General features: G+C 41.2%; 2 protein-coding genes and 1 pseudogene across 7 annotated transcripts in view; all 3 read left to right on the top strand.

Annotated features, from left to right (window-relative positions):
- The first annotated feature begins 6,789 nt into the window (after positions 1 to 6,789).
- On the top strand, positions 6,790 to 26,864 carry LOC143484228 (cytochrome P450 3A27-like; annotated as a pseudogene). Its single transcript, XR_013122575.1, has 13 exons — positions 6,790 to 7,159; positions 14,037 to 14,130; positions 15,588 to 15,640; positions 15,941 to 16,040; positions 18,795 to 18,908; positions 21,597 to 21,685; positions 22,324 to 22,472; positions 22,721 to 22,848; positions 23,199 to 23,271; positions 23,384 to 23,494; positions 23,644 to 23,867; positions 24,233 to 24,395; positions 24,821 to 26,864. The product of XR_013122575.1 is annotated as a cytochrome P450 3A27-like (transcript).
- Positions 26,865 to 27,145: 281 nt separating this feature from the next.
- On the top strand, positions 27,146 to 36,021 carry LOC143484227 (cytochrome P450 3A27-like). Its single transcript, XM_076982866.1, has 13 exons — positions 27,146 to 27,216; positions 27,430 to 27,523; positions 27,599 to 27,651; positions 27,829 to 27,928; positions 28,641 to 28,754; positions 28,989 to 29,077; positions 29,300 to 29,448; positions 30,556 to 30,683; positions 33,749 to 33,833; positions 33,923 to 34,083; positions 34,640 to 34,866; positions 35,314 to 35,476; positions 35,776 to 36,021. The coding sequence occupies exons 1-13, from the start codon at positions 27,146 to 27,148 to the stop codon at positions 35,881 to 35,883; spliced, it is 1,542 nt and encodes a 513-aa protein (XP_076838981.1). The 3' UTR covers positions 35,884 to 36,021.
- Positions 36,022 to 66,818: 30,797 nt separating this feature from the next.
- Positions 66,819 to 67,037, top strand: part of LOC143484165 (SEC14-like protein 5) — a 16,259-nt gene continuing 16,040 nt past the window's right edge. For 3 of the 5 annotated variants that reach the window (XM_076982765.1, XM_076982764.1, XM_076982766.1), the window contains exon 1: positions 66,819 to 66,986. The gene's annotated coding sequence lies outside the window, so the exon portion shown is untranslated. The remainder of the gene's footprint in view (positions 66,987 to 67,037) is intronic. The other 2 variants (XM_076982769.1, XM_076982767.1) reach the window with 2 other exon arrangements.

Raw genomic sequence — 67,037 nt, 5'->3', positions numbered from 1 at the left:
TGACCCCTTGCTCCCTTTTATCGTTGAGGGTGATGCCTCAGAAGTAGGTATAGGGCCCATTCTCTCCCAACAAGAAGGTAATTGACCCAAGTTATTCCCTTGTGCTTTATATTCAAAGAAACTACTCCTAGCCAAGCAAAATTATGATGTGGGGGATCAAGAACTTCTGGCAGTAAAACTGCCTAAATACATCGGCCTGTTTAAGATACTTCGAAGAGTGATCACTAGTGTGTGTATGTGTGTTTTAACTGCACAGATGGGTAAATGCGGAGGACAAATTTCAATTGCGGTGGAAAATCACAATTGACAAATATGGCACATTTCACATATTTGTGAAATTCTCTTCTCCGTTCTACTCGGAATGCCAGACAACACTCGCTCCATTAGGCACTCAAAGGTGGCCGGCGCGTTACAGAGCCAGAGATTTGAATTGCCAGAGACCTGTGCTGATTGAAAAAACAGTTTTCTCCTTCACTGTCTCGTCCAAGGGGACCTGCCAGTACCCGCTACGCAGGCCCAGGGAGCTAAACCAGCCCAAGCCCGCTAACCGCTCGAGTGTGTCGTCCACCTGCAGCATGGGTACGAGTCGAGCTTACTGACTGCATTCAAACGTCGGTAGTTGATGCAAAAACACCACAAACCGTCCTTCTTAGCAAGAACCATGGGTGCGGACCACAAGATATTCGAAGGCCATTTCGCGAATTTGGCACTTGGCTGCCACACGTATGGCTAATGGGATGCAGTGGGGTCTCAGGTGGAAAGGCTGAGCATCGCTTGTCTCAATTGAGTGGCTTGCAAGCCCCATTCTTGAACAATCATGCTCGCTCACAGCAAATAGTCCCCTTTAGTGATCTAGGAGTTCACGGAGTAACTCGCCTTGTGATGTAAATAAACCTGTGCTACTTCTAAGTCACAACTCATGGACTGGGTCCCCCGGCAGTGGAACTGGCATTACACAATTCGTAGGTTCCGGAGAAACAATGCACGAATGTGAGGCCACGTCGCCCCCACAGCAAAGGTCAACCCTGTGGCCACTCAACGACAACACCCCATGTTTGTAGTCTATGACAGCCTTAGTTCTCTTCAGGATGTCGTCGCAGAGAATACATGGGTCTAGCATGTCCCCAACCCAAAACTCGTGTCCAAAGCCCCTGCCCAAAGTCGAATGAGGTGTCTGGATGCTTCTTCCAGCGCAGCGTTGAGGGAGGTCAGGTTAGCCAGGTGGACGTGCCTCTTCAGCTCGGCCGGTTCGATTGCACCCATGAAGAAATCCAGCGCCAACTGTAACTGTGCCTCACGCGGTAACTGTGGTTAGGCCAGGTGGACCAGCAGTGTGATCTCTGATGCCAAAACCTGAGCCTCTCACCTCGGCCACAGCGGTGTCCGGCCAAAAAGCTGCTTTGCCGTTGTAGGGGTTTCACCTACTAATCCTTTAAAGTAGATATAATTTGTTTTACCTTAATTATTAGTCTCTCATCTCACTTATTAGTCTCATTTAGAATCAGTCTCATATTCTAATTATACCATAACCACAACATTTAGTTATCAAATAAGGGTAACTAATGGTTTAGTATCTGAAGAATTTAATTGTGAATTCTTTGGAGGTTTTGGCAACAACCACTTTTGAATGACATCAACACAGACAATTTGGTGATACATTTGGTGATAAATGATACATTTATTTAAAACCAACTATTCTAAAACACAAACAGCATCAACAAGGATCAATATATTTACAGTGAAGACTCGGCATCTAGTATGTGTGAATGTATAGAAGGGGGAGGAGAATAAATGTGTGTGTGCGCGCTTATGCGGGTGTTTGAGGAGGAAGGAGTCGTAGTGTCAGTTCTCCTATGGAGAACAAAGCAACTAAAATGGTGCCGACTTTAAACAGTAGAGCAGTGTGGCTGTATGTTAATGAGCTCAGCTGGTTTATTCCAATGTGGTCAGAACAAGGGGTAATGGGGCTGGCTTAATAACAAAAAATTAATGTGGTGTATCTGAGAATGGGGAAGACTATAAGTTGTCAATTAATCAGATAAAGAAGTGAGGTGGTTGCATGCCCAGCTGTTAGACTATCACGTGTTGAGGATTTTTGGGTGGTTTCGTCGTCCTCTCTGAATTTTCCTGGAATTTGGAAGGAATTTCCACCAGAGGCTCCTCGTTGATAAAAAGCGATATTGTCCAGGTGTGCTGGAAATTGTCCTTCTGGTTATGAAGTCCAGGAGTGTGAGTCTCGTTCACGGTTTAATGATAGGGAATTGATCGCCTTCATTCAGTCCAAGCTTGATAGAAGTAATTCAGTGAATCTGTTGCCACAGTAACATTGATCTGTTGGTGGTTAGATTACACCGTATCTCGGGCTCGTTAATGAAATTATACAACTTTCAGCTGTCTGCTATGAGTCATACCAAAGTTTGCGTGCTCTCAATAAAGAAAACCAGGGAGAGAGAGAGAGAAATGGTGGAGCCTCTCTTAAATAGGTCTAACCTAGGTGCAGGTCAAACCTGAGAGAGAAATGGATGGCTGATCAGGGTATTTAGACACCTGGATACCATGTACTATAGACACACCCTTTCTTCCATCCAAGCAACCTTGTTCAATGTGTTGCCAGTGGTAGCATGGTACCTACACCATCGATTCATCCGGCTGCTGCCCTATCCTGGTCCTGGTCATTATGACACACATAATTACACACATACTCAATAATTGTACAACATAACCATAACATAAACCATAACATAATACAGATCAATATCGGAGATGCAGGGGCTCATGGGTAAGTAGCACCGTTCCCCATTGGACCGACGCTACAGTATTGTGGTGTGGTATGGAAAGGAGAGGCAGTAGGCAGATCCATTGTCAGTGTAACACGGTTATTTTATTAAATGCCTCAATAGCGTAATTACGTAAAGGAGCCATGATCGCGCAGAACAACAAGACCCAAAACATGAGGGAATGGCATGAATGAGATGACAACACACACACACAAGGCAGGGAATAATCATGTCTGTACAGGGCTCTCAAGTTTTGGATTCATGTCAGAGTGTGAGAGTTGTTGACGGGGGGTGGCGAACGTTAATTGTTGAGCGGGGGGGGCGAAACATGAGTTGTTAAGGGGGGGGTGGCGAATGTAAGTTGTTGAGCGGGGGGGGGGGGGGGGTTGTATATCGACATAGATATGGATCGGAGGTAAATAAACTAGATTTTTTTTTCTCGCCGTGTGAAATCGGAAGTGTGGCGTGTGAGCGTGTGAAGACGGTCAAATGCGTGTGTCACACGCTCAATGCGTGAGACTTGAGAGCCCTGTGTCTGTACAACTGTATAAAATGACACAGGCAACTTAAACTAATAACACTCACAATCACAACATAATCAATAATCACACAACATAACCATAACATAAACACAGGGCAATACCGGAGCCGCGGGGGCTCATGGGTAGCTAGCATCGTCCCTCATAGGACCGACGCTACAGTTTGTAGCCTTTTTGAATTACTGTGTAGCTACATAGTTTTTATATATTAAAATAGTTGTTTTTCCCTTTTCCCAATGATGTTTGTCACAATCTTTTAATCTGGCCCCTCATAGAAAACACAGCCTGGTTAGTGGCCCCCAGGCAATTTGAGTTTGAGACCCCTGGTGTACAGGAGGCCACTCCCATCTTATATAATGTTGAAAACACCAAAACGGCAGTGATTCAATACGATTGTCAGTGCTTGGTGTTGTGAACAACGTCCATATGTTTCTGCTTTTGGTTAGACTGCTGTCAAAATTTCGGGTATGTTGCGTTCATGATTATTTAGGGTTTTCCTTCGCTTTTCCGACCGGAGACCTGGTTGATGCGTGCAAGGTCAACTTAGAGTCAACAGCGGCGAAGTTTCGTTGTAGCTTTAACGAGGGCTGCGTGTATGTTGGTTATTGTCGATTTCAGACACTAAACGTAGACGGGTGAACTAAGATTTCCATTCGTCTTTTGTCATGGACCTCTATTGAAATATCAGTTCAGTGTGTTGGTATTATAGCTATAATGTAAGCAACACAGAACATCAGTGTTAAACAGGAGCGAAGACAGTAAATATGATGAAACGGTAAAGCAAGACGGATGGAGAGCTCGGAGTTACTGAAAATGTCTTAAGAAAAACGTATCACCACTAGAGGGCAGTGTCTCGGTTTTAAAATAATATTTTGTAGGGAAAACTGAAATAATCAATCAATCAATCAATCAAATTTTATTTATATAGCGCTTTTTACAACAGTTGTTGTCACAAAGCAGCTTTACAAGTGCCGAGTCCTAGCCCCCAGTGAGCAAGCCAAAGGCGACAGTGGCAAGGAAAAACTCCCTAGTTTTTTTGCATGAGGAAGAAACCTTGAGAGGAACCAAGACTCAGGGGGGGAACCCATCCTCCTCTGGCCGACACCGGTCACCATGACAACAACAATAATATAGACAGAATGTAGACAGAATGTAAAAGATGCAATAATGTCCATTTAGACCGAAAAATATGTAATAATGTCCATCATGGTGTAGGCATCCGGTTAGGCAGGAGGTGGCCGGCCAGGATGGATCGCTTGTCTCTCCTCATCTCATTATTCCTCAAGCAGGCGGGCAGCCATGTGGAGAAATGAAACAGGGAAAATTAGCTCTGTATGAGGACATATACAGGACAGGTAAAATTATAAACATTTCTGGAGTGTGGCAGCAACTCCGGCACTAAGTTAAATTATTACAGCCTAGCTAAAAAAAGGCAGAACCAGAAGGTAACATAGGCTTGGGGGCATTCTGAGACAATGGCATCCGTCCACTGCACTGTCAACAAACTTGAGTGACCACGAGCAGTGACAGGATGACAGCACCAGCACCCCAGTCTACCATAAAACCCTTCGTCTATGAACCCCTGGATCTGTACCTTTATCTAAGGGGGATATTAATTATCAAACGCTAGACTAAATAAGTGGGTTTTCAACCTAGATTTAAAGATTGTGACTGTGTCAGAGTCCCGGACACATTTAGGAAGATTATTCCAAAGCTGGGGGGCCTTATAAGAAAAGGCTCTTCCCCCTGCTGTTACCTTGTTAATTTGTGGAACTAATAACAGACCAGCACCCTGTGATCTTAGTTGACGTGGGGGTTCATAATAGGAAATAAGTTCCTGGAGGTATTCAGGAGCAAGCCCGTGTAGTGCTTTATATGCTAATAATAGAATTTTAAAATCAATACGAAATTTAACTGGGAGCCAATGCAGGGCTGATAGGACTGGTCTAATATGCTGAAATTTTCTAGTTCTGGTCAGAACTCTAGCTGCGGCATTTTGAACTACTTGAAGTTTATTTAGATTCCTATTTGAACATCCTGACAGTAGTGAATTGCAGTAGTCTAGTCTAGAGCTAACAAAGGCGTGCACCAATTTTTCTGCATCATCCTGTGATAATGCATTTCTTAATTTGGCAATGTTGCGGAGATGTAGAAAAGCTATCCTAGTAGTATGATCTATATATTTATCAAATGATAGGTCGGAGTCGAGTATGACGCCTAGGTTTTTGGCTACTGTGCCAGGTGTAATGGGATAGTCTGCAAGATTAAGCATTAAGTTTGGAATTTTCTGTCTTGCGGCCTTAGGGCCCACAAGGAGAACTTCTGTTTTGTCCTCATTTAATTGTAGGAAGTTTAGAGACATCCAGCATTTAATATCTCTTACACAGGCCTCAATTTTTCCTAAACTGAGTTTGTCATCGGGTTTGGCTGATATGTAAAGTTGAGTGTCATCCGCATAGCAGTGAAAATTGACACCATGTTTGTTTATAACTGTGCCCAATGGTAGCATATATAATGTAAATAATAGTGGTCCTAAGATGGAGCCTTGCGGGACCCCATATTTAACCATTGTACGTTTGGATGAAATATTATTGAGCTCTACAAACTGATAGCGATTTGTTAAGTAAGACTGAAACCATGAAAGGGCTGTGCCTGAGACTCCAACCCAGCGTTCTAAATAATAACAATCTGAAAGATCAGTCAGCAACCACGTAGCTGTCTGTATTTAGCGATTCATCGACATTAAGCATTAATATGTAAGCTTCACTAAATGATTAAAGGTATACAGTTATTGAACGAATGAACGAATAGATCCCTGTGTTATTTTATATGAATGAATAGATCCTTGTGTTTATTTTATATAACTATTATTATTATTATTATTATTATTATTATTATTATTATTAATAACAATAGTAATTTTTGTGGTGGTAGTATGTCAATTCGCAATGTGTTATATAATGTATATTGCAACTTATTGTCTAAACTATTATTCATGAGAGAAGATTTCAGTTTGGTATTAGCATAGCGATTGGGGACACCCAAAATTAGCAGCATATTCTTAGTATTATATGCCATAATATGTGTGCTGTCAAAATAACCAAATAATAACAAAGACCAGGTAATTGGGATGCAATTGGTTAAGTGTGTATATCAGTCCAGAAGGTCATTAGAGAAGGTCATTTGCCCCCTGCCGGGTATGTTGTAAAGATTGTTTACGGTCATGGGGTTGCCCCTTACTTCTCTGCCTCTGAGCACCTGCGAGACAACCTCCCTCCACCTCCAGAGACTGAATGTGTGTGCATTTCACAGACACTCTTATTGTTATAGCATATAGCTGATGAGGGACAGACCCCTTGTCCATAGCAGCAGAGACAGCTTTATCACCCACTACATCAACCAGCAGTGTCTTAAGACAACTATTTGCAGTGTTTGTCCACTGTAGTAAGTATTCGGAGTGTTTGTCCAATTTAGTAAGTATTTGGAGTGGAGGTTAATGTAAGGTTTGAGCCTTAGATGTGTAATATACACAATCACAGTAACATAAGAATATGTGTGACGTTGCAAGGGAGTGTGTTTAAAGTTTAGTATGATGTACCCCAGCGGAAATGTGCAGAGGTTAGCTCTGTGTGTGTGTGTGTGTGTGTTTAATAATTAACCTGTAGCCTGAGGTTTAAAAGTGCTTTACTTTGCAGGTAAAGGTAGTTTCTAATTGCTGCTCTGTATTGTCTGGAGGAACCGTGTCGTTGTGCTCAGTCCGTTAACAGTAATAATGGGTTTCTTTTGGGTGTTCTCTGCTGAAACATGGGCCCTTCTGATACTGTTTCTGAGCCTGGTAGTTCTGTAAGTACACTATTCATTTATTTAATGTATTTCACAGTTATTAACAACAGTTTTTTGTACATAATATGACTTACAAGTCAGTGTTTTGTTTCTGAGTACTTATAAATGTTTCATTCAGCCTTGTTCAAAAGTAATGGATTGTGGATTTTTCTATAATTGAATTGAATTGAATTGAATTGAATCAACTTTATTTATCCCCAAAAGGGGCAATTAATATTGGGCACAACATCACAAGACAGACAAGACAGACAAACAAACAAATATGAGTACCAATCACAAGCAAGGAGTCTAATATCCAAAGATTAATATCAGTGTTCATTTAGAAGTCTAATGGCTTCGGGAACAAAGGTCACTCTCCGCCGGACAGTCCGACATCTAGGACGATACCTGTGGCCATGAGGCAAAAGTTCAAACTCATAATGAAGAGCATGTGAAGGATCGTCCTTTCTTCAGTGTTAACTGTTTGTGCAATGCACTCAAAGATCTAAGTGGAAGTCCAACAATTTTTGAACACGTAGATATTAAATACTGCAACCGTTTCCTATTTTTTAAGCTCAGAGACTGAAACCAACAGATAAAAGAAAATGAAACAACACTCTCAATAAAGGAACAATAAAATGTAAACAACACAGATGTATCAACAGAAAAAGGCTTACGCTTCCTAAGAAAATACATACGTTGCTGACCTTTTTTAAAAAATAGTCTCTGTGTTGTCTTCGAATTTTAATTTATCATCAAGAATTGTCCCCAAGTATTTGTAAGTGCTAACTTTCTCTACTGCTCGTCCGTTTATATAGGTATCAGAATTTACAGGTGGCAACTTGGAAAAATCAATAATCATCTCCTTGGTTTTCGAGACATTCATCACTAAGTATGAATGATCACACCAATCTATAAACTCCTGCAAAGCTGGACCATGATCCTGATATTCACCAGAGAGCAGAGACAACAGAACTGTATCATCTGCAAATTTTATAATGTACTGATTTTCATGACCACTTCTACAGATATCAGTGTATAGGATGAATAATAAAGGGTATAATACGCACCCTTGAGGTGAACCAGTAGAAGTATACATAATGTCTGAGAGGGTTCCATTTACAAGTACTCTCTGTGACCTCTTGGTCAAGAAGTCCATAATCAATCAATCAATCAATCAAATTTTATTTATATAGCGCTTTTTACAACAGTTGTTGTCACAAAGCAGCTTTACAAGTGCCGAGTCCTAGCCCCCAGTGAGCAAGCCAAGGGCGACAGTGGCAAGGAAAAACTCCCTAGTTTTTTGCATGAGGAAGAAACCTTGAGAGGAACCAAGACTCAGGGGGGGAACCCATCCTCCTCTGGCCGACACCGGTCAACATGACAACAACAACAATTTAGACAGAAAGAAGAGAAAGAAAAGGAAAAAGATGTAATAATGTCCATCATGATGTAGGCATCCGGTTAGGCAGGAGGTGGCCGGCCCAGGATGGATCGCTGGTCTCCTCATCTCATTATTCCTCAAGCAGGCGGGCAGCCATGTGGAGAAATGAAACAGGGAAAATTAGCTCTGTATGAGGACATATACAGGACAGGTGAAATTATAAACATTTCTGGAGTGTGGCAGCAACTCCGGCATTAAGTTAAACTATTACAGCCTAGCTAAAAAGGCAGAACCAGAAGGTAACATAGGCTTGGGGGCATTCTGAGACAATGGCATCCGTCCACTGCACTGTCAACAAACTTGAGTGACCACGAGCAGTGACAGGATGACAGCACCAGCATCCCAGTCTACCATAAAGCCCTTCATCTATGAACCCCTGGATCTGTACCTTTATCTAAGGGGGGGGATATTAATTATCAAACACTAAACTAAATAAGTGGGTTTTCAACCTAGACTTAAAGATTGTGACTGTGTCAGAGTCCTGGACACATTTAGGAAGATCATTCCAAAGCTGGGGGGCCTTACAAGAAAAGGCTCTTCCCCCTGCTGTTACCTTATTAATTTTTGGAACTAATAAAAGACCAGCACCCTGTGATCTTAGTGGACGTGGGGGTTTGTAATAGGAAATAAGTTCCTGAAGGTATTCAGGAGCAAGCCCGTGCAATGCTTTATAAGTTAATAAAATAATTTTAAAATCAATACGGAATTTAACTGGGAGCCAATGCAGGGCTGATAGGACTGGACTGATATGCTGAAATTTTCTAGTTCTGGTCAGAACCCTGGCTGCGGCATTTTGAACTATCTGAAGTTTATTTAGATTCCTATTTGAACATCCTGACAGTAGTGAGTTACAGTAATCTAATCTGGAGCTAACAAAGGCGTGCACCAATTTTTCAGCATTATCCGGTGACAATGCATTTCTTAACTTAGCAATGTTGCGGAGATGTAGAAAAGCTATTCTAGTAGTATTATCTATGTATTTATCAAATGATAGGTCAGAGTTGAGTATGATGCCTAGGTTTTTGGCTACTGTGCCAGGTGTAATGGGGTAGTCTGCAAGATTAAGCATTAGATCTGGAATTTTCTGTTTTGAGGCCTTAGGGCCCAGAAGCAGAACTTCTGTTTTGTCCTCATTAAGTTGGAGGACGTTTAGAGACATCCAGCATTTAATATTTCTTACACAGGCCTCAATTTTTCTTAAACTGAGTTTGTCATCAGGTTTGTCTGATATGTAAAGTTGAGTGTCATCTGCATAGCAGTGAAAATTGACACCATGTTTGTTTATAACTGTGCCCAATGGTAGCATATATAATGTAAATAATAGTGGTCCTAAAATGGAGCCTTGCAGGACCCCATATTTAACTTTTGTACGTTTGGATGGAATATTATTGAGCTCTACAAACTGATAGCGATTTGTTAAGTAAGAATAAAACCATGAAAGGGCTGTGCCAGAGACTCCAACCCAGCGTTCTAACCTTTCTAGCAAGATCCTATGATCAATTGTGTCGAAAGCTGCACTAAGATCAAGAAGCACTAACAGCGATACATAGCCTTGATCTGAAGCAAGGAGGAGATCATTTGTTACTTTAACTAATGCTGTTTCAGTACTGTAATCCAACGTATCAGCCCATACTCTAATCTAAAAGAATATAAAAGTTTCTCAGCTAATAAAAAAGGCTGTAAAGTATTAAATGCAGAAGAAAAGTTCACAAATAGAATCCTTGCTCTCGTCTTAGGTCCTTCAAGGTGTCTATGACCTACATCCAGCAAAAATAATTTAGAATCATTTACTCCCCTTCCGGGTTGATATGCAAACTGTAGAGGATCAAAATTATCTTGATTAACTTTAAGAATATGATATTTAACAATCTTTTCCAATGATTTCATTACTAATGAGGTAAGAGCTATTGGGCGAAAATCTCCCATAACCTTAGGACAAGGTACTTTAGGGACTGGAACTACTGTGGAGTGTTTCCATGTCTGGGGAACGATACCACTGGTCAGAGAAAGTTTAAATGATTGTTGGAATACAACTGCCAGTTGATTTGCACAATATCTTAATGTCCGACCACAAATTCCATCTGGTCCTGCTGCTTTATTTACGTTTATAGATTTGAAACACTGAGAAATGCTAGCTATATCAATATTAATATTAAAATTAAGATTAAGAGGTTGCCTAAAACTAAAACCTTGCCCCATGTTAGCCTCCAACTCTAATTTACCTGGAATATCCCTTTCAAACCTAGTAAAAAATGAGTTAAATAAATCAGGCAAACAATCTTCAGCAATCCCCTCAACTGAAACTCTTCTGACAGGGACTCCAGATGAGTTTACTGATGCCATGTTCTTTATCCCCCTCAACTGAAACTCTTCTGACAGGGACTCCAGATGAGTTCACTGATGCCATGTTCTTTATCCCCCTCAACTGAAACTCTTCTAACGGGGACTCCAGATGAGTTTACTGATGCCATGTTCTTTATCCCCCTCAACTGAAACTCTTCTAACGGGGACTCCAGATGAGTTTACTGATGCCATGTTCTTTATCCCCCTCAACTGAAACTCTTCTGACAGGGACTCCAGATGAGTTTACTGATGCCATGTTCTTTATTCCTTGCCAAGCAGAATGAAGATTCCCTAATTTAAATGTATGTTCAATTTTGTTTTTGTAAGCTAGCTTTGCACGTCTGATGGCAGCTTTGACTTCTTTATTAACCTCTTTCTTCTCAAGTTCTGTGCCTGTATAAAATATTTCTTTTTTCTTCTTTATAATAATTTTTAAATCTTTTGTGATCCAAGGCTTGTTATTGGGAAATATGATTATGGATTTGGAGGGAATGTTACAATCAACACAGAAGGCAATATATGATGACACTATATCTACCTGATCACTAATACTGTCTTCAGGGTTTAAGAGTACATCCCAAGAGGTACATTCAAAACAGCCTCTAAGATTTCCAATGGCACTTTCTGACCACACTTTAACAGACTTCACAGACTTCTCTGCCCTTTTAGCCACCGGTTTATAAGACGGAGCCAACAGGACAGAATTATGGTCAGCAGAGCCTAGAGGGGGCAACATGACAGACTTATAAGCATTCACCACAGACCCATAACACATGTCCAGCACTTTGTCACGTCGTGTAGGACATGTGACATACTGTTGAAAATTCTTAAGGCTTTTGTCCATGGAGCAATGATTAAAGTCCCCAAGAACAAACTTTGGAGAGTCTGGAGAAATAAGATCCATTCTTTGAATTGTATTCACAATTGTATTCCCCGAACCCTTCCTTTGGGGCGTGTGTTAACGTTGTCTGCGTCTATTCGTCTGCGTCAGTGTCTCTCTGTGGGTGCGGGTGCGTCATCACGTGGGGTTGATGTGGTCTGTCTTTTTAATGTGCGTTCGCACAGTGTCTTGTGCTCGTCGTTGTCTAAGTCTGCACGTTGTGAGCGTCGTCTATGTTACTCGTGCGCTATTGCGCAATACCTGTGCACTTAATAAAGTGACCGTGAGTGAAACTGAAGGATTCTGTGTCTCGTCCGTCTGCGGCCTCCCGCGTCACAGAACGACGAGCCGTCTGAGACACCCAAGTATGCCAGGCTACGTGACCCGACCAAAGAAGGGCAAGAAGCCCAGCAAGCGACGTCACGCCTGCCCAGCACCGCAAGACCACAGCGACCCCTGAGATGATGCAGCAGGACCCTGTCTGTGCGCTCATGCTGCGTCAGGCTCAGGCGTCCTCCACTGCGGAGATGGCGGTGTATTTCCGTGAGACCGCGGAACGAATGTGGCGAGAGCGACACCCCCGGAAGGCGAGTTCTCAGAAGAGGGCTCGGAAGGCGAGGACGAGGAATAGGAAGGCGAAGAGGAAGAGGAAGACCAGGCTCCCTCGGTTTGTTCCACCCCCGCCATATACTACGGTGAGGGTGAAGAGGGAGAAGACGCCTACCCTCCGTCGATATGCGACGCCTCCACTGTGAACTACGGTGAGGAAGAGGAGGTGGATTACCCTCCGTCGGTTTTCGATGCCTCCACCGTTAACTACGGTGGTGAGGAGGAGGAGTACGAAGACGATTACCCTCCGTCAGAGTACTCCGCATCGGCTGTAGGCTACGGTGAAGAGGAGGGGGAGTATGAAGATCACCCTCCGTCGGAGTACTCCGCACCTGCCGTAGGTTACGGTGAGGAAGAGGAGGAGTACGAAGAGGAAGATCGTCCTCCGTCCGTGCACTCAGGCGTCTCTGAGTGCACGGACAGCGAACTCTACTCAGAGGACGAGGGCAGTCCGCCCCCCTCTGAGTGTTCTGCTGGGACTGTGAAGGGGAGGTGGACCCCGTCCTCAGATCGCTCCGGAGGAGAGAGGATGGACTGCTCCCGGGGTGGCAGCCCAGAGCAGCCCATGAGTTGGAGCCGGGACAGCGAGGCGACCGAGATGGAGGTGGAAGAGCCCACGGTCGACTCCAGAGGACGGTCGCGGAGCGAGACGGGCGTACCATACGGCCAGCTGGGGGGAGAGTCCGCCCGCCGCGCTGCACCCGGCAAAGCAAAGCCTGGAGGAGGACCGTTCGCTGTAGCACCTGCAGCTCCCGATCTGTCTCCCCTTATCGCTCTACTCCTGGCGCGTAGTCTGGCGCCTGTTTCGTGTGTGTCTGTCCCAGTGTTCGTGAGTTTGCCCGTATGTGTACCGAACCCCTTTTTCCCATTTGTTCCTCTGTGTGTAAGTGTTCCTGTTTGTGTCCGTCCCATTAAACGTGTCTAACGCGTTTTCCCCGGTCTTCCCAGGGAGGGTGTTCTAGGCTGTTCGTGGCGGACTCTCCACCGAGGGCGGTCATCTCCCAGACGCAGGACTGGGCGCTTCGGATCCGCCCATCGACGTGGGTTCGGGGCACTCAGTCCTGTTGGCACCCCGGGACGGGTAGTGCCCTTGGTGGGGGCGTCTGTCACGCTACGGTCCCCGAACCCTTCCTTTGGGGCGTGTGTTAACGTTGTCTGCGTCTATTCGTCTGCGTCAGTGTCTCTCTGTGGGTGTGGGTGCGTCTTGTCATTATCCGTCTCACCTGTGGCTCGTCTCGTCATCACGTGGGGTTGATGTGGTCTGTCTATTTAATGTGCGTTCGCGCAGTGTCTTGTGCTCGTCGTTGTCTAAGTCTGCACGTTGTGAGCGTCGTCTATGTTACTCGTGCGCTATTGCGCAATACCTGTGCACTTAATAAAGTGACCGTGAGTGAAACTGAAGGATTCTGTGTCTCGTCCGTCTGCTGCCTCCCGCGTCACAACAATATGATTGGAAGCAACTTCTGCATTTGCTTTGGGATGAATGTACACAAGGATAAAAAACAGCTGGGGAAATTCTCTCGGAAGATAAAAAGGCCGGAGTGATACAGCCAAAAGTTCAATATCAGTTTCACAGAGTCTCTAATTTCCAGATTAATACAATGTTTTTCTGTAATTTGCAGATATAGATATTGGCCCCATGGTGTCTTTACCAGGCTGGGAATTCCTGGTCCTAAACCTTTACCGTTCATTGGAAACATGTTAGAATATAAGAAGGTAAGTCGTAAATGACCACACTGCCAAATAAGATCACTTTAACATAAACATGACACTGCAACATTATATCAGTAACATGAATATAACACTGCAACATAAGATAACTAACATTAACATAGAATTGTAATATAAGTGTAACATGTGGTGCAGCGAGAAGGACGAGGCACGAATCCAACCTTGCCGAACACTAACGTTCTTTTATTTGTCACAACTGCGCAGACAGCACATGTAAAACACTTAAACATACAGTAACATGTAGACTCAAACAACGATGAGTACAGGACACTGCACGAACACACATTAAATAGACAAACCACATAAACCCCCAGTGATGACGAGACGAGCCACAGGTGAGACGAATTAACACAAGACATAACCACACCCACGGAAATCCACAGACGCAGACAACTAGACGTAGACAACTTAAACACGCGCCCAAAAGGGAAGGGTCGGGGACTGTAACGTGACAATAAGATAATTTTAAAATGGCAATAACACTGTAATATAAGATCATTTAAACATTAACATAACACTGTAATATAAGATCACTTTAACATGAACATAATCAATCAATAAATCAATCAAAATGTTTCATTCAGCCATTTATTTAATGAGTTACAGTAGATTAATGTGGAGCTAACAAAGGTGTGTACCAATTTTTCTGCATCATGCTGTGATAATGCATTTCTTAGCTAGGCAATGTTGCAGAGATGTAGAAAAGCTATCCTAGTACTATTATCTATGTATTTATCAAATGATTGGGTTAAATTTTTGGCTACTGATTTGGATACTGATTCTGGTATTTTCTGTTTTGCAGCCTCAATTTGTCCTAAACTGTGTTTGTCATTAGGTTTGAGTGTCATCTGCATAGCAGTGAAAGTTGAAACCATGTTTGTTTATAACTATGCCCAATGGTAGCATATATAATGTAAATAATAGTGGTTCTAAGATGGAGCCTTGTGGGACTCCATATTTCACTTTTGTGCATTTGGAGAGAATATTATTGAGCTCTACAAACTGATAGTGATTAGTTAAGTAAGAATTAAACCATGAAAGGGCTGGCTGTGCCTGAGATTCCAACCTAGTCACACTGTAATATAAGATTACTGTAACATGAACAGAACAATACAGCATGAGATCACATTACAATGAACATGAAACTGCAGCATAAGATCATTTTAATATGAATATGACACTGTAACATAACATCACATGACAATAATACTGTAACACAGTAGCAAACCGTGACCATTAAACCTGGGCCCGCTGTAATTGTTTAGATGTCGATTGTAAAACTGTAAGTAGATAAAATTAAATTGGATAATTATATATATATAATGTTTTAAAAATATTTTAGGCCCTCTGAGAGGGCGTAGAGGGCCCTGACGGTTCCCCACTGCTGTAACATAACATCACTTTCAGTACTTTCAATATGTGTATGATCTGTGTTTTTACAGGGTTTCCAATATTTTGATTTTGAGTGCTTTAAGAAATATGGAAGAATATGGGGGTGAGTATAAACCCTTGTACACTAGACAACCTTTAAAATGACATAGATTTGTGTGTGTTTGTGTGTGTGTGTGGGTGGAATGACAGTCTAGATCTATAATTTTTTTTCTCTAAAGTATTTCTATTTTTTGTAGTTCTTCCAGGATGTAATTCTCTTCTCAGGGTTTTCTGTTTATTTCTGTTAAAAAAAGAAGTGTATTTTATGGTAGCTAGTTACAGTAGTACAGAAATGTTATTGAACTTGAAAACTAGTTAGAGCTGTGACTGGAACATGTATTTACTTCTCTTATTTCTCTTTCAGTATATATGATGCCAGGCAGCCTGTGTTGAGCATCATGGACAAAGAGATGATCAAAACCATCCTGGTCAAAGAATGCTACTCCCTTTTCACCAATAGAAGAGTAAGATTTACCATGTTTGTACATCTATACTCCTCATATATACTCTCTATCTATACTGTCTCGTCTATACTCCCCATATATACTCCTCATCTATACTCCATCTAATCTATACTCTGTTATACATACTGCTCATCTATATTGCATGTCATCAATACTCCAATGTTTCATTTATACTCTTTCCCTATACTCTATCTCATCTATGCTGTTTTATATATACTGCTATATATCTATAGTATGTCTCGTCTATACTCCTCAGTCCTATCTATACTGTGACGCTGGGGTGCTGGAGCAAGGACGAGACACGAGTCCAGGTCTCCGATCCAAACGACACGGTTTTTATTTACGAATATTGCGCAACTGCGCACAGAAAACATTCACAGGCACACAACGTGCAGACTATAGACAACGACGAGCACAGGACACTGCGCGAGCGCACATTAAATAGACAAACCACATTAACCCCATGTGATTACGAGACGATTCACAGGTGAGACGGATTATCACATGACATAACCATAACCACGGAATATCCACAGACGCAGACGATGCACGTAGACTACGTAAACACACGCCCAAAAGGGAGGGGCCGGGGTCCTCAACGTGACAGACGCCCCCTCCAAGGGCACTACCCGTCCCGGGGTGCCAACAGGACCGAGTGTCCCGAACCCACGACGATGGGCGGATCCGACGCGCTCAGTCCTGCGTCTGGGAGGTGACTGCCCTTGGCGAAGCGTCCATCACGAATCGCCTAGCACACCCTCCCTGGGAAGACGGGGGAAAAAACGTTAAACACATTAAACGGCACGTTCACAAACACACACACAGGCACGTTCACACACAGTGGCACAAGAGGGAAAAACGGGTTTGGTACACACAGGGGAAGACTGACAAACACTGGCACAGACAAACACATAACAGGCGCCAGGCTTCGCGCCAGGAGGAGAGCGAGCAGGGGAGAGAGGTCCGGAGCTGCTGGTGCTGCAGGCGCTGCGGTAGGCGGTGCTCCTCCTGCCTCTGCTGCGGACTCTCCGCCAGGTGCAGCGCGGCGGGCGGACGTGCCAGGGGCAGCGCGGCGGGCTGACGTGCCAGGGGCAGCGCGGCGGGCTGACGTGCCAGGGGCAGCGCGGCGGGCTGACGTGCCAGGGGCAGCGCGGCGGGCTGACGTGCCAGGGGCAGCGCGGCGGGCTGACGTGCCTGGGGCAGCGCGGCGGGCTGACGTGCCTGGTGCGTCGCGGCGGGCTGACGTGCCTGGTGCGTCGCGGCTGACGGACTGACCGAACGGGCCGTGTGAGCGGTCCCCCTCGATCTCCATTTCTTCCTCCTCCTCTCCTCCCCGACTCCACTCCATGGGCTGCTCCGGGCTGCCACCCCGGGAGCAGTCCATAGCACTGTCTCTGGAGCGAGCGGAAGAGGGCGTCCGCTTCCCTCTTACGGTCTCCGCAGACCTCTCTGAGGGGGGAGGGCTCTCTTCCTCCGTAGTGTAGGAGCCCTCCTCCTCCTCACCCTTCTCTGCGGTGCGAGAGGAGCACACGGGCGGAGGGAGGTAATCCTCGTCCTCTGATTCTTCCTCCGACTCCGCCTCCTCCCTACCGTAGTCCACGGTAGAGGCGGAGTCCTCTGACGGAGGGTATTCCTCTCCGTCCCCTCCACCGTAGTCCACGGTGGAGGCGGAGTCCTCTGACGGAGGGTATTCCTCTCCGTCCCCTCCACCGTAGTCCACGGTGGAGGCGGAGTCCTCTGACGGAGGGTATTCCTCTTCCTCCTCCTCTCCACCGTAGTCCACGGTGGAGGCGTCGCCTATAGAAGGGGGGTAGTCTTCCTCATCCCCTCCCCCACCGTAGTCCACTGTGGAGGCGGAGTCCTCAGGCGGAGGGTAGACCTCTTCCTCCGAGTCCTCTGCCCCAAACTCCTCCTCTGGGGTAGACGCGGTGGCGCCGACCACACATGAGCCTACCCTCAGAGGCGAGAGGGCGCGGGACGGAGGGGGGTCTCGCCTCATCCTCCATGTCCTGGCCGCGCCCTCGCGGATCATCTCCGCCAGCTCGGGGTTGTCGCGCTCGCAGTCCCGAGCCGCAGCCAGCTGGAAGGCACACGCCGGGTCCGTCTCCATCTCCTCTAACGTCGGCGTGGCTTCATGGCGCGGAGGGGAGGGAGAGGCACGGTGATGCCGTTTGCAGGGCTTTTTGCCCTTCTTCGGCTTGGTCTTGTAGCCTGGCATGTTCGGGTGTCTCTGGTCGGCTCGTCGTTCTGTGACGCTGGGGTGCTGGAGCAAGGACGAGACACGAGTCCAGGTCTCCGATCCAAACGACACGGTTTTTATTTACGAATATTGCGCAACTGCGCACAGAAAACATTCACAGGCACACAACGTGCAGACTATAGACAACGACGAGCACAGGACACTGCGCGAGCGCACATTAAATAGACAAACCACATTAACCCCATGTGATTACGAGACGATTCACAGGTGAGACGGATTATCACATGACATAACCATAACCACGGAATATCCACAGACGCAGACGATGCACGTAGACTACGTAAACACACGCCCAAAAGGGAGGGGCCGGGGTCCTCAACGTGACATATACTCCAACTAAACTAAACCTGATAGAAGTTATTTAGGTGATTGTTAAATAATTAATGTTTTTAAATATTTGTTTGGTTGAATCATATTTAAACGTTTCAATTAAATAAGGTGCAGGAAGCTTTGACTGTAGTTCTCACACTGTACATTTGGTCTTTATGTGTCAGAATTTCCGTCTGAATGGGCCATTGTATGACGCTGTGTCCATCATCGAGGACGATGACTGGAGAAGAATCCGGGGTGTCCTGTCCCCCTCTTTCACCAGCGGGAGACTGAAGGAGGTGTGTGGACACTTAGCTTCAGTAAACACCACTGCAATACTGCTGTATAACAATTATTCTACACTACTATATTGCTAAATGACTATAATGCTATATTGCTACACTACTACACTGCAGTAGGCTTCTGCTATATGATTATAATGCTACACTACTTGCTCACTGTTTGACTGCATAGATGATATACAGACATGGATGTCTGACAATTCTCTGCAATTAAATAAAGAGAAGACAAAGGTTCTTGTTCTTGGCAGTGATTCATAAAGGAATGATGTCCAGACTTATTTAAATCAAATGAATCTGAATGTCAGACAATGTGTTAAGAACCTGGGTGTCACCTTTGATAATGAGCTCAGCTTCAAATCACACATTATGACTACATGCAAGACAGCTTATTTTCACCTCCGAAACATCGCTAAGGTCCGAGATATGCTCTCTCCTGCTGACAGTGAAAAACTTGTCCATGCATTTATCACATCAAGGCTAGATTATTGTAACGCTGTTCTATCTGCTCTTTCAAAGAGCTCTATTTCGCACCTACAGCGAGTTCAGAATGCTGTTGCAAGGGTTCTGACCCGCAGGAGAAAGAGAGATCATATTACACCTGCACTCCATTCACTGCACTGGTTACCTGTCAGCTTTAGAATAGATTTTAAGGTTCTAGTCATGGTTTTTAAATGTCTTGATGGTCTTGCTCCTCTTTACCTCAGTGAAATGATGGTTAGATATGTTCCAGTCAGGTTTCTCAGGTCTTCAAACTGTAATCTACTGGTGATTCCTAAAAGCCGATTAAAGATTGGTGAGGGTGCTTTTAGCCACTATGGCCCAAAGCTCTGGAACTCTCTTCCTGAAGAGCTCAAAGGCATTGTCGCAGGTTGGTCACTGCAATTTCAGGAGGGAAAGTGAGCCTGTGACTTAATCTACTCGCATTTCCCAGTCCCGAGCTGCATTCAGTGGGCATAAGTTTTGGGGTACTTTACAAGGTGGCAGTTTCTCCCCTTCTTGAACAAATTATTTTTGCCAGGTGATAGCTTGGGCTTCTACCACACTTGGGCAGTTATTGTGACTGGAGGGTTGTGGGTTTGATTCGACTGAAGCCACTTACTCCCCATCTGTTCCCTGGGTCCTGGGCTAGGGCTGCCCAGTGCTGTGGGCCCTAGTGATGACTAGTGTGTGTGTGTGGATTAAGTTTGTTTGGTGTGAAAATCACATGACAATATGGCAACTTTCTACTATACTGCCACACTTCTATACTGCTACATGGTTTTCTTTCAGTCAGTGATTGGGGTTGCATGATTCTAATGTGTTTTACCTAGTTCATTCAGTATTGTTTTATGGTCTTCTCTTTAGACCTATTTTTCTAGAGTTAAAAACAAGCACTTGAAATCAGTATTTATATTTCCATTGGTATTTTATTGGTATTCCATAATTAACATTACAAATGAAAACCTGATTATTAACGTACTGTAACGGTGGGCGCAAGGCGACGGACGAGGCACAGATCCGGCGTTTCTTGCATACACGTAACTTTTACTTAATTACACAAGTAGCGCAGACAGCGCACGAAGAACACTCAACATGAAGTGTGACGAGTCACAAACAAAGACGAGCACGGGACACTGCGCGAACGCACATTAAATAGACAATCCACATAAGTCCTGAGTGTTCGAGACGAGCCACAGGTGAGACTGATGAACACAAGACATAACCGCACCCACGGAGATCCACAGACGCAGACGACCAGACGTAGACAACGTAAACACACACCCAAAAGGGAGGGGTCGGGACCGTAACGTGACAGACTCCCCCACTAAGGGCACTACCCGTCCCGGGGTGCCAACAGTACTAAGTGCCCCGAACCCACACTGACGGGCAGATCTGAAGCGCTCCATCCTGCGTCTGGGAGATGACCTTCCTCGGTGGAGAGTCCACCACAAACAGCTTAGAACACCCTCCTTGGGAAGACAGGGGAAAACACATTAGACAGACACACAGGAACATTCACGAACACACAGATAGGAACATTCACACACAGAGGCATGAAAGGGAAAAGGGGATTTGGCAGAAACACAGGGATGGACACAAACACAGGCACAGACACATGTAAACGGAGCCAGGCTCCACGCCAGGAGGAGGTTCGTCAGGAGGGAAAGTGCTCCCGGAGCTGCAGGCACTGCGGTTGGCGAAATTCCTCCCTTCCTAGCTGCGGACCCTCCGCTGGGTGCGGCGCGGCTGGCGGATGCTCCAGCAGTCCCTTTGGAAGCCCTTGGGGAGCACGCTGCGGGGCATGCTGGCCGCCTTACGCCCTCTTCCTTCCGAGGACCCCTTAGGTCAGACCTGGGCAAACTACGGCCCGCGGGCCACATCCGGCCCGCAGACAGCACACGAAGAACACTCAACATGAAGCTTGACGAGTCACAAACAAAGACGAGCACGGGACACTGTGTGAACGCACATTAAATAAACATACCACATAAGTCCCGAGTGATGACGAGACAAGCCACAAGTGAGACGGATGAACACAAGACGTAACCGCACCCACGGAGATCCACAGACGCAGACGACCAGACGCAGAAGACCAGACGTAGACAACGTAAACACATGCCCAAAAGGGAGGGGTTGGGGACCGTAACGTGACACATACATACTGGTAAACATCTGGTAATGTGGAGTTCAACTGTGTGTTCATAGATGTTTGGGATCATGAAGACACACTCCTGTTCTCTAGTTCGAAATCTAGAGAAAACATCAAAGCGTGAGGAAGCAGCAGACGTTAAGGAGTCAGTATCACCCTACTGAACACAAATTCAAACTACTTAACACACATGATGTTAAGGAGTCAAAACAACCCTAGTGAACACACACTATCTAGTCAGTTAGTACCATTTCATATAACAGCAGTTGTATCTTAAACTAATGATAAATGTGGCATCATTCTTGAAATGCTATAACAAAGATCCATTACAAATTATAATTCCAAGGTATTATACCCATAATTCTTCCTAGATTAATAAAGTTTTACCCATTTTATCCTGAGGTAACAGTTTTGATGTCATCTATGATTTCAAGTTCAAGTTTCAAGTTTCAAGTTTCAAGTTTATTTGTCATTTGCACATCATGTTGGGACATAACATACATTGAAATGCTTGGGGTGAGGCTCAGATAGTAATGGTTCTACAGCAGGGCGGTATCACATATAGTGGCAAAACAGTACAAAAACGGTGCAAATTGCATTTAGCAGCAACGAAAAACACAAGAAAATATACTCACAACATACACACAATGTATAGCAGCAATATTAATATACCAGAATTATATTATACAATAATATACCAGAATAAATAAAGTATTTAAGATTAAATTAAAATTTAAATTAAAAAATAAAAATAAAAATTTTGATTTAAGTAGGGGATTTCAGATTCTTTGGAGCCTACAGTATGGATGTGGTAACTAGCACAGCGTTCAGTGTTGATATCGATTCCCTCAACAACCCTGAGGACCTCTTTGTAACCAACGTCAAGAAGCTTGTCACATTCGACTTTCTCAACCCAGTCTTACTTGCTGTTGGTAATAAATCATTTTAACTTAGTACAACTTTTCTGTTGTCTTGGTACTCTTTGCATGTCTGACTGTGGAGTAAACTGTAATGGTGGATAAAAATGGCCGATGTTATGTTCCGTCATGCTGCGTTCCGTCATGTTGCGTTCCGTCATGTTGCGTTCCGTCATGTTGCGTTCTGTTATGTTGTGTTGTCATGTGTTCTATCATGTTGTGTTGTCATGTTGTGTTCTTTCACGTTGTGTTCTTTTTCACAGGTCTGTTTCCCTTCATCGCACCTCTATTGGATAAAATGGACTTCGCTTTCTTTCCAACTTCAGTGACTGATTTCTTCTACGCCTCTTTACAAAAGATCAAATCTGAACGAAAAGTCAAAGACCTTAAGGCATATTCAGACTTCAGGTGATAAACATGATGATGATAATAATAAAGATCAAGAAATAAAAATATAAATGTTTAGTGGATAAAAAGTTAGAAAGTACAAAAGTTATATATCTCAAAAAGAACATATATCTCTTATATTTTGCATATCCATTCCATGTTGACTGGATTTGATCACATGATTCCCAATGTTACTGTTTAGAACAGCACAGTTTCCTAGGTCTGTTTTTGAAGGTGCTCCTCTGACTGGCCAAGGGGGTTAACAGTCACGGTCCAAGAGACTTTTGTGCAAGTCTCTTGTTATTCTTCTGTTATTTAGATTTAATTGGTCCCTTCATGTCTCGTGATCTGCAGACACGAGTGGACTTCATGCAGCTGATGATTGATTCTCAGAAGTCAGAAAAAGATGAAAATGACATGAGCAAAGGTACTGTCTTCAATTTCAACATTTTAATATACAGTATTTATACTTGTTGACAGTTTTGACACAACGTGTGTGTGTGTTTATGTGTGTGTGTGTGTGTGTGTGATCTCTGTAGGCCTGAATGATCATGAGATCCTCTCCCAGTCAATGATGTTCATCTTTGCTGGCTACGAGACGACTAGTGCTCCTCCTCCAGGAGGAGATTGACCAAACCTTCCCAGACAAGGTGATAATCTGACTAATCCCAGATTTTGTCTCATTCTGAAAAAAGGCCATGTTGCAAACAGAGAGCTTTGTCTTTGACAGAGACCATTGCCTCCAACTTTGTCTGACTACACAATTCTACACAATTCTGGGTTTTGTTTCCCCCTGAAGGCTCCAGTTCAGTATGATGCAGTGATGAACATGGACTATCTGGATGCTGCATTGAATGAGTCTCTCAGGTTGTATCCTGTTGCTGCTCGGCTGGAAAGAGTCTGCAAGAAAACCGTGGAGATCAACGGCTTCATACCCAAGGATGCAGTTGTCATTATACCAGTATACTCCCTTCACAGAGACCCCGAATACTGGCCTGACCCGGACACCTTTAACCCAGAGAGGTAGACAACAAATCAGGAAAAGGCAGTATTCTGTGTGTGTGTGTGTGTGTGTGTGTGTGTGTGTGTGTGTGTGTGTGTGTGTGTGTGTTTTGGTGCGTATGCATGTCTGTCTTTATAGTTCTTTTATCTTGTTAACCGTCTTTATGTCTCTGATTAGATCCGTCCCCAGTAACTGTTCCAACTGTTCCTGTCCTTATGTCTCTGATCTGTCCCCAGTAACTGTTCCTGTCCGTATGTCTCTGATCACATCTGTCCCTAGTAACTGTTCCTATACTTGTCTCTGATCAGATACGTCCCCAGTCACTGTTCCTGTCCTTATGTCTCTGATCAAATCCGTCCCCATTAACTGTTCCTTTCATGTGCAGGTTCACTAAGGGGAACAAGGAGCTCATAGACCCCTACGTGTTCATGCCCTTTGGGGCAGGACCCAGGAACTGCATTGGGATGAGGTTCGCTATGGTGTCCATGAAGCTGGCCATCGTAGAAATACTGCAAAGTTTCGATGTCAACGTCTGTGCAGAGACAAAGGTCAGTTTTGTCTAAATGAATCTGATTTATGACCAGCCTTAACCTCAGGCACTTGTGCTTTGCCATTTCTATGTGACTCATCTAGTGGTGAAATGTGACTCATCTAATGACGAAATGTGATTCATCTAATGGTGCAATATGACTCATCTAAAGGTGAAACATGACTCATCTAAAGGTGAAACGTGACTCATCTAGTGGTGAAATGTGACTCATATAGTGCTGAAATATGACTCTTCTAGTGGGCACTGTAATGTTAATGTTTTCTTTGTTCTCATATCTTCTTTAGACATCATCTTTCACCTACAGTTTTGGCCTAATTAATGTCTAATTTCCCTGGAACTCTTAACTATGTGTATTTGAGAGTTTTTCTTTGGTGATATTGTTCTTAGCATGTTTTTTGCAATTCATACTCTCTATCTGACCAGGTTCCTTTGGAGCTGGGAATTACAGCGCTGTTGGCACCTAAAGACACCGTTAAACTCAAATTTACCCCTCGGAGACACAGCACCACTGAACTCTCCAACAACTATGTGAACTTCTAGGCTGAACACACAGGGCTACTTTGCTGTTTGGAATGCATAATCGCTGCATAACCCATAACCCCACTATTAACTGTACAACCCCACCATTAACTGTATAATCCCACTTTTTAACGCATAATCTCAATTTTGCTTGTATAACCCCACCTTTCACTGTATAATCCCATTTGTGTTACTTCATAAAGTCATATTTTATTGTATAACCCTGCCTTTTAGTGCAGATTCTCACCATATACTGTATAACCCAAATAACCCAAAGTTTTAGTCCATAATTCAACAATATCGACTGTTACCAACAATTGGTGTTTGAAGGTTTTAAAAGTTAACAGTTAAAAATATTTTAAAACCAGATTGAAACCAGGTTTTGTGTTACTGTATTTTAAGTCCTGGGTTTGAGTTTGAGTTTGTGAGTTTGTTATCTAGCGCCTGCTTCGCTTGATCTAACGTGTCTTCACGATGGACATTAAAGATGTACTGTGACCACCCTCACCTCCTGCTCTCTCCTTCCTCCCATTACAAATACATACATGTCTTCCCCTTTACCCAATACAATAATTTGTAGAAAAAAAGTACATTACTTCAGCAGCCATTACTTCAACCAAAAGTCTTCTGTAACCACAAACGAGTGTCTCACATCTGCTTTTGGGAATTGTTGTCCACTCCTCCTTGCAGAATTCCACCAGTTGAGATGTTGGAGCAACATCTGGCATGAACCAGATTCAGATCTGGCCATAGCATTTCTATGGGATTGAGGTTCAGATTTTGACTGGGCAAATCCAGTTTTGCTGTAATGCTTTGGGTTATCATTTCATTGCATAATCCTCTTTAATTATCGATATAATAATTCATAATAATTCTCTTTAGTGTTGCAGTGTTGACTTTTCTCCAAACATGGTGTCTGTGATTGTGGCCAAATAATTAAATTTTGGACTCATCTGTCCAGAGAATGGACTAGAAAGCCTCTAGTTTAAATGAATGTCATTCCCATGAATGCCATGTGTATTGTATATTTTTTTGATTTTGATTAATTATAGACACATGTACATTTGTCCCATATGCTGCCAGAGAGGTGGTGTGTTGGTTGGCCCGTACCTGAATTATGGTTCTGGTGCCTCTTGGTGTGAGTTTTGATGGCTGTCCACTTCTAGGCAGAGTGGCGGTGATGCTGAGTGCCCTCCGATTGTAAATGGATGGATGGAGCTGGAATATTTTGGATTTTGAATGGTCTTGTAGCTTTACACAAACTGATGGGTTGTCACCACCTTCTCTTATTAAGTAACGATTATTCATGGGTATAAATCCAGTTGGTGTTAATTTCATCACCGTGGTCGCAAAATAAACCTGAAGCTGAACATAAATACTAAATATTTGGTGTAATTACATAAACTTTGACCCAGCCTTGCATCCCAGGGGCTTTAATGACACAATACTGTGATTATCGCCTGCGTAAGTGACATAAGTGTGACCCTCAGTTTAATCGCTTTAATTAATCTGTAATAGTAGGTTACTGAGCATTCTCCAATGACCTTTTCACACCTGTGATGAAATATTCAAACTAAGACACCATGTAACTGGTGTATTTAAAATCGCATTGTGTTGAATCATAACTGAAAAGAACTATTGTTTCCTATTGTTGAAATTAAGCTGCAAATGAATTGCTACAATGCCGATGTATAGATGTATGCAATACCTTAGAATGAAAATGAAAACTTCCTGAATGCAAAACGCAAACCACGATGGGTCACGATGGGTCAGGATGTGTCAGGATGGGCACTCTTTTAAACACAACACCAGTCTAATGGCCAGATTTCTGTGTTAGACTGCTCTAACAGGTGTGTTGTATGTGGTTAAGAGTGAATTCAATATGGTGTGTAAAGGGACACTGTAAATTGTTTTGCTGGTCCAACACTGCTGACATGGTTGTAACTGGCGATTGGGCAGTAGCATGTGTAGTAGCTGAAAATCAGAAAGAATAAAAAATAAATAAATATTATGCTATTACGCTTTTTAACTAAGAAAATATATATGGTAATTTAATAATATGACTGAGGTTGTGTGTGTCTGTGATAGAGAGACTATGACTGTGTGCAGAGGTTACATTTGCTGTCTGTTCTAATAATTAACCTGCAGACTGGATAACAGCTGTAGCAGGTTGGAGCTCTGGGTTGTAGTTCTGTTGCAATAATAATAATAATAATAATAATAATAATAATGAGCTACTTCTGTTTACTCTCTGCTGAAACATGGGTCCTTCTGCTCCTTTGTGGTGCTCTTCTGGTTCTGTAAGTACTTTGATCATTCCTGGTCTTCTTTGTTCCTTGTCTTCATCGTTCCTATGAACAGTTTCTGTCTGCTAAATGAACACATGACCATCTCCAGTCTTCACACTGCAAAAAAACTACAGTTGATAGTTGTTTATCCCATGGTGGTCCAGGTATCTCTGTGTTTGTCAGTCTAATACCTCAGTAAACACTGGTTACCTCATGGTGGTCCAGGTATGGAAATTGGACCAGCCGTTTCTTCACAAAGTTAGGAGTTCCTGGTCCTAAACCTCTTCCGTTCTTGGGAAACATGCTGGAGTACAGAAAGGTGAATTTATGCATCATGTTTCCATAGTAAAAATTTGAACTTGATCGCAATTTCACATGAGGGTGTTGATTTCAGGGTTTTCATGCATTTGACACAGAATGTTTCAGACGGTATGGGAGGATCTGGGGGTGAGTATGACTTGTTCTGCACAGCCTTGGAATTGAGATTTAAACACACTAATGTGTAAAACCACCGTGGCCTTTGTGTATAGGGTTACGTCTGAGACTGGTTCTCCGTGGTTATAACCACTGTACTGAAAAGCTTCAATGTTATAACCAGATATCATACATACACTTTTGTTTCAGAATTTATGAAGGCAGAGTGCCAGTACTTTGCATCTTGGACAAAACCATCATCAAGTCTGTGCTTGTAAAAGAGTGTTATTCCCTGTTTATCAACAGAAGGGTGAGTGTCAATGTTACTCCCTGTGTAACAACAGAAGAGTGTCATATTGTCACTCCCTGTGTACCAACAAAAGAGCGTCACAATGTTACTCCATTTACCAATAGAAGAGTGTCACAATGTTACTCTGTTTACCAATAGAAGTGCGTCACAATGTTACTCTGTTTACCAATAGAAGAGCGTCACATTGTTACTCTGTTTACCAATAGAAGAGTGTCACAATGTTACTCTGTTTACCAATAGAAGAGTGTCACAATGTTACTCTGTTTACCAATAGAAGTGCGTCACAATGTTACTCTGTTTACCAATAGAAGTGCGTCACAATGTTACTCTGTTTACCAATAGAAGTGCGTCACATTGTTACTCTGTTTACCAATAGAAGAGTGTCACAATGTTACTCTGTTTACCAATAGAAGTGCGTCACATTGTTACTCTGTTTACCAATAGAAGAGTGTCACAATGCCCTGAGCAATGTTTGGTTCTATCCTTGCTATCACCATCAATAATATTTGTGTTAATTATTACAGATTTTTTTACATGCTATATTTTAATAGATTTCATTTTAATATTTGTATTATGCAACATAATATTTTTATGTGGTATGTAAGAGACTGAGTTCAAAGTACACAAAAAGCCAAAGTTCAGTCCTTGCCATTACATAACTGTGATATGTATGTTCATATGTTAATGTATCTATCTGTATCTGTCTTGGCAGGATTTTGGTCTGAATGGTCAATTATATGACTCCTTGTTCGTTATCAAGGATGACAACTGGAGAAGAATCCGGGCTGTCCTGTCTCCCTCTTTCACCAGCGGAAGACTGAAGGAGGTGTGTGAGACTGACAGACTTTAAATGACAAACCACTCAAAGAATGCAAATGTTATTAATTGTACTGACTACTGATAAGCTTTGTGCAAGTTCAGAATTCCCAACCTAAGCAGAAGAAAAATCTGACTTTTATATCTGGGATATATATTGGTCTAATGATACATTGGTAAGTGATGCTTCAGTGGAAAAACATTTGTGAGCATTTGTAAACAAGTTGCAACTTTTATTATTAAGATGTTCGGGATCATGAAGACACACTCAAACACTTTAGTAAAAAATCTGGAGAAAACAGCTAAGCAAGTGACTGGAGTGAACGTTAAACAGTGAGTATTATTACTGTCAGCTCTGGAGTGAACGTTAAACAGTGAGTATTATTACTGTCAGCTCTGGTGTGAACGTTAAATAGTGAGTATTATTACTGTCAACTCTGGAGTGAATGTTAAACAGTGAGTATTATTACTGTCAGCTCTGCCATTTTTATGGGAACTGAAAAATATCCTGAATGCCATTTGGTGGCAGATCAAACATCAGCTTGTGCTTCTCAGGCTCTTTGGGGCCTACAGTATGGATGTAATAACTAGCACAGCCTTCAGCGTTGACATCGATTCCCTCAACAACCCCGATGACCCGTTTGTTATGAACGTCAAGAAGCTGGCCAACTTCGACTTTCTGGATCCCCTCTTCCTAATCGCAGGTAAATTATTTCACATGCTTAGATTCACTCACTTAGACACTACTATTTACAGTGTTGTTACTATCACACTTGCCTCTCACATGCGTTACTATCACACTTGCCTCTCACATGCGTTACTATCACACTTGCCTCTCACATGTGTACCCTTTTTGGTTTTGGATTTGTTCCTGTTGAGTCCCTTGTCTTGTTTTACTATGTGCAGTGTAAATTGGACGGTTTACTGTGTGCAGTGTAAACTGAATGGTTTACTGTGTGTGCTGTAAAATGTGTGGTTTACTGTGTGTGGAGTGTAAACTGACTGGTTTACAGTGTGTGGTGTAAACTGGATGGTTTACTGTAAAGTGATGTAATGAGAACACCAAAGGCCAGATGCTTGCAGACATTTAATCTCCTTTTATTAAAACGGAAACACTTGACTTCTCGTGCTGGTCTCTATGCGCACTGAGATGCCAAACAAAACCAGAGGAGCAGACCCAGGGGTAAACGTGAGAGCAGACCCAGGGGTAAACATGAGAGCAGACCCAGGGGTAAACATGAGAGCAGACCCAGGGGTAAACATGAGAGCAGACCCAGGGGTAAACATGAGAGCAGGCCAAGGGGTCAGGAATCCGTGAGTCAATCCATGTAAACAAACAAACCAGACAAGGATAGAGCAAAGTTGAAAACCGGAAGTCAAAACAGAATGATAACCGGAGAACCTAGATATTAGAATGCTCAGACAATACTTCACGTCGGCAGTGGCGGACTTAGCAATTTGGGGGCTCTAGGCGAATTTAGCTAGAGTGCCCATCAACATTAATATGCGAGAAATAAATCAGCTAGTCAGGGGGCCCCTACAGTGGGCTGCAGTGGGAGGGGCCCAAGGCAGTTGCCTAGCCACACCTCTATGCAAAGACCGCCTCTGCATGTCGGCTAGGTGAGTGTCGCGGGTTTAAATGGGGAGGTGGACAGTAATAAATAAGCAGGGGACGCAGATCTGGCAAGAATGCGATAGTTAGATGGATAATTAGTAGATGGATTGTGGGTAGTAGAGTCCATGTTAGGCAGTGTGACAACTGAATGATTTACTGTGTGTGGTGTAAACTTCTTTCCTTGTTTCCGTTCTAGTGCTCTTGCCGTTCACAATTCCCCTGCTGGAGAAGTTCAACCTGTCATTTTTTCCTACTTCAGTGACAGACTTCTTTTTTGCCTTCCTCCAGAAGATCAAGACTGACCGAGTGGCCAAAGGCTATAAGGTCCAGTTATAGTTTTGATGTTAATGCAACAAATAATTTCAGTATGTTACATTTGATTAAATAACCACAGTTCCTGTAGTTATTAGTGTTACACAATAACAGTGACCTATATATGCAATACTATACTATGGAACCCATAAGGAACCCAGGAGTTTATTTACAGAATGAGCATCCAAAGAATAAACAAGAGAACAGGCCAAACAGGAAACATTACTCAGAGAAATTACTAAAAGACATTACTCAGAGGCATTACTATCAGACATTACTCAGAGAAATTACTACCAGACATTACACAGATACATTACTACCAGACATTACACAGAGACATTACTATCAGACATTACTCAGAGACATTACTATCAGACATTACTCAGAGACATTATTATCAGACATTACTCAGAGACATTATTATCAGACATTACTCAGAGACATTATTATCAGACATTACTCAGAGACATTACTATCAGACATTTCTCAGAGACATTACTATCAGACATTTCTCAGAGACATTACTACTAGACATTACTCAAATCAAATCATCAATTATTTATATAGCGCCTTACACAACCTGAGTTGACCAAAGCGCTGTAAACAATAGAAGTCAATAACCAATTTATATGATCTTAAAGATAACATCTGATCTTAAAGATAACTCAGATACATTACTATCAGACATTACTCAGAGACATTACTACCAGACATTTCTCTGAGACATTACTACCAGAATCTATTCAGAGACATTACTACCAGACATTACTCAAAGAACATGAGGCTAACTGGGTCAGATAGTAGAGACACTTCTCGGCACGTATGGAGCAATTATTGTAACACTTCCCAACAGATCAGAGTGAGTAGACAGGATTAACCAGGAACAGGTGGAAACAAGTGATCAGGAGAAGAGGAAGGTAGCAGATGGGTGTGATTGGGGAGGCTGAGAGTGTCATAGTAGAGTGACAGGTTAATAATCATAATAATAATAAACTTTATTTGTATAGCACCTTTCATACATACATGCAACTCAAAGTGCTTTACAGAATAAATTTTAAAAAGAAATATTAAAAGGAGGCAAAGGTAAATAAGACAAAGGAAAATATTAAGAAATTAAAGATAAAAAAGGAAACAACACAATAAAATAATGTAATAAAGTGAATAAAGTAAATAAGATGGAACAGATTTAGGGTTGCTTAACAAACTAAAAGCTAAAAGCAGATCTAAAAAGGAAGGTTTTGAGACTCTTCTTAAAGCAGGGATGAAATGACTGAGCTCTTCAGGAAGATAGTTCCAGAGCTTTGGGCCATAGTGGCTAAAAGCACCCTCGCCAATCTTTAATCGGCTTTTAGGAATCACCAGTAGATTACTGTTTGAAGACCTGAGAGACCTGACTGGAACATATCTAACCATCATTTCACTGAGGTAAAGAGGGGCAAGACTATGAAGACATTTAAAAACCATGACTAGAACCTTAAAATCTATTCTAAAGCTGACAGGTAACCAGTGCAGTGAGTGGAGTGCAGGTGTAATATGATCTCTCTTTCTCCTGCGGGTCAGAACCCTTGCAGCAGCGTTCTGAACTCGCTGTAGGTGAGAAATAGAGCTCTTTGGAAGAGCAGATAGAACAGCGTTACAATAATCTAGACTTGATGTGATAAATGCATGGAATGCATAAATGCAAGTTTTTCACTGTCAGCAAGAGAGAACATATCTCGGACCTTAGCGATGTTTTGGAGGTGAAAATAAGCTGTCTTGCATGTAGTCATGATGTGTGATTTGAAGCTGAGCTCATTATCAAAGGTGACACCCAGGTTCTTAACACATTGTCTGACATTCAGATTCATTTGATTTAAATAAGTCTGGACATCATTCCTTTGTGAATCACTGCCAAGAACAAGAACCTTTGTCTTCTCTTTATTTAATTGCAGAAAATTGTCAGACATCCATGTTTGTATATCATCTATGCAGTCAAACAGACAGATTGATTTTAGGGCTTTAGGTTCTAGAGAAATAGAAAGTTTAGTGTCATCTGCATATTGATGATAACTAATACCATGTTTATTAATGATATGTGGTAACGGAAGCATATATAGGTTGAATAGTAATGGCCCAAGAATTGATCCTTGGGGGACGCCACAAGTTATTTTTTGAAGTGTGGAGGAAGAGGTACCTAATGCTACATAGTAATCATGCCCAGTTAGGTATGATCTAAACCAGTCTAAGACTAAGCCACTAAGGCCTACCCAGCTCTGTAGTCGATCAAGAAGTATTTCATGATCAACGGTGTCAAAAGCAGCACTTAAATCTAGCAGAAAAAGGCCAGAGTTTGCCTGCATCCTTATTCAATCTCAAGTCATTTACTACCTTAACTAGGGCTGTTTCAGTGCTGTGGAGAGCTCTAAAACCAGACTGAAAAGTGTGATTTATTTGATTTACTTTGACATAATCATTCAACTGGATTGACAACTTTTTCAATGATTTTGCTAAGAAAGGAAAGGTTAGATATAGGTCGATAATTGTTGAGAATTGTGGGATCAAGATTTCTGTTCTTTAATAGTGGTTTAACCACTGCAGTTTTAAAAATGTTATGGAATTCTCCCAACTGCAGAGACAGATTAACAATTGTTAGAACTTCATTAACTAATGAGCTCAGAACCTGTAACGCGGGGTGTACAGACCGGTACACACCACGTAAGAAAATGAAGGGAGTATTGAACCCAAATGCCTCCCGTGTCACAATTCTACCAGAGATGGATGGAGTGTTTCTCCAGGGCATCTTAATTTTACCAGAGATTATTTTAGTTACCTTTGGTGTCACAGCATCAATACAGTTCCTAACTCTGTGTGTGAATGTTTCAACTAACTCATTCCCATTTTCTGAGAGAGGAGGCAGGGACTGTATCACTGTATCACTATCAGGTTGTAGTGACATAGGAACTACTGAGAGTGTCCACCAGTGCCCAACCTGTCTGCATAGCTTCTTTCAAACACAGTGCTGTGAATCCTCTAATGTAGCAGCTCCCAGGGTTCTGTGTGGTCATGTCAACCTTAACGTTCTTCTCCACTTCCTGCAGAAGAGGGTCGACATCCTGCAGCTAATGGTGGACTCTGAGACTGCAGAGGAAGTAGAACACCAACCAGGACCAGAGAGATGGAAAGGTGCGACTTTAGAATCAATTGTGTTATTCCTAAATAACTGACATGCACAAGAAAGTATTACCTAGTATAGATGTGTGTGTTTCATCTAGGCCTGAATGATCATGAGATCCTGTCCCAGTCGATGTCCTTCATCTTTGCCGGCTACGAGACCACTAGCTCTACACTGTCCTTCTTCTTCTACACCATGGCAACCAACCCAGAAACCATGAAAAAACTCCAGGAGGAGATTGACCAAACCTTCCCAGACCAGGTGACGCAGGTTCTGTGCATTTGCACACTCGCTCTTGTGCACTCACAGATACAAAACAACACTGTGTTCCTTGTACTGACAGGATCGGCCAGACACTAATATAATACAGATAATACTCAGATAATTCTGAGTTTTCAACGACAGACAAATTATCCAAAAACATAGTCAGACAATAGACAAAGGTCAACCAAAACAGTATGATGACCAAACCAGAACAGTATAATTTCCAAACCAGAACAGTATGATGACCAAACCAGAAAGCTGTTGTTTGGGGGCACACTGTTGTTGTTTAATGGCTGTTGTTGCTAGATGTCTTAATCCAAAGGAGTCCTGGGTCCTCTCTATTGGCATGGAGTAGACAGCTCAACATTAGCAAACCAATTTTTTTTAATCAGAGGAATAAAAAATATCCTTTCTGCAGTATGTGCATGTGCGGGTATAGGAATGTAGCTGCTATATAATTGCTGCTGTAAAATAAATGAAATTCTTCTGATTGTGTCTGTATCATGGGCAACTTTACTATCATTTGTTATTTGTGTTTTGTTTCCACCTGAAGACTCCAGTTCAGTATGATGCAGTGATGAACATGGACTATCTGGATGCTGCATTGAATGAGTGTCTCAGGTTGTATCCTGTCGCTGCTCGGCTAGACAGAGTCTGCAAGGAAACCGTGGAGATCAACGGCCTCACCATACCCAAGGGTGCAGTCGTCATGATACCAACCTTCCCTCTGCACAGAGACCCTGAATACTGGACTGACCCAGATACATTCAACCCAGAGAGGTGAAAGTATAGGAGAGTGTGTGTGTGTGGGTGTGTGTGTGTGTGTGTGTGTGTGAGACTCACTTTTTGTGCAGAGGTTATATTTGCTGTCTTTCTGCTAATAATTAATCTCCAGACAGGATTTTAAATAACAGCTGTAGCAGGTTGTAGCTGTTTGAATAATAATAATAATAATAATATCTTATGCTGATCTTCTGAGACTTAATAATGTCCCCAGTACTTGTCCTATCATCTCTGATCAGATCTGTTCCCAGTAACGGTTCCTGTCCTTATGTCTCTGATCAGATCCGTCCCCAGTAACTGTTCCTGTCCTACGTCTCTGATCAGATTTGTCCCCAGTAACTGTTCCTATACTTATGTCTCTGATCAGATACGCCCCCAGTAACTGTTCCTGTCCTTTTGTCTCTGATCTGATCAGTCCCCAGTAACTGTTCCTTTCATATGCAGGTTCACTAAGGAGAACAAGGAGCTCATAGACCCCTACGTGTTCATGCCCTTTGGGGTAGGACCCAGGAATTGCATTGGGATGAGGTTCGCTATATTGTCCATGAAGCTGGCCATCGTAGAGATACTACAAAGTTTCGATGCCAATGTCTGTACAGAGACAAAGGTCAGTCTTAACAATAATTTCACTAAAACCTTTTTCACTAGAACATTTTTACATTACTCATTTCAGTCTGTGGATTGTGGCTCCCAAGTGGTTCCATTAATTGGCCAAAAGTTTCTCTTTTTTCTGTTTTGCAAAGTAGAACTCTTTTAAATATACAGATATTTCAACAAACGGAAATTCAGATGTTTTATTATGTAAATTATTTGCAAAAATAAAACATATAAAACATTTAGGTCAAGCTTTTTGATTGGTCTGGTGTGAGAGGAAACTTACTGGTTCATTCTTGTTTTTCCCTTTAGGTTCCACTGGAGTTGGGCATGGGAGCTTTCCTAACTCCTAAACAACCCATAAAACTCAGATTCAGCCCACGCACACAATCCCATTCTGACAGTGTTTGCAGACAGTAAATTAAGTGTAAGGATAACTGTCTGAAATCATGACATGTTAAATCGTTATGCACATGGTGTATCATGACCATGTGTGTGGATAACCCTTGTTAAATCATGATTTGTGGATGGTGCTGGTTAAATCGTGATGCGTGTTAAATCATAACGTATATTAAATCATGACACGCATTAAATCATGATGTGTCAATAACCTGTAAAGTGTTATTTGTTTAGTAAAATGTGATTCAAATATTGGTTCACTGTTTAGTTGAAACAAAGACTCAGAAGGGGATACGGTCTTTGGGTGGCCATGATAATGAGATAGTGATTTGGGATTTTGATTCTTTTAATGGGCATGTTAGCTGTCATGTCATTCAGGCTTTGTTAAATTTGTTCCCCATCATTTGTAATCACACATAACCACAGTCAGCACACACTCAGCACAGTCAGGGAGAGAGGACACCACCCAGGACAGGGAAGGATTGAAGATATGGAGTCCCACAAGGGTCATATTTTCTGTACACTTTTTTTTAAACTGTATTTTAAACTGCAGACACAAACGTTGAGAAGAGCGAGATTTATTAATATTTTTATAAACAGGTTTGGGTCAGATCGTTGAGGGAGTCCGAACATGAAACATATCCTACACATAGAGACATGAACACAAAGACCAACCAGAAAATGAAACTAGACACAGAACAATATACCAATCGCAAAACAGGCTGTATGCAAAACAAAGACCAGCACAGACTAGACACAACAAGGGGTTTAAATACACCACACTAAACACATGGATATGATAACGAGGGGGCAGGTTACAAAACACGAGGAGGGATTAGAACATGCACAAGGCTACATAAACAAAACATACATGATTGACAGGTAGGGGTGGAGCAAACCGTAGGCTGAATTCTAAAACGCCATAGTGCCATAAATCCCATAAATAACTGGACGAGATAGAATTTCCTTCAGCTAAATAATGACAGAGGAACAGAGAAGAGCATCTCAAAATGATTGGAATAAATATACAGATAAAGTCAAAGTAATTTTTTTTTATATAGCGATTTTTACAACACATCACAAAGCAGCTTTACAATCAATCAATCAATCAATCAATCAAAGTTTATTTGTATAGCGCTTTTAACAACTCAAGTTGTCGCAAAGCAGCTTTACAGGGTTTACAAGGTTAACAATACTATGGGTCCAGAACCCTAATGAGCAAGCCAAAGGCGACAGTGGCGAGGAAAAACTCCCTATGGTGGTGGGGAATAGGAAGAAACCTCGGGAGAACCAACACTCAAAAGGGAACCCATCCTCCATTGGGCGGCCCGTTAACACACAAATACACAAGTCACACATAATTCACACAATCAGACTAGGTAAAAGGTAGAATTGAAAGTTCTGGGTTTTGATATTGTCACTGTAAATGTCTGTTGATGAATGCCAGGCTTTCATTCCGTGTCGGAGCAGTGATGCTGGTATTGTAGGCTCCGACTGCAGTGTTACTCCCCAGGTGAACCCCGGCATCAGCACATCCACCGGCAGCCAGACCATCCCCCAGGTGCCTGCAGGTGCCTGTATCCAATCGTCTTGGGTAGAGCCATGCAAGAAGATAGATAATACAGACTGAGTGGACATGAATTTAAACCACCGTTGATTTAAATGTATGTAGCTCACGTGCCAGTGATCAGCATGTGGCTCCGGCAGACTAATCTATAGCAGCATAACTAAAGGGAGAGGTTCAGAGGTGACCACAGGCATGAGGGCTCACTGAGACATTGCTTTCCAGTCAAGTCATAGTCACAAATAGAGTGATGCCAAGACACAGCTGGATGACAGCATCAACATCTCAGATCACCAGAAATCTCAACGTCTGGGGGCCCCCAAGCCCCTACACCTTACAAGGGGAATTTTAGCTGAAGGCTTGACTAAACAGGTGAGTCTTAAGTCTAGATTTAAAGATTGGAACTGTGTCAGAGTCTCGGATTGGAGCTGGAAGGCTATTCCATAATTGAGGGGCTTTAAAAGAGAAAGCTCTGCCTCCGGCTGTAGTTTTACTAATTTTTGGAACTACGAGAAATCCAGCATTTTGGGAGCGCAAAGGGCGAGATGGGTTGTAGTAGTCAATGAGTTCACTCAGATATTGTGAGGCAAGACCATTTAACGCCTTATAGGTTAACAGGAGAACTTTAAATTCAATGCGATATTTAATCGGCAGCCAGTGTAGTGCGGCGAGAGTGGGACTAATATGATAGAATTTCCTAGCCTTGGTTAGGACTCTAGCTGCGGCATTTTGTACAAGTTGTAGCTTCTTTATGGACTGTTTAGAGCATCCAATTAGAAGACTATTACAGTAGTCCAATCTCGACGAGACAAAAGCATGAACTAGCTTCTCTGCATCAGCTAATGAAAGTAAGTGTCTCAGCTTGGCAATATTACGTAAATGGAAAAAGGCAGCCTTAGTGACATTGCATACATGTGTGTCAAATGAAAGATCAGAATCAATAGTGACACCTAAACTTTTTGCAGTAGATTTTGGTGTTACTGAAAAACCATCTAGGGTAAGGGGAATATCAGCCCAATTGCTTCTAACAGCTTTAGGCCCAAGAATCAGTACCTCAGTCTTGTTAGAATTTAGTTTAAGAAAATTAGACGCCATCCAGTTTGTAATATCCTGGACGCAGTTCTCAATCTTGAGAGTTGTGGTGGTATCATCTGGATTAGAAGATATATACAACTGAGTATCATCTGCGTAGCAATGGAAGCTAATACCATGCCTACGAATGATAGTGCCCAGTGGTAGCATATATAATGAGAATAATATGGGGCTCAGTACAGATCCTTGTGGGACACCATACTTTACTTTAGAATGCTCAGAGCATTCGTTATTTACTAGCACAAATTGGTAACGATCTGTCAGGTAGGACCTGAACCAGGAGAGTGCTTGACCTCTTATGCCAATGAGTGTCTCCAGTCTATTAAGTAGAATATTATGATCAATGGTGTCAAAAGCAGCACTGAGATCTAGCAGTATGAGAAACGAAATGTGTCCTTTATCAGAGGATATTAAGAGATCATTCAGTACTTTAGTTAGTGCTGTTTCAGTGCTGTGATGAGCTCTAAATCCAGACTGAAATAACTCTAAGACATGTTCTGTCTGTAAGAAGGAAGAGAGTTGTGAAGAAACTACTTTCTCTAAAATTTTGGATATGAATGACAGATTAGAAATTGGCCTATAGTTGGACAGTTCTTGGGGGTTAAGACCAGGTTTTTTAATTAGCGGCTTGATGACTGCAAGTTTAAATGAACTGGGAACGTAGCCCAGGCTCAGAGAATAATTTATTATAGTAAGCAACGGTTCTACATTGCTGTGCAGTAATTCTTTAAGTAGATGGGTTGGTACAGCATCTAGTATGCATGTGGAGGGTTTAGCAGATTTCACCAGTGAAATAAGCTCCTCACGACCAATTGGGGAGAAGGACTCTAACAGGGCATCAGAGCTGACCAGACAGCTGTCAAGGTGCATTGGCATGTTGACAGGCTCTGAGATAGCACTACTAATGTTTTCCCTAATTTTATCAATCTTATCATTAAAGAATTTCATAAAATTGTTACTGCTACACTCTAGTGGAATAAGAGAATTGTTTTGTTCATGACTCCTCGTAAGGCTGGAAACAGTTTTAAAAAGGAGTCCTGAATCCAATCAAATGGATCAAGATGTCTAATGAACAAGCCAGAGGCGACAGTGGCAACTCCCTAAAAAAAACTCCCTAAGATTGCAAGCATTATCTCTCTATGTTTCTTCCCTAATCTGTAAATGGCGGCGCTCTCTTGATGCTGTGGCCACTCTGGGATCCAGGGTTGCCAACTTTTGAAGATCGCTTGGAGTGAGATTTGAACCTGGAGGAGGTGGCGAGTGTAAATTGTTGACCCCATAGCAAACCACGAGAAGGATTGTTGTAGTGGCGGAAGCTTACATCAATAGGAAAGGGTGGTACGTTTTAAATTATTTAAAGTTGATAAAGCTTAAAATTGATACAATTTAGGCTTAGGTTGCTAATGTGAGACTAAGACTAATGTAACTGTCCTATATTCCAAAGTTTGTTAGTGAATGTAAATACATTTTATAACCGATTATGTTAACGTCCATTCACAGACCTGGGCCCGTATTTTCAAACTTCTTAGAGTGGAATTTTGGACTTAAGTGCTGAAAAATTCTTAAGACTTGCTCCTACTCACAGAGTTAAGTGCCTGTTATCAAAACTCAAGTATAAGAATCACTCTTACTCTCCCGAAAAGTTAAGACTGCTCCAGAGGACTCATAAGTCGTTAAGAGTTGCCACCAGGGGACTGAGATGGCACTGAGAAGACAGAGACGCGTGCGAACCTTCATTTTAGGTACACATTTCAATTTTATAGATATATAAATATGCACATAAATATGCACAATGCACAAATATGCACAGTAATTAGGCATTAAGATAAGCATGGGTTTAATTTTTTTTCTTCCTTTCATTTTTTTCGTGCAAGAGTGTAATTAATATTCATGCTGCGTTTTTAATACTTTAATTTTAAGCTTTGACTTCTGCCTTGTCAGTTATTGTATGTCATTTGGGAGTGAGTCCTCTGCCAGACTTTCTTCAGACGCTTTGGAAGCGGTGTCAGCGAGGGAGGGGCAGATGGAGAGTCTGCGCTCAAGCCAGCAGGGTCGGGAGCACGAGATTTATTACTGACGGATGCAATTATTTTATTAGCATCACAGTGTTTGTGTGCAAATCTAAATAAATGATAAAAACCTTGTCTTTGAGATATGTTTTAAAATTTCATTAATGCAGGATCCTGAGCCCCCCCCCCTCCACTCCACAGATCACCACAGTGTCTCCCCCCATGATACAAGTACCCGCTAAGAAACTTGCCCGGTGGTCCTCCGCCTGAATGTGATTCGGTTAGAATGTATGCAGTATCCAAAATAAATCTGAGAAAATATATGAATAACAAAAGAAAGAAGGGGAAAATTATACATATCAGTGCGTGTCACATACTTAAAGGTAGATATGAAATATTTTTTTATGGATTATTTATTAACTATGTAAATACGCTGTGTTATTTCACAAAAATTATGACTGCAACATTATTAAGTTAAATATGAAGGTATTTCAACATTTTCTGAATTTTATCTTGACATTTCTCAGGAAATATTATTGAACATGAAATCCGATCCAGTGATTGGTTCTTGCAGGGGGTTTTGAAACGACGTCGTCCAGGATCAGCTTTGCGGCACAGCCAGGTGTCGTAAATCAGCTCTGAGACTGACACTTAAGAATTACTCCTACACTTCGCTTAAAGTGAGACTGAGAGGCTTGATAACTAACTTTCAGTCTCAGCTTTTAACTAAGACATAAGTCAATTCTTAGCAGCATTCTTAGGAGTAATTCTAAGAAGTTTGATAAAATGGGGGGAGAAAGATGGCGGCGTAGAGGCAGCACCGTGTAAGAGCATGCTCCAGTAATCTTCATAAACTCATATGCGATTATTTTTTCCCGCATGGTTAAGAATACATAACTCGTAAGTTAACGTACTTTAATATGACTTTGCCTTATTATTTCACCAAGAACAACAAGAATATGCCTAAAACTAAGAAAAGTTTGAGAAAGGCCACGCTTGACGAGGCCGAAGAAGTGCTAACGCTACCGCTGAGATGAGTGGGGAGCAGGTGAATATTACTACTGCATCCAAAAAGAACGAAGGACTGAATATGGTAGTAACTTCTGAGGAGAACGAGGAGTTGAGTACTAATACTTTACTCGAAGTTAACAATGAGAGACTGTGTGCTGAACATATGCCTGACACTTCTGCAACCGCGTGTAACACCACTCAACCGGGAATAGTGCGAGCACTACAAGTCTTGACGGATAATCTTACTAAGCAGACCCTCCAGAAAGTTGCGATGTTGCGATTTGCAACTTCAACGCAACTTCAAGCAAACACCGCGAATTCAGGGCGGTGTTGCAACTTCAGCCAATCACCGCAACTTTCCCGCAAATTTGACCAATCACTGATGTCGTCTTGATGTGACGTCGACAAACTCCCGCCTTACTTCCGTATATACGTTCAAGAGGAGCAGACTGAAAGCAGCATGAGCGACGAAACTAACGGCAAAAAGATTGGGAAAAGCAGTATCCCGGTACACTACATGAAAGCGGGGATAAACTGTCCAGATCCGACCCGCGAATTGATTATCTATGGCCCCCTGGATGATATTTAATTACTATTAGAACCGGCCCGCAGGCCACAGCCGCCCGATGGTGTTTTGCACGCATAAACACTACATTCCCCACAATGCAACGGTAGCCCGCGAAGTCACTGCAACGCACGCAAGCGGCGAGGGTCTGAGATAAAGTTTATAAGTTTAAACTTTAAACTGAGATAAAGTTTAAAGTCAGAGATAAAGTTTATTCATCTCTGATCCATATCTATGAGTTACTAGTTCGCTCTGGCGCCAACCACTGGCGATCGATCTCGATATAATACTTAATTTGTGTCCATTTTACAGGCCGCCCGGTAACAACTTATGTTCGCTAACCCCGCCCCCCCGGTCAACAATTAATGTTCGCCACCCCCTCCAGGTTCAAATCTCACTCCAAGCGATCTTGAAAAGTTGCCAACCCTGAATAAATAGGTAATAGATAATTAAAATGGACTACTAAATAGAGGAAACCATACAACATTTACTCCCTATTGTAATGTACTCACAAAAAAGCAAAAACACACCGCAACTTCCATCGCAATTTTTTTGAAAAACACCCGCAACATCAAACATTTTAGCCCGCAACAATCACAAAAAAGGCCCGCGAAATCCTGGTGGGACTGACTAAGGTGTTTGATGTCAAAATTACGGAGCCCGTAAGGTGACATCATGTAAAAAATAAAATAACGCGTGCGAACGCCTTACTAACGCGTGGCCACGACTTACTAACGCGTGCGAACGAGATATTTAAGGCGTGGGAACGAGATAATTAACGCGTGGGAACGCGATACTAATGTCGCCTTTCACGCGCGGCAACAAAGTTAATTTTTTCACAGCAAAACAAGCAGATCCCAGGGTTGTTCGTGAACTGACTGCCAAGGAGGGGATGTACACTAACTGACTGCCCAAGGAAGATAAACCTGGCTTTATATAAAGTAATACTTAATTATCTCGTTCGCACGCGTTAATTATCTCGTTCGCACGCGTTAGTAAGGCGTTCGCACGCGTTAGTAAGTCGTGGCCACGCGTTAAGCTGGGCGTACACTGTACGATATTTTAAATCGTGTACTCAGCTCCAGCTCAAACTGTACGACTAAATCGCAGGGTTTAAAAATTCACAGCTCACGATTCACATACTCACACTATACGACCCGACGCTCTCATGCGATCTCACGAGGAGCGATTTGAATTTCAAACATGTTTGATATTCTTGCGACGCTGCGATTTCTGATCGGGAGTTGGTCGTGAGGTGTGAATCGCTCCTCGTTTACCTGTGTAAACTATACGATGCACGACACGCGATTGAGCCGAAACTCGGCCCGATCGAAAAATAGTCGCACGAGTGAAAAATCGGCTGAAAATGGGCCAAAAATCGCACAGTGTACGCCCAGCTTTAGTAAGGCGTTCGCACGCGTTAGTAAGTCGTGGCGTTATTATTTTTTTACATGATGTCACCTTACGGGCTCCGTACAAAATAGCGGCGGTTCTTGAGGCTATCAACAAACAAACTGCTAAGATGGTAGCCGTGGACGCTAGGATGGAAGAAGCCGAACAGCGGGTTGCAGATGTGGAAACTATGGCCACTAACTCTGAATCAAAGATCGCAGACATGGAGAAGCACATCGAGCGTATGTCAGAGCGCATCGATGATTTGGACAATCGAAGCCGCAGGTGTAATGTACGCATACTCGGTGTACCAGAAGGCACGGAGGGTTCTGATCCAGTTAAGTTTTTTGAAAAATGGATTCCCGAACATTTACGCCTGGAAACATCCACTGGCTGCATGAAGCTGGACAGAGCTCATCGTTCTCTAATGCCGAGGCCGGATCATAACCAGCGCCCGAGGCCGCTCATCGTAAAGTTTCACTACTTCACGGATAAAGCTCGTGTAATGGAGGCCGCTCGGCGCATTGGGTCCCGACATTCAGATCAGAGAAGTCCGAGAATTTCTTTCTTTAATGATTATTCTGCAGTTGTGGTACGGAGACGGAAAGCGTTTGATGAAACGAAATCCCGTTTAAGGAAAATGAATATGGTTTATTCCCTGACATACCCGGCCACTCTGAGGATAACGGTAGCAGGAAAACAGCGGAGATTTGATTCACCAGAGGAAGCCGCGGTGTTTGTGAGTTCTTTGGAACAAAATTAACATTTTATAACTGTGATTAATCAGAAGTGTGTTACGTTAACTACAATGACTATTTTTTTCTCTATTTTTCTTTAACCATGTGGATGACTATTTAACCTGAGGAGCATGCTCGGATACGTTTTGTGTCTCCTATGTTAAATTACAGGGAGGAAAGAAACTGCAGTCATGTTGGCTTTTTTGTTAATGATTCATTACTTTACATTATTTTTTTGGGTCATGGGCTGTGGGGGTGAGGTTTTGAGGCTGGTAGCAGAGTTTGAAGTCTCCTGTAGACGTGCTTGTGGAGACACTCCCCATAAAGTGTATTCCTTTTTATGGGAATGTTGTTGGTTTGGTTGTTTTTTGTGTGTTCGCTGGTTTAGCAGTTTTTGTTTACACCGGGCATGTTTGTTTATAATTAAACTCGACACAATGGTATTTTTTTGGAGCACATGTATGGTTGAATCTTGCAACATATGGTATGACATCTAACAAACTTCGTTGTTGTACATGGAATGTAAAGGGGATCAATAATCCTATTAAGAGGCGCAAAGTATTAACCTTTTTGAGAAGAGAACACGTGGATATAGCTTTGCTGCAGGAAACTCATCTAGGCAATATAGAACATCTAAAATTACAACAAAGTGGCTTTAATCAGGTGTTTTCATCATCATTCAGTTCAAATAGTAGAGGGGTAGCAATTCTGGTGCGAGCAGGACTTACGTTTACAATGTTGGAATGTTGTACTGATAGCAGAGGTAGATTTGTTATTATTAAGGGTAAAGTTCTAACAACCGTGATTTCTATACTTAATGTCTATTGCCCACCTGCTCATCCATCAGACTTCATGACCAAAATTTTTCAAAAATTTTCTGAAATCCAGTCAGATATTGCCATAGTTGGTGGGGACTTTAATTGCATCCTAGATCCGAGAGTAGACCGATTTCCACATAAAATCATGCCTCTCTCTAAGCTGGCTAAATCATTGACTGCAGTCTGTGCAGATCTAGGAATGGTGGATGTCTGGAGGACATTACACCCTTTGGGAAGAGACTATACATTTTTTTCGGCATCCCATACGTGCCATACAAGAATTGATTATTTTTTTATGCCAGGACACTCTCTGAATCTGGTGCTATTTTGTTCTATTGGTAGCATTTTAATCTCAGATCATGCTTGTGTGACACTGGATATAGCTCTTAAAGGTTCTGGATTTAGTCCTAGACAATGGAGGCTGAATAATACAGTTTTGAAGGATCATACTTTTATTTCATATTTTAAGGACAATTTTGCTACCTTCCTTTCTATCAACTCTGAGTCCACAAATGATCACGGTTTACTGTGGGAAACTGGCAAGGCATATGCTAGAGGTATAATAATAGCTTTTGCTGCTAAGAAAAAGAAGCAAAAATTGATGAAACAAGAAATGCTTAGTGCAGAGCTTAAAATTAAAGAAAAAACCTACATAGAAGCACCATCCCCTATACTGTTGAAGGAAATAACAGCAATCAAATCATCACTTAATAGCTTATTGACACAACAGGAAGAAACAAAACTTAGATTTGTAAAACAGAGATTTTTCGAACATGGTGATAAATCAGGAAAATACTTAGCATACCTCACCAAGAAAAGGGCAGATTCATATTCGATTGCAGCTGTATGCAATGATGAAGGCATCAGAGTACATGATCATATTCAGATAAATGACACCTTTAAACATTTTTACCACAAATTATATTTATCTGAGCAGCCAGAAAATGCATATGACCTGATGGAAAAATTTTTCTCAAACTTTAAGTTACCCACTTTGTCTCCAGAGCAACAGACTGCCCTTAATTCACCTATTTCTAGAGAAGAGGTTGTTAGTGCAATCAAAAAACTCAAAAACGACAAGGCTCCTGGTCCTGATGAGTTTACTGCAGACTATTATAAAGAATTTATGGACCTCCTAGTAGACCCAATGCTAAATATGTTCAGTGATTCATTCAGACAAAATAGTTTGCCAGAGACGCTCAGAGATGCAAATATAGCTCTTATTCTTAAAAAGGGGAAGGATTCGGAACAATGTTCCTCATACAGACCCATAACATTACTGAATGTGGACAGGAAAATTCTGTCAAAGGTGTTGGCAATCCGTCTTGAAAAATTTTTACCTTGCATTGTCAAGGAAGATCAGACAGGTTTCATTCAAGGTCGCAACTCTGAAAATAATGTTAGACGCCTCCTGAATGTCATTCAGGCTTTCATTCATCAAAATACTGATGGCCTAGTGCTTTCTCTAGATGCTGAAAAGGCCTTTGACCGTGTAAAATTGAACTATTTGTTTTATACATTATACAAATTCGGGATTGGCGATAGTTTTATTCGATGGATCAAGGTGTTATATGATAGCCCGCGGGCATTTGTTGTGACAAATGGGGTCCGCTCAGACACCATTCCACTTTATAGAGGAACTCGACAGGGATGCCCTTTGTCTCCACTTTTGTTTGCTCTTGCTATTGAGCCTCTGGCAGAAGCAATAAGAGCCACACCCTCTATACAGGGTCTTTCCCTTAACAATATACACCATAAGATATCCTTATATGCAGATGACATTTTAATATTTATCTCTAATCCACAAATCTCTCTGCCAGCATTGATAGGGGTCATAGATTCATTTAGTAGATTCTCTGGGTACAAAGTAAACCTAGGTAAATCAGAAGCAATGCCACTCGGGAGTCTCAAATCGATACCTGTAATTCAGCCCCCATTCCCTTTTAGATGGTCACCAACTGGGTTTGAATATTTAGGTGTTTTTATTACGCCAAAATTTGAAGATATGTACAAGAAAAACTTCTGTCCCCTTTTTGATAAAATCAAGCTTGACTTAGAAAGATGGAATTCTCTGCCCATATCATGGCTTGGTCGTATATCACTTGTTAAGATGAATATCTTGCCTCGGTTATTATACCCCATAAGGATGATACCAATTGTGTTCTCAAATAAGGTAATTAAAAATATTAATGGTTGGCTGAGCTCTTTCATATGGAGTAAACGCAGACCCAAACTTAAGATGTCAACGCTACAGTTGCGAAGTCAGGAGGGTGGTCTGGACTTGCCAAACGTTAGGGTGTATCGACTTAGTTGTCACCTGAAATATATATGTGACTGGATTTCAGGTCATCCTCAGTCGATTTGGCTAGACATCGAGAATTCAATGTCAAAATACAATTTGAAATTTTTGCTGTTCTTCAGTAAGATTAAAGATGTGCGGCTGAGTTGCAGTAATCCTGTTACTTTGAACACAGTAAAGGCCTGGCGATTAACACGTAGGTTAGAAGGGAGATCTAAGATCACATCTCCTTTTACCCCAGTGATGAATAACCTTGACTTTCAGCCTGGCTTGACAGATACAGGTTTTTGTGTATGGTGTGACAATGGCATTGTTATGTTAAAGGATGTCTTCTACAATGCTAAACTCATGTCATTTACACAAGTGACAGAGAAATATAATATCCCCAAGCAAGACTTCTTTCGCTATTTACAATTACGACACTATATAAGCAATAATACAACTCTTATAAATGAGGTAGGAGCTTCACCAGTTGAAAAGAGGTTATTTCTAGAAAAGGGAAATGTTTCCATTAGTGATTTGTACAAACTAATGATACCCGTCTCTCCAATTCCTCTGTGTAAACTGAGGGACACATGGGAGCGAGAACTTTCAGTTGTAATTAATGAAGAAGATTGGAGTAAAATTTGGAAATATGCTAAAACCATCTCTGTGTGTAATAGAGTAAGATCAATACAACTTAAAATTGTGCACAGGATGCATATTTCACCAAATCGCAGAAACAAGTTTAACTCAGATCTTTCTCCCATGTGCCTTAAGTGTAAAACAGTAACTGGGACTCTAACACATTGTTATTGGTCGTGTTGTGAGATAAGAAGATACTGGTCTGATATAGTTTGTGAAATGCAGAAAATATTAGGAATGGACATTGAAATGGATCCTATGACCCTTCTTCTGGGTTTACCAAACAAGAATATTACATCAAAAATTAAAAACAGATTGTTCTGCATACTGACTTTTGCTGCAAGGAAGAATATTCTACTGCAGTGGACTAGTGTAAAAGGACCTACAGTTGGAGGATGGCAGAAAGTCCTGTTTGATTTGGTGTCACTGGAATATTTAACATCTATAATAAACTCTAAATCAGACATTTTCTTTCGTGTTTGGGAACCGTACCTGACATATGTTGAACCAGAGGTTTCAACAATTATGCTCCAGGGATTTGGTTGAAGTACTATGTGTTTGTTATGTACTAAGAATGTACCGGTGCTGCTTTGTTTTGTTCTGATGTAAAAATGAAAAATCTACTAAAAAATAAAGATAAAAAAAAAAAAAGAAGTTTGATAAATACGGGCCCTGATTAGAGAATAGTTTTTACTACAGCTCAGAGGTCCAGTATATGTGAACATAAATGCCACAGGTTAATTCTATTGCATTTTATGATATAATCATAAAACTATATGGTTAAACTAACTAGTTAGGTAACCTAGCTCACTAATATCAAATGACCGTGTAAGTACTGCTACCTTTGTGAGCTAGCTGGCTAACCCTTGCTAGTTAGGTTAGCTAAAAGTAAGATATCTGACTTTTACTAGGACATCCTTGGAAACGTTAGCTAACTACATATCTGGAAACATCTCCCTCAGATGTCAGTTATGGAAAAAATGGACACAATATCAATGGCTACCTTACAAGGTAATTATCATTAAGTATTATTTAAGTTCACTTGCATGTGCTGCTACCCATTCATGGTGGTACACTGTAAAAAAAAAAAATCCGTTAAATTTACAGTAAAAGACAGGCAGCTGTGGTTGCCAGAACTTCACCATAAAAAAACGGTGACAATGTAAAAAAAAAACACTACGGTATCTTTTTTGACAACCGTAAATTTCATCATTTAGAACTGTTCTTTTTACGGAAAATGACTTTACAGCTTACAATAATACACTGTAAAATTAACAACTTTTAAAAATAAACCTATTTACGGTGAATAATTTAAAAAACAACTGTTTTACTGTTTATCTCTATGATGAACACATTACAACCATTATTATTTTAGAGTATTTGATTGTAAAGTCCAACTTCACAGTAAATTACTGGCAGGCCACAATCACTCGGGCCTCCCAGTTGTTGCCACGATTAATCTATATTCTTATCTGTAATATAGATCATTGGTTGCCACATTTTAAGGCAACAAGGCACTTTTATTTTTGCCTTAGCAACGTAATCACGCATGAAGCCGTAATCACGCGTATTAAATACAGTATGTGAAACATGAGGGCAGGTCATTAGCACTGTAACATCACACAAACACGGTAGGTAGACTCAGACAATGTACAACTACATAAACTAATACAGGGAGACTTAAACTAACAAAACATATAATCAAATACATAATCAACAACAGCATGTCATAACACTTACGCATAACGCGTATCAATAACGGAGCCACGGGGGCTCATGGGAAGTAGCGCCGCCCCCAGTGAACCGACGCTACACAATTTTAAAGACTTTAAGCAGAAAAGCCTTAAATTTCGTCAAAAATCAGCAGTGCGCCTTGTATGTGCACTGAATAAAAAAATCTGTCCCTGACACAGATACGTAATGTGTACGCTGGCAGCGATAAACTAACCAGAGAACATTACGTAAAACGTAATTGAGTAAAGAACAGCCGGGAGAAGCGTCTCTACAGTCACCATTCGACTGAAGGCAGCAATGATAGCACAAGACTTGAATATCAAAAACTTTAAGTGCACCTTATGTTCCAGAAAACACGGTATTTCTTATATGTATAAATATTTGACCCATATTTACAAAGACAATTTCTAAAATGGCAGTACATTGTCCTATATTTCAACATGCTTTACCTTTCAGCACTGGCCATATTTTTAGCATTTTCTTTCTGTAGAAATCAAGGTGTGATTTTGCTGATTGATGAATGGTTTTCTCTGTAAATTGAAATGTAGGCTACTCATCAGCAAAATCTGTAATTTAGACTGAATATATATATATATATTTTAGGGTAATTCCTTGTTTTACATTACGGGATTTTCCAATATATTTAACCTAAAATATTGAAATTAACATAAAAAATGTGTGCTTTCTACATATTATGACTGTAAAAATTAATCTTATATACTGTTTATTTTTTAAAGTAAACTATTGCATCTGTTACAGTGATATACTGTTTTCTACTTTATGATTTTTTACTGTTGCTATTTTATAGTTTATTACCGTAAATTCAACAAACATTTGTTACAGTGTAGCTAGTTAGAATGACTGTGGTGACTCGTGCTGTTTTTATATTCCAAGTTGTGCAGGTGTGTACATCATATTGTACTGAAGTTAGTATAGCTACATGCTAATGTTTTACAGTAAGCTTATTTTTGCATGATGAATTTATATAGTATGATTTATATAATTTATTATCAAAAATTATTATATTAAGAACAGAAAAGAGAAAGCATGGGAGTTAAAGAACGGGCTTGACTTATATGGCCGCTCACCAGTGTTCGACTGTCACGTGACTGCAGCAAGCCAATAGGCGGCCGCGACGACACAAGTCGTTTTGATCTGAGCATCCGAGACTAAATTCAAAATAAATGGAATGCAGTGCGCAGCGTGCTGAGGGGTCTTCAGCACGTGGTGACTTACAAACCACACGCAGTTTTGCCCCCCCCCCCCCTCGGATTGTGATTTTGACGGTTTGTAGATTACTGAAACTGCAAACTGAAAAGTAGTTTTATTTTAATCTTAATTATGCCATTGGGCAATAACTTCTGGGTTGGTTGCTCCAGTTCAGACTGCAGGGTTGCCAACACACGCATTTTTAGTGTCTTCACACGCTCACACGCCACACATCCGATTTCTCATGCCAAAAAAAAAAATCTAGTGTATATAGCACTTAATTTGTGTCCATTTTACACCGCCCGTCAACAACTTACCTTCACCCCCCCCCCCCCCCCCCCCCCAACAATTTACACTCTCCACCCCCCAGGTTCAAATCTCACTCCAAGTGATCTTGAAAAGTTGGCAACCATGAGAGGGGGTTAAGTTAATGAGAAGTATCTCAACATTTTTATTTTGTTTGTATGTTGTTGTTTAGCTGCAAACATCAGTGAAGCCTTGTTACCAACCCTGTCCCATGAAGACATCCGTGATTTTTTTTCCTGGATCTGAACATTTTCACAAGAGAAAAGCCATATGGAACCTTTTTCACAAAGAACATGAGGTACACAGTAACTTAAATCAGCTTACATTGCACTTTCACCATCAGCATTCACTCAGTTTTAACAAATAATTATAAACAAAATCATAATAATTACAATAAATTCTCTGCTTTTAATGGACTCATCACTGTATGATATGGGGTTTCAGCTTTTGTAGTTAAAAATGTGTGTTAAACGTGTAATTACCAGCTATGTAATGCTCCTAATGTTTAATAGATTAAAAACTCTTCCAGACAGAGGTTAAAATAAAAAAAGAGAAACTGTTAATTTATTTCAGAAAAGAAATAAAATAGATTTTAAGGCGCTAAAAAGAAAAAAAAAAGCAGCCAATCAGTTCTCAGAGGGTTCAAGGCGCTAAAAAAGTAGCCAACCAGTTTCCCAGAGAGTGAAAGAGCGCTAAACAGCAGCCAATCATACTGCTCCGCGAAACGGAGGCGGGTTATGTTGAGGAGTGGGCAGTGCTCGGATACTCAGAACGACTTCTGTGTGAGAGATGAAGAGAGCACTTCTGATCCTAAGGGCGTACTCACACTAGGCTCTGTGATCCGGGCCCGGGCACGGTTGCCTGCCGAAGCACGGTTCGTTTGGCTAGTGTGAGCGCTCCAACCGTGCCCGGGCCCGGATCAGTTAACCGTGCTCGGGCCCGCTTTGAAGAGGTGGGCCAGGGCACGATTCATGTGGACTCGGGCACGGTTCGCTTCTAGTGTGAGCGCTATCCGTGCCCGGGCCCGCTTGGTGCCTCGTCTGATTGGTTCATTTCGCTGGAACTCAAACATGACATCAGTGATGCGACGCTCACGTTAAACAGTCATAGCGGCAAAGCGATTAGCAGACAATCGTTGTGTTAAATTATCGATAAATCTGTGCTTGCACCGTGTTTCTGCACTCCCAAAACGACTCCAAAAATACAATAAAAAGAGAATCGTGAACTCTATAGTGTTGTGCGAGCGCGCTTTTTTCCAAATAAAGCGGCGTTGTGATGACGTAAGCGTGCTCGGGCCGGGTTGCTGAAGCGAGTGTGAGTGCAGGCCAGCGGGGGAGTGGGGAGGGGGGATAACCGGGCCCCAGCACGGAACGAGCAAACCGTGCCTAGTGTGAGTACGCCCTAAGAGTATTAAACCTAGAAAATGCTAGGATTTAGCTTTTCTAATCATAGCTGAGTACGGTCGCTGAACCTAGGACGTCTCTAAAGTAGGGTAAACGGAGGAAAGTTTGTCCTTTTGCAAGCTTTCCAAACTTTCTAAGTTAGTCCTAAGTAATCTGCAGACGGAGGAGAACTTTGAACCAGGTTTCATCAAAATATACGGTGTAAGAACACCGGGATGGATTCGGTGAGTGTTAAACACACTTTTATATGTGTTTTGATTGAAACTGTCACGTAAATAGAGCTATGAAATATCGCTAATTAGCTTAGTGGCTAGCGCTACTCACTATGCTAAACTAACCCTATTGAATGTAACACAAGCAGCTAAGCTAAGCTAATCTTGCTAAGTGAACTGTAGAAATGATATGAGTTACTCAGACGTTGTTTTATGTAAACAGGTCAGTTTTTTTGGTTGGGATTGATTTATCTTCAAGAACTCTCTTCACATCGCTCAGCTGCACACGGCCGGTGCACTGAGTGGGTGTCAAGACAATACGAGTAAACTTTGAGTATATTTTCCCTTTGGAATATTTTCTTAAGCAGTTTCCACTCACACGGACACTGATAATTGAATGAACTGAATTTTGATTCAAAAGCAATTTTTTTTGGAAGAAAAAAAAATTTTAGACACTGAAACAAGACATATTGAGAAGTTAGACATTTTAATTGTCTTGAACAGTTATTTTATTTCTGTAGATTTGAGAACTGTGAAAAGAAAAACAAGAGGTTATTGGTTTTTTTTTGTTTTACTGTAACAGTTCATGGTTCTGTAAAACTCGTGGTTTTGGGTTAAATAATCTAAAGGTTAATCTAACATAGAACTAATCCTGAACTGACTTCTTAAACAGAGAATACATTTCTAAACTCTAGACTACCAAGATAATAAATATAATACTTACCGTAATACTTATCTTCTAAATTAAAGGGAACCTAGAAGGATAAATTAATTAGTTGATAAAATAGCTGTAAATATACTATAATAATAAGTACTTACAGAGGTTGACTAAATACATCTAAAAGAAAGAAATATGTGTTAGACCTGATTAACACTTTAACTCAAAGTAAAAGGTGAAACTGAGTAAAGGTGCATATTTTCAGATCATTTTTACTTTCTGTGAATTTTGTATTTTGTGAACACCTGTTTTGTTTAAAGATCATTTGTTTTATTTAAAAGATCTTACAAAAAGAACTTTCAATACATTTTATAATTTCAACAATCCCTGGTCTCATTTCTTCCATGTACTTGCTCCCCGAGCGAACCTAACTGGTCCATTGGTGTTATCCCTATTGTAAATTGAGGTAACCTTACTGTACGTTACCACCCATTCGTGTCTAAAATGCTACATAATATTAGCTTATTTATTCCTTAGCATGTGCAGCAGGTAGCATTCCCTAATCAAGAGAATGGTTCCAATGGCAGAGTTGCAGAAGCTCCTCAGCCCAGCAATGCCCAAACTGATATTTCAAATAGAGATGTTCATGTAACTGAACATTAAAAACTCCTCATTGTATTTGTGTATCATTGTATTTTATTCCATTTTGTTGGAGTTTTATTTTGATTGAAGGAATAGTTAAACATTCTGGGAATTCCTAGTCTTGTGATTACCATGAGGCAAACAGCAGAGTCTCCAGAAAGTTTTTGTCAAACTTAAGGCTTTACTATAAATAAGAGATATTTTCTTAAATGAAGTAAGTCTAATTCCTTAAAGATGGACACAGCAGCTTAAAAACCTCTTCAATTGTCAAAAAAGCTTGTTTCTTATGACATACGACGTAAAACAAGATGTTTTCAAGACTTTTTCACTTAACAAGATATTCAAGTTGTACTGTCTTAAAACATGTCCCTACATCTTTCTGAAATTGTACTTGTCATCAATTATGTCTTATATTACGTCTCTCATTAAAAATGAAATCTTAGTAATCTTATTTTTCTAGTTTCATATAAAAACATCTAGTCAATCTTAATTTAAGTAAAAATCACCTAATAACTAGTACTTTTTTTAAACTAGAACTTAAAATATTTAGTCTTGTTTTAAGACATTTGTCCATTGGGTGAGTCATATTTTCTTAGTGAGATCTTTTTACTTATTACCAGCAATACTTGCTTGAAACAAGTAAAAAAAGAAATCTGATCAAGAAAAAAATGGCTGCATTTTTGGTTGTTTTTACATCAATGGCTGTATTTTTTATTATTTTGAGTGAACAATAAATTGAAGAATTATACACGTTGTACACTGACTGCTTTTCATTTTCAGTGATATTTCTTTAATGTCCCATGAAAAGATATACCTGCAAATCTGCAGAAATGTGACGAGTGTACTCACTTCTGTTATACACTGTAGTTTATAACTTTCTGATTTCTTAATGCTTTTGTCAAACTTGTTCTGTTTTGTTCAGTCCACTGAGGAGACAGAAGGGAACATCACTGCCACAGTGATGGGGATTTACAGCATCGGGAGCCAGATGACGTTGGAGTGGTAATCGAGGGTGTCAAGATTATGCACAACATCAGTACCGTCATGAACACTTGTCCTGTTTAGGCTGATTCATGCCCATGATCTTGCCTACCCAGACAGCATGAAGTACACGTTCGAATTTGTCCAGAAGATTCTCATGAACCTGGATGGACACAAGCTTCATATGAAAAATGCTTAAGACGCTATCCACTTTCAGCTTTTTAGTGTATTGCAAAGTCAATTCACATTTAAAGCAGGATGCTCCATGCCAATGCCCTGCTACAGACTACTCACCAGTGTACACGCACACAGACCACAGAGTTATCCTTTGTGCTATACCCATGGAGACCTGTGTAGCACTTTTTGGGCTACACTAAAGTGTTTTCTTGATGCTCTTCATGTTCAAAGCAGGATGCTCCATGCCAATGCCCTGCTACAATGTCCTGACTTGTCACCAGAGACCAGTGTGTATACACCACAGACCGTATATATAATGGACTGTACGTCACCGTTGACTACCATTGTGAATTTTTGAAGCCACCAAGATGGCCGCATGGACGCTGCCATCTTGGATGCGCTTGCGCAGTAGATGAAAATTGGAGCCAGAGCATGCGCATTAGAACCGGTAGGCAGGACAGTATCTCCGCCCCAACTCTGATCACATTCGTTAGGACACACCCACCAGTATAGACGGGGTCGCACATACGGACTGTGCCACCTAGCTAGCTACTACTGAACAAAGATATTATTTCACTTAACACTAGGACTGCAAATGCCACGAAAATCTTCGCGAGGAAAATCACCTACCGAGTAGCCCACTTCCCCGCTGTGAGGCGATTAGTGCCCTTTGTCTTGCTAATGACATGGTACGCATTTGAAGCACTGACCCCCCCACTCTCCTTTCCAAGGAAATGCCAGCTCATCTGTATAGCACTTTTGACACAGATTCAAGAAGCAGTTCAAAAGTTACAACCCGTGAATCTATCTTTCTTTATAGAGCGAAGGTAATTATTCCTATGCTGAATAAGAATCCTTTGGTTTGAATCGCGCTTAGCACAAAACATTCTAACTGAAATTAATCTTCACGCTAAAGAATAAACAAGTTGGCATATGTGTTGTGCGATTTTCACTAGGCAAACCAGACACTGTCTGGACGGTTAGTTTGATGAGGTTTAATGTGAATGACTTCAACTATATATACATAATTAATCTTGTATGTGTATACCGTATATATATATATATATATATATATATATATATATATATATAAATATATACGGTCTAGTGTATACACACACGTATACACGGTCTATGCTTCAAGAACATTTCGTTCAATTCGCTAAACTACATACTAGCTAGCACAATTTGCTAACCTGAGAGGATTTAAAGTTAACATCTGGCTAGCTACACTGAAAAAAATTAATCTGAGCAGATGTAAATGTAACATAATTAGATATGTGATATTAACAATAAAAAATTATGTTTATAACTTTACATGAATATATCGTTTTGAAATTAATCTGCATTTGTTCAAAATACAAGATATTTTGCATTTTACAAGATGTGTTTATGTAAATTCAGCTAATCTTTCTACATACACCCATACAACAAACAGTTTTTTTGTTGTAATTACTATTTTCCAATGACCGCAAAGTGGGAGGAGCCACTGGTTATTTTCCTCGTTTTTCCATATTTCAAATTTTATTTTTAACAACCATAGTACTGGCCACAGACACTCGTGGAAACGGAAGACCTCCTGCAAGGACAAACAACATCTGACGGAAGGTAAATTTTGCATCGTAGCATAAATAAGCATTTTGTGTGTGTGTATAAACGTTAGAAAGCTACCCAGAGGCAACCTGCATAGCTAACATAGTTACCTCAGATAGCTAACTAAACTTGCCACAGCTAGGCTACTAGCCACTGCTAAGCAACTATAAAAATACAGTGTGAAGTGCTTTCCAGTGGATTCTGGTGAGTCACAGGAATACATTTAAGTATTGCAATGGTACAATGTACTGTAGTGTTTGTCGAGTGCTCAATGAACAAACGGTGGTAATTTTTTTGTCGTTTGTTTCATTGTGTAAGTTGATGTTCACAGTGGCGCAAAGCTAGCATTTTGTAATTTTAGCGCGAACACGGTCATACGAGTGCTTGAAATCATTGAACATTAATTTTAATGTTGCATTTTCCATGTTTGAAAATATAATCGAATTTTGGCTATACTCCACAAACACACACACACAGACTTGCATCTCTTTTCAAGCACTATGTATTTCCTTCAGGAAATGCAAATCTAGTTAACCCATCTGTGCAGTCAGAACACACACATTAGTGATTACTAGGGGGCTGTGGATCACACGTGCCCAGAGCGGTGGGCAGCCCTAGCCCGGCGCCCGGGGAGCAGTTGGGGTTAGGTGCCTTGCTCAAGGGCACCTCAGTCATGGCCTCAGGTCTGGGAATCGAACCCACAACCCTGCGATCACAAGACCAGTTCCCTACCACCAGGCCATGACTGCCAGTTGGAGGGGCAGGACTGGCATCTCTTTCTCTTTTTTCCCCTGGCATCCCCTGTCTGGTTTCATGTGCAGGACGCTGGTGTGGGTGTATCCTGAAGCTCTCTCACCATATTGACAGAGGCTTGCGATCGGGGTAGCCGCTGGCGTCTTTCAATGTGGGGATACACCAGAGACCTCCCCAACTCCTCCAGAAAAATCCTCCTCTTGAAGTTTTTTCCAATGTTCCATCCAGGATTTATTTCCATCCACAACACAAATGTATTGTATGCAGAAACATCCAGATTATTATAAAAGCTTGACCTGATTCTTTTCTGGCATTCCACTGACAGATTTTCCTGTGTAAATTTGCATGTTCCATGCGTAGCTGTTTCTCGCATCACATGCTGCCCAGATTTTAATGCCATATTTTCTGGGTTTTCCTTGGCATATACTGCCTGAAAGGACAGTGGCCTTTGAAAGGGACTAGGCGTTCATCCACAGTAACCTCTGGCCCTGGATTGTACAATAATGGCAATTGTTCCACCCATTTGTCCCAAACATCCCTAATGGGAGCAAGTTTGTCATTTAAGCGCCAAGCAACTCTTGTCTCCCTACTGTCAAAGCGGACCACTCTTGACAACACATGAAATGTCTGAAGAGACATAGTAGCCTCATTACAGAATCTCTACACCCCAGCAAGAAGTAACAGTCTTATGTAAGCACCCAGCTGTGTTTTGTCTATCTCCACCCAGCTATTGCCAAACACCCTTCTTCCTTCCAGGCTGGTCATCTCAAGCAGGATCTTCTGAAGAGACGGTGGTATGAACAGCTCAAATGTTGTCTTGATGTCTTTTTGAAGACCTCCCTTTGTGGATCTGTGATATCTAGGTCCTCCTCTTCATCAGATGATTCATCTTGTTCAGGGTCATGTTGAACATCATCCTCTTCCTCAGATACATGCTCCTCAGTTTCACTGAGCTTGCTGCCCTCAATATCACTCCTCTGACCAAAGATGTGATCAATAGCCTCATAGACTGTGAATCTCTTGCTCATGGTGACTGCTGCTACTACAGAATGAAATTGATAACATTGCACCCACACCCTATTTATAGATGGCAATATTTGTTTTAGTCCAAATGTATCAATATTTTGCAGGAAAGTTTGTGTTCCAGACAGAGAGGACTGGGGTAGGATGTGTCCGTGTGTGGGTGCAGAGGTGGGTAGAGTATTCAATAATTTTACACAAGTAAAAGTACTGTTACCTGAACCAAATTTTATTTAAGTAAAAGTATGCATCCAAAAATGTGCTTAAAAGTTTAAAAAGTACTTTGATTATAAGCTACTCAAATAGTGAGTAAATGCAGAGTACTGTCTCATGTCAATAAATGATGTAATTTAGAAAACAATTACTTTTAATGATAACGAAAATAATAATTTATTATAAATAAATATATAAATATAAATATTATTATAAATAATATGTATTTGTTTGTTCCTAATTAGGGTAAGTGTACCAATTAAGCCCACCAATATCTAAGTTTTGCAAATTTGTCTAGATATTGACATCATCAAAAAAAAGTATTTAACTTCTACTAGAGGAAATTCTTTACTGAAAAACATGAGGTGGGCTTAAATGGTTCCGCAGAGAAGAATGCTAAAAAAAGACAATGATTTCCTTTCAAAATGTAAGATATGCTCACAAACCCATGCATGAAGCTTAAATATAGTTTGCATCAAACATTAAAGCAGTTACTACTGTGCCCACATTCAGAAATAGAAAGTTTTTGTCATTGAATATTAACTAGGGGTGGGACGTGATAAAAAAATTTATCGAATTAATCAGAAGCTTTGTAATTAATTAATCGAAATCGCATTTTCATCGCATTTCAGTATTTAACCTGAGAAATATAAATTTAAGTTTGAATGATGAATGAATCAATGAACATAATCATAAACTTCAACATCTTGTTTATTTTACAAGATGTTGAAATCTACTACACAGACCAATAGATGAGTGCAGAAAACAGAGCAAACAGTTTTCAGAACACTTGAAATTCTGACCAAAAATGTTTAATTTTGGGAGTTTTGCTCAGGATATTGGAAGAATAAGAACTGAAGTAAATCAGAAAATTTTTAAATACCATTTTAGATGGTATTCTTTTTCTTTAACTTCCCAGGCCTCTGCCACTCCATAGTGCCTAGAAGTGGTCTTCTGCGTGCTCAAAGCAAATGACTGGATCTTCCATTCATCATCTATAATATGAGCTGTCACACCAAGATAATTCTTGTTGCTAACAAAGGTCCAGTGATCCCCAGTCGGAGCCACATTTGTGGCGCTCTTCACAATAACCTGTTTTACTTCCCTTTCCTCATCATACAGCTGCTGGATTTTCTTCGACATTGTCTTTCTGGAAGACAGTTCGTAACTTGCATCAGTTGACGCAATGTGCAGCGCTTCTTGTAAGCCTTTATCTTCGACCACAGAGAGCGAACAACACAAATATGTGACGCGTCAAGTTTAATCGCCTCCGCCACTCGCGCGAGGTGTGTGGAGTCGCGCGCTACGGTCACTCGCGAAAGTTTAATCCAGTCTTAATGGTCCAATGAAGGTAATTTAAAAAGCAGGACATTTCCTCACTTAAAAAAACCTGGGACGCCAGGGACTGGATATGAAATACGGACATGTCAGGGGAAACACGGACGTTTGGTCACCCTATTGTACTAGGAATACATTTAGCAGCTAAGTTATCATTACTGACCTGCGTGTTAGCCCCAACATGTTTTGCGTTGAGGTGGTAAAGAAGGGTGGAAGTGCTCCTGTGATAAGCGAACTCTTTCATACATAAAGTGCAAATAACACTATTTGTGTTTGTACTTCCATCTGGAAGTTTCTTATATTTAAATTTCCCATCCACCAGAGTAGCCTCTTCAGTCATCTCCATCGTGCTCATCTTATTGTGCGTCCATATAATCTGTATGTCTGGAACTCGTGCACTAAGAAACATTCCACGCTGCGAAAGTGTCTCGTGCATTAAATGCGTAAATTTTTTTAGTTCGTTAATTTTCCTGTAATTAATTAATCGAAATTAATGTGTTAAAGTCCCACCACTAATATTAACATGTGCTTGCTGCAGTTTGCATGCATTTTGATGGGATGTACCATTTAAGCCCACCTGTAAAAAAAAGCTAATTTATTAAGTTAATCAGCTTCACAGAACAATTTATGATGCATTTATCTACATATCAATGTTAAATGTATAACAAAATGCTTACTATTTGTAGCTGACAACCTTAATTCTTGTGGAAGTATAGCATTAACAGGGTGTTGGCATGAGATTAGCTATGTTTGCTAGCTCATGAAACTCATATTTCCATTTGAAGGGAAATAGTATAATTAGGCAAAATTCTAATTATATACATATCAAAATTGGTACATTTAGCTCTTATTTTACATAATATTAATGTACTTACCAAAGATGTGGCTGAAAATTGATTATTCCTGACAGGTCTCAAAACACCCAAGTTTTTAAGTGTCTTCTTGTCAGGGGTCCCTAGACTATATACACTTGGACTAGGCCAGTGGTTCCCAAACTTTTTCTGCCGTGCCCCCCTTTAGTAGATAAGAATATTTTTGCGCCCCCCCCTACACACACACCCCCATATTGACACATGTGCACATGTTTTAAGCCTGGTTAAAGCCTGGTTTATACTTGACGCATCGCGAGCGGCGCGAGGGTCCGTGCGGCGAAAATGACGTAATCGCTGTGGCTCCGCCCATGCGCGAGGGCCTCGCGCGCTGTCAGTTCGCGAGGTCGTGCACCTCTCGAATTTTGTAACTTCGCGTGCGCCACGCATCAGCGCAATGAACAAAGTCACGTTTTCAGGGTTCATACACCTTTATAAGGTGGAATTCAAGTACTTGTACGTCACTTTCAAGATCTATTTCAATATTTCCCAGCACATTAAACTTAATTAAGGTAAATATTTATACATATACTCGAAATGATTCGAAATAATTCGCTTTTTATCACATTATTTAATGGTTGTTTATTATAAAAACGCCCAATCTTAACGTCTTCACGTTCTCTCATGTTTCGTCCTGTTAACCTAATACAAGAGAACTGTTCAGTTAGACAGATATTTGTTGTGAAACTAAGTAGTTACAATTTCAAGCATTTTAAAGTACTTCAGCCTAAATTCCAGCACTTTTCAAACCTGAAACACTAAAACACTAAAACAACACTAAAACACTAAAACAACATTAAAATTCTTCAGGTAAATGTTCCTTCCCCTGTTTTTGAGGGGTGTTTCTTTATACTACCACATATCGTTTTGGACAAAACTACAAAGAATGTGACGCGGCTAGTATAAACGCCTCCACCATTCGCGCAGATTCATATATGTATATTTCTATCTATATAGATCTATGTATATATATAATGTGTGTGTATATATTTATTTATTTTGATGCCTGGTGTAGCGTCAGGTAAAAATGTTCTTTCACCGGTTTTGCAGGGGTTTTTTTATTCTCCACTGCCACCTATCGTTTCGGAGAACACTGCAGTGAAGCTCGCGCAAGTATAAACGCCTCCACCGTTCGTGCGGGGTCACTCGCGAAAGTATAAACCAGGCTTAACTTCCAAGCTCCGCGCCCCCCCTGCAATAGCTCCGCGCCCCACCTAGGGGGCACGCCCCGACTTTGGGAACCACTGGACTAGGCTAACTCAACAATGGAAAATGTGATTTGTATGCAATAAAAAATGTTATGGAAGTAACAAACCATTTGATTGGCAAGTAATGGATGTCAGAATATATGTTTTCCTGTGTTTGTAAATTGACATCAAAGTTGAAAATGTATGGCTTAAAGGGTGCATGGACTTAATAGATACCCTAACTTAAGCTAGGACTAGGCCTTATCTGGAGTAGTTAATCATGTCTTTAAAAAGAGCTTTCTGAAACACAGATTAACTACTGATTACTAACACCTGGACCAGGGATGGGCAACTTCCATGATAAAGAGGGCCAAAATTTTTTCAGCACTATCATTGGAGGGCCACATGACCACGCACTTCAAATAATTGGATATGAAAGACACTACAAATTATTCTCAATAAGAACACATTTTAAATTAATTCAGATCTGTACGTTTATTGAACCAACATACATCTATTTTCTGCATATAAATGCATTAACATGTCCTTAATAAGCAATAAAGACAAAACATTTGCTTAATAAAAAAGTGCAAAAAGGAATTTGAAATCCTTCATATCAAAGAAGTGTAACGCGTAGCGCGCTGCGGAGCGAGGAGGCGGACACAAACGCTGAGAAGAGCGAGATTTAATAAGGGGAATTATAGGCGAAGTCGTTTGTACAGGCACGGGTCAAAACGGGAGAGCCGTCCAAGTGGTCAACAGGACAAGCAGGAGTCGTAACAGGAGAGCCATTCACAACGGAGAAACACAACAGAGACGGAAAATACCAGAACAGCAATGACAGATAATCCAAAAAACCGAACAAACCACAAATAACCAACAATGGGCGAAACACAGAGATACAAGTACACCAGACTAAACTAGACACAACTGAACACAATGACGACATGTGCGTGGCAGACAGAGGGAAACCAGGACAACAGACATGCAGGGCGGGATAACCGGGCAAGGTTTTCTTTTAATTATTAAATTATTATTGATCTATTTGCGGGCCGCACTGAGTGAGGACGCGGGCCGTGTGCGGCCCCCCGGGCCGCCAGTTGCCCATCCCTGACCTGGACTATGGAGTCCTGAATTAAAGTAAACAAGCTTGATTTAAAACCACCTGTGATGGTCTGAATTAGCTGGAGCAAAGTTGCCTATAAAACATGGAATGGACCTAGAAATGTGTAAAATAACATTAAACTAGAGAGTCAGATACAAGTAAAACCATGGCTGCAGAGAAGAGACTCCGATCAAAAAAAACTTTACTGAGCATGAGAAAACTCTGTTAAAGCAAGTAGTTTCAAGACACCCGGTTATTGAAGATAAACAACACACATCAGCTGCAGAATCAAAGAAAAGGAATGCCTGGAAATCTATTTACAATGAATTTAATGCAAATGAACACACATCTACAAGAATATTACAACAACTCCAAGTAAGAATAATTGGCTTTATTACGTTTGTCTTTTGTGAAATTAGTGAGTTGACATAAGTTACTTTATACAAGTGTTGTGGAAGAATATAAAAATAATCCTCAAAAAGACTGCTGCTGAAGCCCGAAGAGAGAGGTTTAAGACTGGTGGAGGGCCTGCACATAAAGATCCTGACCAGGTGGATGAGTTACTGACAGGAATAATGGAGAATCAGCAACCTTTGGAGAACATACCAGATGATGACCATATAGACAGTTCAGATGATGGATCTCAGGCACCTACTTTGGGTAAATTAATTCAGTTCATCTTGTCTTTTATTTCTTACATTTAAAACTGTATTCATGTCAGTGTCATGTAATCTGCATTTATCTGAACTGTTCTGGTTTCAAGGAGAAGGTCACATGGACAGAACTGAAGTGGAGATGCAAAGTAGTTTACCCTCCACATCCTCAACAACATGTGTGGCAGCGTCTGCCAGTAGGCCTACTGGTCAGTACAACAAAAGACTCACTATCCATGAACGGCTGGCAAATGAATTTCATGAACATAAGTTAAATTATCTTAAGGAAGAGCATGAAATGAAAATGAAGATCCTACAAGTAGAACTGGAAATGAAGATGAAGGAGAGAGACATGCAAGTGTCTCAAATGCCACAGTAGTACATAAATCTATAAAATAAATGATATGTTGGATGTAATGGTTATTTCTAATACACCAAACAAAATGTACACATTTACTTTGAAATAAATATGTATTAACTCATTACATGTGAAATGTATATAATTTGAGCAGAAGATAAAAAAATGGATAATGTTGAGAATATCTTCTTAAAGAGGCGCAGTGCAAATGCATCTCTGTATGCTAGTTCTTCTCTAGCGTCTGCTGGAAATGGTGGTACATCTGGATTATCATGCTCTTCAGTTTGAGGATCAGGGCATGCATGCTGTTTCAGGTAGTTGTGTAGAACAGCTGTTGCAATGATGACAAGCTGTTGCAATGATGACAAGCGTCTTCTTGGCTTGAACCTGAGTGTTTTTCGAAGGCACTGAAAACGACTCTTCCAAATCCCAAACATGCGCTCTATTAGACCCTTAGTGTGCATGTCAGCCTGGTTGTAGCACCACTGCTCAGCTGTTGCTGGATGCAAGTATGGCATAAACAAAAAATTCTTCTGGGCGTACCCACTGTCACCAAGCAATATTCCACCGTGTACTCCTCTTTCAAATTGAGCATACAGAGATGAGTTAAGAAAAATGCAGGAATCAAGGGTAGCACCTTTCCAACGTGCAACAATGTTTGAAAACCATAATTGGGGAGTGCATACACCTTGGACATTTATGGAAAACCAATTCTTGCGGTTCCTGTATTCCTCAGCATCTGGAGTAGATGGGCATTTTATGGGAATATGGGTTCCATCTATGCTGCCTATGACTCCTGGAAAGTGCCCATATTCATAGAAATGTACTTTGTGGTTTACCTGGGTTGTAGCATCAGGGAAATGTATGTACTGTCCTCTTAGGTCACAAATGGCTCTGCATACTTTGTGAATGACTTTACATACTGTTTGTTCACTAACACCAACTAAATCCCCAGTTTCTCGATGAAAGGTGCCACATGCCAAGAACCTTAAAGTCAAGAGCACTTGGAGACGAACAGGTAAAGGCCGTCCTCGCTCAGTCACAGATGAAAGCTTGTGTTCCAACAATGAGATAATCTCCATGGCATCTATTTTATACATTCTAAAACGATCTCTGAAACTAATGTCATCAAAATGTCGAAATCGGTCACTTCTGTCAGCAAGAACATCTCTAGCTGGTGGTACTCTTTGGTCTTAATTGACATAGTCCAAGTAATCCATGTGTCTTCTTTGACAAACAACATTAATCTGAAGTTAAACATGCCTCCTGTCAGGTTTAATTTAAACCTCAATTTAGTCCTGCATTAGCACTAATCTTCCTTCAAGAAATGAGATTAGATAACTCAGAATTAGGCTAAATGTAGGACTATTTTGAGCCATGACTGAGAAAGCATATTACTAAAAGGCCAATTTAGTCTAGGACTAGGCTTAATCTCTGTCTGGGAAACCGCCCCTAGATGATTTATTTCTTACATGCAGTTTTATGTATTCAGGGTAGTACAGATGATAACAAGAATAGTAATAATACTCTACATTTTGACACACAGCTGCCGCAGTGAAGAAACCAGCGGTACCAGCTCCCACGGAAGCAGAGGCTGAAAAATGCCCTTAAGGACTACCTCCGCCTGGCACCAGCAAGACGCTCATTTTTAATTTAATTACACGTTTGTTGCATTCTTTATTCTATTGTTGATTATCTGTTAAATAAACATGTTAAAGGAAAATTCCTTTCACTTCATTTTGTTTTGGGGTAATAATATTAATAATAATATTAATTTATTATATAAAATAATATAGCATAATTTCTTCCAGTGTAGATTTCTGTTTGAGTCTTTAGGCTTCTTAATGGCTCATACGATCTCGCTGCTTGTGTATTTCATAGCTTGAACTTGGGGAGGAAAAAGAATATAAAATCTAGCTTTAAATGTAATTTAATGTAAGAAGGTTTGATTCTAAATGCCACATTCAGGTATGTTCATTCATGCATTTTAGCTATAGGCCTATTGTAAATATAAGTCTAGAATGCAGCGTGTGAATGTCATTTCGGCATCCACGCCTGACGTTTAAAAGACTTACTGCAGATGAATAAACGCTGTATTAAATAGTCTAGTAGAGATCTCATAAGCGTCTCCTAGACGCGTGCGCGATCATGACGCAGGTCTGGAATGCAGCTGCTGAAGGTCTTTCACGATCCACCAGAGACTCAGTATATGTGCTATCAGGGCAATGCCATAATTTTATTATTTTTAATTACGTTTACATAATAGTATATCTTTTCTTAATTTAGATATACTATTTAAACGATTCAACTACTTTTTACTGTACGAATTTCTGAACAAGGTAATTCATCAGGGAAAGTCATACTATTTCCACCGCAAGGGGCGCTCAATAGATCGATGACGTCATATCGAGCGAGAGAGTCGCGTGCGCAACTCTGAAGCCTGGTTTAAAAGTTGAGTTACACACACACCGGTCACGCCTCAGCCGCAAGGAGGACGGGTGCCGCGGAGGGAAAGACGGACGCGGACAGATGTGGTACGGACAGAGTCGCCCGAGACACGCCCGCTGCTCTCTCTCTGATCTTCTCTGTTTGCGCCGTGACAGTAAGTTGCTGGCAAGTTTTAGAGCGCGTGATGGTCGGCGCACGTTAACGT

The sequence above is a fragment of the Brachyhypopomus gauderio genome, chromosome 20 (genome assembly GCF_052324685.1).
Source record: "Brachyhypopomus gauderio isolate BG-103 chromosome 20, BGAUD_0.2, whole genome shotgun sequence".
NCBI classification, from domain to species: domain Eukaryota; kingdom Metazoa; phylum Chordata; class Actinopteri; order Gymnotiformes; family Hypopomidae; genus Brachyhypopomus; species Brachyhypopomus gauderio.
The sequence above is the reverse complement of the archived record's forward strand: the minus strand, read 5'-3'. Positions and strand labels throughout refer to the sequence as shown.

Bases quoted from the DNA above. Each gene is read 5' to 3' on its own strand.
- LOC143484227 (XM_076982866.1), top strand. From the start codon at position 27,146: ATGAGCTACTTCTGTTTACTCTCTGCTGAAACATGGGTCCTTCTGCTC. The intron at 29,078-29,299 runs GTGAGTATTATT...TGTGCTTCTCAG, and splicing joins ACTGGAGTGAACGTTAAACA to GCTCTTTGGGGCCTACAGTA. The intron at 29,449-30,555 runs GTAAATTATTTC...TTTCCGTTCTAG, and splicing joins TCCCCTCTTCCTAATCGCAG to TGCTCTTGCCGTTCACAATT.